General features: G+C 40.8%; 3 protein-coding genes and 2 long non-coding RNA genes across 21 annotated transcripts; 4 read left to right on the forward strand and 1 right to left on the reverse strand.

Moving 5' to 3' along the window:
• Nucleotides 1-4,589: 4,589 nt before the first annotated feature.
• LOC113275017 lies at nt 4,590-8,526 on the reverse strand. 17 transcript variants are annotated; one of them, XR_003323395.1, is made up of 11 exons: nt 8,373-8,523; nt 7,811-7,856; nt 7,417-7,567; nt 7,157-7,233; nt 6,498-6,659; nt 6,366-6,412; nt 6,209-6,278; nt 5,819-5,881; nt 5,482-5,624; nt 5,219-5,327; nt 4,590-5,087 (listed from the first exon to the last, which is right to left on the reverse strand). It is a non-coding gene; the product is annotated as an uncharacterized LOC113275017 (long non-coding RNA). The 17 variants fall into 17 exon arrangements; XR_003323398.1 differs by lacking the exon at nt 6,498-6,659 and having other exon boundaries at nt 5,967-6,278; nt 8,373-8,525; XR_003323396.1 differs by having other exon boundaries at nt 5,819-5,919; nt 6,361-6,659; nt 8,373-8,525.
• Nucleotides 8,527-9,203: 677 nt separating this feature from the next.
• Nucleotides 9,204-10,469, forward strand: LOC113273658 (putative expansin-A30). The gene is made up of 3 exons (XM_026523304.1): nt 9,204-9,430; nt 9,522-9,837; nt 9,952-10,469. The coding sequence occupies exons 1-3, from the start codon at nt 9,235-9,237 to the stop codon at nt 10,265-10,267; spliced, it is 828 nt and encodes a 275-aa protein (XP_026379089.1). The 5' UTR covers nt 9,204-9,234; the 3' UTR covers nt 10,268-10,469.
• A 5,088-nt stretch (nt 10,470-15,557) lies between these two features.
• On the forward strand, nt 15,558-29,683 carry LOC113273659. The gene is made up of 3 exons (XR_003322538.1): nt 15,558-15,608; nt 20,627-20,630; nt 29,606-29,683. It is a non-coding gene; the product is annotated as an uncharacterized LOC113273659 (long non-coding RNA).
• A 2,361-nt stretch (nt 29,684-32,044) lies between these two features.
• LOC113273660 (expansin-A7-like) lies at nt 32,045-33,078 on the forward strand. The gene is made up of 3 exons (XM_026523305.1): nt 32,045-32,149; nt 32,303-32,618; nt 32,763-33,078. The coding sequence occupies exons 1-3, from the start codon at nt 32,050-32,052 to the stop codon at nt 33,076-33,078; spliced, it is 732 nt and encodes a 243-aa protein (XP_026379090.1). The 5' UTR covers nt 32,045-32,049.
• A 3,056-nt stretch (nt 33,079-36,134) lies between these two features.
• Nucleotides 36,135-37,486, forward strand: LOC113273661. Its single transcript, XM_026523306.1, has one exon. It carries the CDS (start codon nt 36,337-36,339, stop codon nt 37,270-37,272), a length of 936 nt encoding a protein of 311 aa, XP_026379091.1. The 5' UTR covers nt 36,135-36,336; the 3' UTR covers nt 37,273-37,486.
• Nucleotides 37,487-72,089: the final 34,603 nt, after the last annotated feature.

Here is a 72,089-nt window from a genome sequence, read left to right on the forward strand (position 1 = left end):
TGTATCTCTTCATTATGTGCATGGAAGGTGTCTATGGTTATTAAAAAAGCAGAGGATGATGGAAAAATCCATGGGATTAAGGTGGCAACTGGAGCCCCACCCATCACTCATCTGTTGTTTGCAGATGATTGTCTCCTTTTTGCTAGGGCAACCAAAAAGGAATGCAAAAACCTGATCTCCATCCTAGATTCTTTCAGCAAAGGATCTGGAGTTCTGGATAACTGATAAATTACCATAAATCTGGCATAGTCTTCGGAAAAAAGTGTGGGTAATAAGGAAGCTGGGGAAATCATCGAAATCATGAAAGTAGGGAAAATTAAACTCGAAGATAAATATCTGGGGGTGCCACTCTTCACCCACAGATCCAAAAATGAGTGCTTTGAACCTATTCTTGAAAACTGAAAGGGAGGTTACCAGGCTGGAGGGGTAAGCACCTTACCCCAGCTGGTAAAGCAGTCATGATCAAGCATGTTTCTGATTCTTTTGCTACCTATCAAATGACATGTTTTGTCATACCGAAAAACATCACAAAAAAAATGGATGATCCTAATAGAGCTTTCTTTTTGGGTCATAAAGTTGGGAAGGCACGAGGTTGGTGCCCTAAAAAATGGTCAAAAACTTGTCTATCCAAAGAGTTGGGTGGTCTATGTTTTAAAAACTACTCTGAGTTTAATTTGGAAATGATTATTAAGGTGGTTTGGCGCCTTATCCACAACCAGGGTTGTCTGTGGGGAAAATAATGAAGTCGAAATATTTTAGATGGGGCTCTCATCTTCTCATCCTTAACAAAAAGCCTAGCAAAAACAGTTCTTGGCCGTGGAAGTGTCTTTGGAAGTCCTAAAGGTCATTCAGAAGAACGCTGTTTGGAGAGTGGGAAATGGTGAGACTATTCAGACATGGATTCATAACTGGGTTCCTCTAAGTCACCATAATTCCATAACAAAAGAAGATATAACACCAAAAATCCAAAATACTTTGACTACTATTAGTCAACTGATCCTCTAAAGAGTGGAATGCTGATTTCATCGATCAAATGTTCCAGCCTACTGTTGCTGAAAATGTAAGACACATACCCTTAGATTACCATCAGAATGATAAGGACCAGTTAGTTTGGATAACTAACTGTAAAGGTGGCATATCGATAAGAAAAGTGTACAATTTCTTGGTTAAGCCTAACTCCCAATTAGAGACTGAGGAGAGTAACCCTGGTACTTGGAAAAGAATCTGGGGTTTGAAAACTGCTCCCAGAATCCAAATTTTCATGTGGAAGGTCCTTCGTAACATTTTACCTGTCAATAAAAATGAATAACAAGATTAAGGATATAGCTCCTATCTGCATCATGTGTAGAAGAGGTGATGAACCCTTAAAGCACATCTTACTCGATTACAGTTTTAGTAGAGTTGTTTGGTTTGGAATGGGAATACAACAATGGTACAACCAAAGATTAGATTGGACTATAGAAAGTTGGTTTTTATCTTGGTTTGAACAAAACCTTCCGGGAAACCAAATAGGAGATGATTTCCCTGCCTGGTGTGCTACCATATGTTGGCGCATTTGGAAAGTAAGGTGTATGCATTGTTTTGAAGGGGTCCAGCCAAATCCCCAAACAACCATGAATCTGGTCAAACATTACCTAGTGACGCAACAAAAGTCCCTTCAACATTTTATACATGTTAGAAACCCCACAACAGAGAAATGAGTTAAAATTACATGTTCAAAAACAAAAATGCAAGATACATATCCACACTACCATCGCCACTGAAGATCGTCTGGCTGCAACAATCTTAACAATAACTAATGAAAATGATGATGTTTCAGCTATTGCAGGAGTTCTGTGCAACACAAGATGCTTCAAGGAATCCCAGTCAGTAGGAGTGCTAGCTGCTATGTTGATACCAAGGAGAAGGAAGATGAAGGAACTTACTGTGACACTTGAAGACACTAAAGTTAGAAGAAAGATTCTAAAACAGGTGCAGAAGAGAGAAGAAACTACCGAAAATGTGATTTTAAACTCAGTTAAAAACTTATTTAATTATTTCACTTTACAAAGATGTAATATTTCTAACAGGCCAGTAAGGCCATGCCTATCTGGAACGTCATGTTTCTCAACTCTCGGACTACTAGAGTCCTATGGGAACATATGATGCCGGAAAATACTTTGTACCTGGTTTGTAATGCTAGGTGAGAATTTTTCTATCCCACTTAGTCGGTTTTAATGCGTCGTTTGTTCAAAAGAAAATATATATGTTTTTCCCTCGATGAAATAAAAGTAAGTTTTTAGGCTTATGTGTATGAGTTCTCAATGACATTCATATGTGAGTTAATGTACGGTGCAAGTTTGTTGGCCAATGCGTATGGGTTCTTAATGACCTTCATCTGTGAGTTAATGTATGGCGCTAACCTCTTATACATTGTGGGGAACACGAAGAAATAGAGAAAAACGAAAAAATAAACAACCGGTGAACAACTTGAAGTGATTGTTGTTGTACAGGGCCAGATGCAATACTGAGACCGTGAGTTCTGTGGTGCAGACTAGCTAGAGGAACACAATGTGCCATTTTACATCCAAGAAAGTTGTGGTGTCGACTTGAGGGTGTGATACCTTCCATGATCCGTATTAACCCCATGTCTCATGACTTTTGTCTTACAAGGACTACAAATCCCAATATTTCTTCCATTCCGAACATTTAAAGCCCCGAGAGCAATTCTCACCAGAAAAGCCAACTCCAAAAATTGAGATTCTTAATTTTAAATGATTAGGATATCACCCGTGCCGTAACGGCTCGGGTTTGCTTGTTGTCGAATATGAAATATTTGGATTTTTGTTTTTTGTCTGAATAGAGACCTAAAACTCGCATCTCTAGTCATTCTAGGTACAAAACTCAAAACTGAACATATTATAGGTAAAATTTGATCTTGAGAAAACCTAAGGTTGTGTTTGATAACAGAGAAAGGAAACAGTTCTATGAAAAGTGTTTCCATGAAATCAGTTTCTTGGAGAGGCAAGGAAAGACTTTCTATTAAATTCCATGCAATTGAGTTTAAAACATACATTAGGCCATGTCTTTTTTTTTTTTTTTTTTACAATTCCATAGAAATAGGTTTTTGACCAAACGACGGAAAACATACTATTCTCATGGAAAGATGGCTAATTCCGTGGAATTAATTCCTATCAAACACAGCCTAAATACCAATAAATAAATCTCACTTTGAAAAAAAAAGTGATTGTTATAGATAGAGTAAGATCAATCTCATATCTAATAATTCTCCTATTTAGCCAATCAATTTCTGGTAATGTCCAGACCATAAGTTACTTTATAAGGGTTTGTTAATCAATAAGTTACTTTATAATGTCTTGTTTCCGTAGAATTTTTATGGTTCCAATAAGCTCAGATAAAACTCGTCTTTATTTAATTTCAAATAATTTTATGTATAGAGATCCCACTTCTTTCCGCAACTTAAAGGATGGATAAGTAGAAGAAAACTATTTTTTTTTTATCACTATCAATTTAGATGTATTATTATTAGCACACAACAAAATCCTCAATTTATTTTCATTAGCAAGTGGTATGTTCGGATGAACGAAATTGATGAAAAAAAATTATACTCCCTCTGTCCCAAGAAATGTATCACTTTTCTTAAGACGGAGGTAATATATTACAGCAGGACGAAAAAAAATCAAAAAATTAAAAATTCTTGTAGTATTTCATGTAATGGACGACCTGCCACATTCTTCCAGCAATGTTACATTATACAGTTGACGGGAAAAAGGAAAAATGAGAAAAAGGTGTCAAATAGTTTATCTAACAGCTCCACATAAACCTTATAAGTTAACAGGAGCGCTTTTAGCAGCTATAGCAGACATCACCAATATGATTTTAAATCCTCTCAACCAATTTCCATTAAGAAGTGTATTCCCAGCCATCTCATACACATTAGTCCAGATACCAAGGTTAAATATGCTCAATGATTGTATATCACTTGATGCATATATATTGACCACCACCCGCGTAATACACATCCTATGGGTTCTTTAAGAAGTAGGTGTTTACACCGTGCAACAGACTTGAGACTAACTTCTATGCCAAACTGGTTTAATCAATACCTAACAATAATCTTTTTGTAAGAAGGTTAAATATTGCTAGCATTGATTATCAACCGGAATTAATGCCATGAGGTTTTAGCTCATGGTATGGCTAGCCTACAATAAGCTACATGTTGATGAAATTTGAAATCACGATTTTATTTTATTTTCATTGGTTCTACATTTTTTAACATTTGGTTTTCAAATTTCATTGGTTCTCCATTTTATTACTCCCTCCTTCTGCGTGAAGACATCACTCCTTTTACGTCTAATCCCAACACTAACTATTGCTACAGTGACTTCTACCATTGACCACTAATATGAAATACCAACTCAGTTTCTTATGCTTCAAAAAAAAAACTCAGTTTCTTATAATTTTGAACTATAAAATTACACACGGTGATGTTTCAGAACGTTGACGGGCATAGACGAACATTTGTAGACTACAAATAGGACTTATAAGTGCATACACTTGTTTTCATTGTTATGGTTATCCACTGAAAGAACAAAAACAATAATTCTTAAATTCATATCCAGATACACGTATAACCCAATTTACAACATTGCGAGCCAAGTTATTATTGGAGAGGTGAGTTACCAACCTTGACTTGAGTAGACAGATTCTACCATTTTATTAATCTTTTGTTAAAGTCATCCCTCCTTAACTTTAATCACCTACCATAGGGCTCGTTATTGATTAAAATTGACCCTTAGTGTATGGCAGAGAAGTATGATTTTTTTGGAATGGAACTACAAAGCTAGTCTTCATCACTATAAAACCAAAGTGGAGGTGGCATTTAGGGGACAACTGGGTCTTCGCAGTTAGTGTTTCATCATCCGCATCTAGGTCAAGTTATACAAAGGTGCAGTGTAGATGGAGGGGAAGTTGGTCTTCATGGGGGTGGTTTGCTTCTTCACGTTGTACACGGCAAGCACAATCTGGTAGTTCAACATTCAGGAGGATCTTATCAAAAGCTGCAACCATCTTTCACTTTCCTCTTCCTGGTGCCAGAAAAACATGAAATTTGGATTACATGAGGCAAAAATATAGATACTTTGATACCTAAATGCGTACATAATTAGAATGATTGGAGGCTTCATAATTAAGTACAGATAAACAAATGGCTGGGTACCTCCTGACTATGTCCAAGGCAGTGGGGTGGATGATCCATCGGACTTCACTGTCCAGCGACGCAATATGGTACTGCCGATATAGTTTGTCACTTTAAAACGAAGAAGGACCTGCATTCAAGTTAATCTTTATATGGTTAATATTTGCGTATACCATGAAAAATGTGGGGAAAGGAAATTTTATACTGAAACTAATGGGAATTATATCCCACATATAGTGGGGAAAGGAAATTTTATACTGAAACCGCGTTACAGGTTCCTCGACCTTGTTTTCACATTTGGTGCATTCATGGCTCCCGACTTCACCTACCACTGTAGTGGTGCGCACTTGTTGCAGCCAAAATATTACCACTTGGTGGTAGCCAACATTCGAATTGCACTGGCTTTGACAATAATTCGGTAATGTACCTGTATGCAAGAGTTGGTAAGCCATCTGTGCTGTGAGGAGTTAATTTATAAGTGACAACATAGAGATAGGCAACAACTCAGGATAGTTACAGATGTACTTGAGTGGGACTCCGTTGGGCCATCAGTTCCGAAATGGACTTTACATTATTCGGGATAGAAACAATGAAATCATATAAAGTTTTATACATGTATACCTAAGGTTCTGAAGAGTAAGGTCGCGCATCATGCTAGGTTAACCATTGGCTCTCTTTCATTTCCTGTAAATTTATCCAACTGATTAGCACACCCACCACATCTGTTGTAGTAACAAAATCAGAAGGAAAAAATGAAATCAGCCAAAACCTGGAAATATGCTGTCGACAGTTCAATCAATGATTGAACGGCTCGACCAAAAGAGTACATATAGTTGCCAAATGTGAACACAGGTTCAAATTATAAGCTCAACTGAACCTCCAATATTAGATCAAAGCCTCTATCTCATTGAAGACATGAAAATATTCTTAAATGGTTGGGTGTTACTTAAATGGAAGGCTTCCATTCCTCTAGAAGTGGGAAAGATAAATCGTGGTTGTGAATGAACCCACCTTTTGTGCCCTGATCCAACGTCCTAGATTCGATATAGTCAGATTTAGGTTTCACCTCGATTGCTTCTCCCTTCAATTTTCATACGTTACACAATCAATTCTCCCATTACCGGCACCATAATTTATGCTAATCAATTTTTATTTGATTATACGTTACCGAAAAGGATCTCCATTAACAGCTCCATTACGTCTGCTAATCAATCCCTGGAGATCAAAATTAGATCAAAAAAGTACTTCTGACTGATAAATAACAGTAAAACGTACAACTGCATTAGGCGTGGCAACTCACTAACTACTAATCAATCCCTGGAGGTCATGGTTTGACATGCACATCACCATTGGGAAGCTTGTGATGATATAGATTCGCAAGTAAGCCTCGGAACATGTCGCGTAAAACATGCATCCAAGACTAAATTGTGCCTGGTCTCAAATCTTCAGTACTCTTTCTGTCCTATAAAAATCATTATGATTTCCTTAAGTTTTACTTTTTTGTCATCCATTCATGACGAACATCATTAGCAAAATTTTCATAGGATTATGAATAGAAATGGTTCACATATGCACAAAAACTATCATTTTAATTTATTATGCGGGCAAAATGAGATAGAGTTGTAACGAAATATTGTATAGATATACTCATTTTTAGGGTATCTATAATACTAACAAATTAGAAGAAAAAAACGCGATAAAAATCTTGAACTCGTTTAATTGGGTTTTGTTGTCTTAATAGAGTAGCTTGTGGGAAGCTTGACGATAATAAGAAAAGAAAACACATCAAAATTACAAAAATTGGCAGTTTCTCAGCGTCAAAACTTTCCCTATCAGCAGTGAGTTACTTCAAATCAATGTCAAAAGAGAGTGCCAGGGAAAAACAAATACTCCTAAATGGAAGCAAAACTCAAACTAATAAAAGCAACGACGGGAGAAAAACTTGACGAAATTACAGACCTGGGATTTGTGAGCCTCAATTTGAGGCGCTCTGTACTTTTTGTCTGTTTCTCCCTAATCCAACCCAGAATGTTATACTGGCAAATAAATCGTTAATGGAAATGTTATAAATAATAAATGAAGAACACTGAACTTCGTTAATGGCAAAGGCGTTTGCTTCCTCTTGTTTTTCTTAAAATCCTTAAGTTGAATTCAATCAATAATTGATATTGGATTTGTGAAACTCAGGCATTGCGAAGAAAAAAATGATTTCAACTTACAAATTAACATAGCTTGAGCTTCCCGTGCTAGACCAAAAAACAAACATTTGTGATTGCACATAAAGTTGTTCTTCGTTTTATAGAGTTGAAGGGTCTTCTCCAACGACAGCAGTAATGTCAACGATTAAACGAAGTTGAATTGCAATGAACCCTGCACAACCACTCACAACCATCTGAATCACACATACACAACATCTTACATCAACAATTAGGGGATTTTTATGACTACTTTTTTCTGCAAATGGTTTTCATTTTTGGGTATTAAATATTTTGGTGAAACAAAAGTTCATGTATGTTTTAATTGTTACATCTTACACCAAACCGAATACATCATAACACAATTAAAATAAAGGGGAATTCAATTGACATTTACCATATAGATACAGATACATACCTGAGATTGATACTGGTTCGTCTCCAAATATATCGTGCAACAAAATCTGCAAAATCAGAATCAGAGAAAATTTAAACCAACAAAAACTTACAACAGTATCAAACAAAATATGCATGCACTGAGAACTATTGCAAGGTAACTTTTCTGAGGTTAGGGAAGCAGAAATAATAGTGTTGTTAATGGGTATCTTTTATTTTTGTAACGTCTTGACATAAAGACAAAATCAAATTACCCACTTAATGATCTTGTATTCTATCAAAAGAAAAAAGAAAAAAAAAACTTAATGATCTAGTAGTGGAAGAAAAGTCTTAATTTTAGGCAATAAAAGCAAAGACAAAAATAAAGATATGAATCCAAATGTAGGCAGGTTGAAGAATATGCAAAGAAAAATTAAGAGATAGTACTAATTTAATTTGGTCATGAAGATAGGGAAGAAACAGAAATCCAACTGAAGAAACTAATCAAATCTAAAGAAACATTATAAGATAGTACTCCCCAAGTAGTCTCGAGACTCGAGAGAATATGCTGAAGAAAGAAATGGAGAACTTGGGAAGATGATAACCTTTATTGAGGATTATGTATTGTTCTAACGTAACGCATCCGGGTATGAATCAAAGGGATTGAATGGCTTCTGCAACGCTTGCTAACAATCGGGAGAACAATGGGGGGAAAATACCCTAATTTATGTCTGGTGATAATGGGTACCGTAACGGAAGAGGAGATTAAATGCAAGAAAAGATATGGGACGTTGGATTAGGGCTTAAAAGGAGGATTAATTCTGAGGCACGATTTATGTTTTGAATTTCCAGTGGAACGGGAGCCTTTGATCGGTGTAAAAGGCGCATCCAGAACCGTCAGATTAAGAAAAAACCATTTATTTTTGTAAGATAGATAGAGGAATAGTGCGTTCACAGCTTCATACTGCTCCCAGCCTAGGAGTATATCAAACCAATATTTTGACAATCATATGTAAACCACAGCTTAGTTGTGGTCACGTCTTAATATAAAAGAAAACAAAAAATAATTGTCAACTACCATTGCCTTATCAAAACAAGTAAACTAATGCTATAAAAAGAATTGAAATACTAACAAATTCTATCTGATTGATATTCGTTATCCTCGAAGGGTTATTTGCATTAAAAAAATTGATTGGTTCCTTTCATATACTTCTTAAATCAAATGTACCTATGTCGTCTCGGACTCGGCACTCCCACCAAAAATTGCTGCCAAATTATTGGCCTAGAAGGACCGGCCTACGTGGGTATCACTAAGGCATAATGACTTACCATCACGTTTGTTTGTAACTCAAAATGTATGCATTGGAGCAGTATATAAAGACCATATTTGTAACTCAATTCACATCAAAACTACTTCTTCACTCTAGGATCCCAAAGATTTCAATCTCCCTTTCTGAATACTTCAGCATGGCTTTCTCATTCTCCTTCCACTCGTGGAACATCATCAGTTTCTTATTTATCATTATCAGCTTCAGTTTGATGACCATGGAATCAACAGTTACCCAAGCTGCATCTTATGGTTCCGTCATTCAGTTTCGTCCTTCCTCATGGAAACTTGCCCATGCTACATTTTACGGCGATGAAACTGCTCGTGAAACAATGGGTATGCAACTGAGTCATATTCTGCTAATTAGCCTTGTCTATGCAGTTTCATCTAAATCTTATTTGTACGTTTTTTATTGTCAATACTGCAGGCGGAGCATGTGGGTATGGGAACTTGTTCGACAGCGGATATGGGACTAACACTGCAGCACTGAGCACAACATTGTTTAACAATGGCTATGCATGTGGAAGTTGTTTTCAAATGAAGTGTGTTAATTCTAAATGGTGTTATAAATATTCTCCATCTATAACTGTTACCGCCACAAACCTTTGCCCGCCTAACTGGGCACAGGATAGTAACAACGGTGGATGGTGCAACCCGCCTAGGAGCCATTTCGACTTGGCCAAACCCGCTTTTATGAGATTCGCCCAGTGGAAAGCCGGGATTGTCCCCGTTATGTACCGCAGGTACTTATATCTCGAACTTGAGCACATTGGTAGTTCAAATTTAATTACTACTTTCCGCCAGCATTTTGGTTAAAATATCTGTTTACTGAACATGATTATGTTATTGTTTTGTAGAGTACCATGTGCGAAGCCTGGAGGACTCCGATTCAAGTTCCAAGGAAATGGGTATTGGTTATTAGTCTACGTTATGAATGTAGCTGGAGGGGGAGATATTTCAAAAATGTGGGTGCGTGGAAGTAAAACAGGGCAATGGATCAGTATGAGCCATAACTGGGGTGCATCTTACCAAGCATTTGCAGTATTAGGAGGACAATCTCTTTCATTCAGGGTTCAATCTTATTCCACCAAGGAAATCATTACAGCTTCATATGTCGCACCTTCCAACTGGAACACCGGCATGACATATAAGTCTAACGTCAATTTCCATTAACGCACGAGTAAGTAAGAAAACAAGAAATCTCCCTTTAAGAAGAGGAGTTAGTTTCATGTAAGAAAACAAAAAGTCTCCCTTTAAGAAGAGGAGTTAGTCTCTATTGTTGTTAGGATTTTAAATTGTGAAGAACGCCCCACAGACCGTCGATCTTATTTTTACGACTGTGTTCTGTTGCGAGCTTAGAACATTGCAGTGCGAACAAGCAAATGTATGTTGTTTGTATTCGGTATTATTCTGCCTGTACGGTGTAAGGGAAATACTGTATAACTGAATCGGAATTATCTTTTGTTATTACGGTTAGGTTTGCTTTCTTTGAGTACGTCTGTTCCAGTTCCTATTATCGTGCACTCTCGCTGACTGTGTTTATTTTCTGGACTCAATCTCCGATATGATAACCATTAGGTTCCAAATGAACAACTTGATTTCTCAAGGAAAATCGACGACCAAAATGACAAAAATTCTTTCCGGGCATCCCTATATGGTTTCCTTTGGAAGAAAGTTAAGGTCAACACATGATTGCGGTCGATTTTTGTTTGCCCTGGCCAACTCATTAGATAAAAAGAAAAATGGGACAAATTTGAAATTTCTGAAGAGAGCAGCATGTCCAATTGATAAATAACTTATTTAGATACCACAAGTATAAGTGTTTCTATTTTTTCAGAAATAAAAATCAGTTTAAAAATCCAGACATTTTTCGGGGCGGTCCAAAAGGAATTAGGAGCAACACTAAAAGACAAAAAAGGTCATCCAAACGTAACTCTAAGCTACCCCTTATCTCTAATTTTTCGAAATGGCCAATATGTCCTCATATAATCGGGAGCCTACACCATAATCGGTAGGTTAGAGGTGAATCGATAGCTTGAATTGAAACTATACCTATCGATTATAGTGTAGATACTTCGGCTAATAATCCCTTGTATAATTGGTAGGTTATCAAACTTGTAAGACTACCGATTATAAGGAGCCCCATATTCAACCTTGGCCAAATTCCATAGGTTCTGAGGGGTGCAGAGCCAACCATAACCACTTGGCTTAAGTTGTGGATGTAGCCATAATCGGAAACTAAATAGGTTACAAAACCTACCGATTATAAGTTGCCCCAAAATGATTTTTTTCTAAAATCCTTCACGTAATGAATTTTGAAACCTGTTATAATCGGAAGTTTGTACAGCTTAGCAACCTACCGATTATAAGGAGTCCCAGATCGAACCCTTGCCATATTTCATAGATTTTGAGTGTACACAGCCAGCCACAACCACTTGGTTCGTGTTTTGGATGTAGCGGTAATCGGAATTTTAATATGTTCCACAACCTTCCGATTATAAGTTGCTCCAAAATGAGTTTTTTCAAAATCCTTCATGTAATGAATTTTGAAATCTAGCCTAATCGGTAGGATATATTACTTCTTACCGTCCGATTATACGAAGCCCCAAATCCAACCTTTGCCAAAATCCACAGGTTTAGAGGGTACAGAGCCAGGCATAACCATGTGGCTCGTGAATTTTGAAATCCGCTATAATCGGTAGGATATACAACTTATAAAGTTCCCGATTATACAAATAATCGGAAGTGTAATCTTGTAATCGGTAGTCTGGGGTCTATATATTAGTATTTGGAAATTGTTTTTGGGTCATTGTGAGATATCTTCCGATTGAGTGAGAGAAGAAGAAGAAAAAAAGAAGAAGGGGTATATGTCGCCAACTTCCAATTGTTTCCAACTTCCATAAACATGGATGGGTACGAAGAAGAACGTGAAGTTGTTGAAGTTCAAGGTTCACTACCGTTTAGAGATGACGATTTGGGGTATATGTTGAATGATCAAAACTTTAATGGAGATGAAACCCTAGACGACGCTTTCATGGAAGAATATGGAGAATCACCCGAGATTGAAGGTAATGATGCATCAAACGTACATGTATGTTGTTATCAAACTCTAATACCCAAGTTATCCATGTTATGTGCGTTTGTGTGTGTTTTTGAAAGTGAAAATTCGATTTTTGCGTGCATTGAATGCCATGAACGACATATATTCAGTAGTTAATTTAGTACCATATCTACCGATTATTGGAAATCGGATATCTGTTGATGTAATAGTCTGCCGAATATGGAAAAAATCCCCAAATTGAAAGCTTCAATTTCTCACAATCAGAAGTTTTATACATCCACAAACGTCCGATTGTAAAACTTCGCCCCAAATACGAAATTCTCCAAAAATGAAATATTTGTGATTCTTGATATTTCATAATATGTTGTTTATGAATTACTTTTACCTCCGATTATTGAAGTTTTCCTTACAGGAAAATTGTCTATTTCGTTAATCGGTATCTTATGGTCGTAATAGGCTACCGATTAATCTATAATCGGTCTCTCTATGTCCTAATGGTACCTGATTAATCTATAATCGGGTGTGTTGTCTCTAAACTATCTTCCGATTATTAATCAACAACTTGTTCTTATGGTGCATAGGCGATTGTAGCGGTTAATGACGATTATTATTTGAGGCCGGATACTTCCCTACGCTATGCAAACGATTTGGTATGGTCATGAATCATCTTCTATTTTTCCAATAATGTATGTTACATGGTTATGCTTATTATTTTTGTTTTGTTATATGCGCATTTAGATATTTGGAAGTAAGAAGGAGGCAAAGGTATGGCTTGTGAACAAGGCAAAAGAGAATATTGCGTGGTTGTTCAGAACCCTTGTGTGAAGGACGTTAGGTTTGAAATGGTGTGTGGGCGAAGTGGGAAGAAAAAGAGTCACAAGGGAAAGAATAATAAGTATGTAAGAAAGACGCATAGGAAGAAGTACCGAACTCATACACAGAAGATTGGATGCCCATTTAAGATTGTCTTCTATAAGCCCTATGGTAAGGAAAGTAAAGAGTGGAAAATGTCTAAAGTTGCTAATGGTTGTCACAACCACGATGATCCGGATACTCTTATTGGACATGTAATGGTTGCGAAGTTAAAACCACATGAAATGGAGACGATGAGGTCTATGTGTATCACTCCTCAATCGATATTGATTCACAAGATAAGTTAAATGGACGAATTCTTCGACGTGTCCGTTTATTGAACCAATTCGGCAGAAAAGATCAGCGGAGTGGCGGTTGTTTGGGTTACCGGTGTCGGCGCATAATTTTTCGTGAATTCTCCCCAAATAACTCATTATGCCGCCTTGCCTACGTTCTTCTCATCGTCTCAGATTGAACATAGCGCCTACATAAAGATAAATCTTCTTCAATCGTGAACTCCGTTGGATTGATGAATGGTTGGGGCATTATGTTGAAGATGATGTTGGAGAGAGTTTAAAGGTTCCATAGAGGGTAAAAGGATACAATCCTTATATAGAGTTTAGAGTTCCAACGGCTCTATTTTTTGGGGAAACTGTATAATCGGTAGTCAAATAAGGTGATGTAACTTCCGATTATACAGTTGCCCCAACATTGGTTTTTGCAGAAATCTCAAATTTTTCGAATTTGAGAACTAAAATAATCGGTAGATAATAGGACTTCCGATTATACAGTTGCCCCAAATTTTGCTTTTGCAGAAATCTCATTTTTTTCGAATTTGGGAACTAGAATAATCGGTAGTTAACCTGCCTACCGATTCTAAGTTGCCCCAAATTTCTTATTTGACGAAGTCACCAATTTTGGGAATTTAGGAGGTACTATAGTCGGTAGCTTAGTGAGGTTCTCAGTCCTACCGATAGTTATAGAAGCCAGATACGAGTTAGGCACAAAAACACACTTAATCGGTAGTATAATCACGTTAATAAGCTTCCGATTGCGGTACATTAGTCGGACACAAAAAAGCTTCTGATTGTGTAAGGGCATTAACGTATTTTTCGCGTATTTGGACATCCCTTAACGTTGTATATGAGTTAGGAATAAAAAAATTGCCCCTAATTTTTTTGGGATCGCTCCTAAAAATGTCAGGTTAAAAATCTTTTGCATCACAAAAACCTAGCCTTTTGGTTTCTGTAAGTCATTTTGAGATAATATTACCAAACACATATTTTGTTTTTTGATTTTTAGAAGTGGAAAACTAGTCAGTATAGTCACTACTATAGTATGTATCCAAACATTTTGCAAGGGTTAGCTCCCGTATTTGAAGTCACCCATAATTTCCACTTATTAAAAAATGTATATAATTATTTTACTTGCTTTCCCGGTGTCATGAGAGCAGCGTAGGAATCAAATTTAGCAGATCTTGATGCAAGTGAGCCGTGCCGACTGCCTAACTAAAATGAAAATCGAAAACATAATCGTAGTACTTTAGCTGGTAACCCTTCCTGTCACAATTCTAGAAGCCTGAAACCAAAAATTAGAAAATTCAATTAGTTAATTACATTTACTTGTGCATTTTAAGTCGGAAAACTCTAAACTGATCGCGGGTTAAATCTTGGGGTCTCTTCCGACCTACACTGTTTGCGGAAATGATTTAGATACCGAAAAAAAATCCTATGAGAATTACCGAGTGAGAGAGAGGGAATGGGACCCACTTTACCCATCCCCTAACCAAATGCATGAGTCATTCCATCTGACCGTTCATTCCTTACGGGATTTTTCACGGTGTAAATGGCAATGTAGCATTGTTCCACTGTTTGTGGGGCCCTTCCCTTAAAACCAACCCTACTAGACCACAGTTCAAGGGGTGTACCACCCATAAGCAAAACTAAAAAGGGTTTTTCAACAATATGCCCCTCTTTATAATTGTAATTACAAATATGTCACTCTTTCAAACAGAATTAGAAGTATATCCCTCTGTTAAGTTTTCCCATCCGAATTTTTGAAAACAAAAATACGTTGCCACGTCACACGTATTTACACCCAAATGTGGACAAACCTGCCCTCAACATTTAATATAGGTAGTTAACTGTACAAGCTGACGTGGCTATTTGTACACATCATCCAGGATGACATGGCAAATATGACACGTCAGCTCTATGACCCAAATATGACCGTTGAACGGTCATAATATGCTCCATGTACTATAAAACCACCATCTCTTCCATTTTTTTTAATCTGCAGAACATAAAAATCCATAAAAAATCTGCAAAATCATCTAAGTTTTTTCCTACAATGAATGGAGTTATGCACAAATTTAATGTCAGTAGTAGTATGGGTGAGGTATCTAGCAGCAGCAGCAATTGTAACAGTTGATGTTTAATGTGTGAAATAGATAATCATCCACCAATTCAGTGTCCATGGATCTACTCTAGGTGCAAGAATGTACCTTGCAATGGTGTTAGGAGAATGTTGTTGTCTCAAACTGCTGATCTTCCTGGTGAGAAGTTCTTTAACTGCTCCATCTGCAACTATTTTGAATGGTTTGTAAATGCAATAGATGCTGTGAAATCTTTGGATGTTCATCTCCCTTCAAAAAAGTGTTGCTTTGCTTGTGGTGACATAAACCATGTGTTCAATGTCTGTCCATTCCAAAATCAACCTTGTAAGAAGAACTGCAGTGAAAAATACATGCTAAAATTTTGCAGAAATAAACACAACTACCAATTATGTTACCTGCAGTGCAACAATATTAAATGTCAAGACTTCCAGTGGGTCTCTGATGCTGTTTTCCTTGCTGCAAAGTTCAAGGAGAGATCTGCTAAGTTGAAGATGGCTGACCTGTGTAAGCAATTACAAAGCAATCTACAAATGTAATGAAAATAACAAGAAGTAAAAGTAAGTTAATATAAACTACTACTTATATATATACGTATAACTGATCCAAAAGTAGTTGTTTAAACATCATTATCCTTACAATAAACTTATCCAAAGATCATAACCCAACAAACATAAGTAAATTTTCTTGCAAATAACCCAACATTCTAAAATAAAAAAACAAGCAAACTCTACTGAGTTGCAGAGAAAGTGGCAGTCCCTTTGTTATGTGGCTTTGGTACTTGAAAAGTTTGGCTCATAGTCTGGCTGAACCAACCAGCACCATTGACAGACTGGCTAAAAGTCTATCACACAACTCCTCTTCCACCTCTAGCTCCTCTACCACCCCTTCCACCTCTTCCTCTAGATGCAGGTGCAGGTGCAGAAGATGTTGATGGTGCAGTTTGAGATGTTGAAGCTGAGGTGGATGCAGCAACACAAGTTGATGAAGATACTCTACCTCTGCCTCCCCTAGAACCTCTTCCTCTCCTATTCCTGCTCCTGCTCATGCTGGAACTACATTCAGCTGGATCTGGGTAAGTAGTTTCTTGGGTTGCTCCATCTACCATGGCTCTTGGCCTCCTTCCTTTAGGATTAGAACCAACCTCACCACCAGCACAAGTTCTTCTGTTGTGGCCTACTTGGTTGCATCTCCTACATGTCCTCTGTCTCTTCTCACTCACATGCTCATCATGCCCCAACTTTCTCTTCTTAGCAGGTCTTCCTGGTTTCCTCATATCTATAGGTGGTTTGAAAAAAGGCTCTTGAGGCTACAAACAGAAGAAGGAACATAGAAGAAAGAATAAAAGAAGAAGTTATATCTAGTTATTAATGGAGAAACTCAAGACATAAAAGTAACCCTAAAGGAACATGTAAAGAAGTAATAAAGAAGGGAGGGAACAAGATAAGATTCCCAACAACTAAGAAAAAGACAAAGAAAAAAGAAAATAAATAAACAAAGTGAAGTGAAGTATGATGTCCCCTCTACCAAGTCTTCTCTCCCTATTAGTAACTGCATCTAAGTGGCATAAGTGGTCTTGTATGCATCAACAGTATAGTATGGACTACAGTAACTACAAAACAGACAAACAACCACTACATGAGTAACTGTAATTAGTTCAATACATTCAATAAACATACATAAATGCATGGAAAACAAACTTATTCTGCCCAATTAGGTCTTAAAGTCTTCAAAACACATACAACATGTTGACAGGGAAAGCCCCTTCATTGCCATTGATGATAACTACAAGTCTTGTTAATCAGATCAATTTGGAATACAGATTGTGAATTGATGTTACTTGATAACTGTTAGGCTTATATAGATGTGTAAATAAGCTGAATAAATGGATGCCTACAGTGATACCGCAAGTGCACGGTGTTGATGCAGTGAGTGCAAAAGTACGGGTCGAATCCACAGGGACTTGGGGTGTTATGAAGTTTTCCTAGCTAAGCTAGATCTCTAAGTGTAGCAGTGGAAGTGAGCTAATGAAACAAAGGCAATAAGCCTAAGGCAGTGAAGTGACAGCAAAGAAGTAAAGGGAATCAAATAAAAACAAGAAACAATAAAGGAAAGAGGGATTTTGGGTGAAGACTAGGGATTAGATTCCACCATTTCACCTAGACTAAGTTATCCTAGTTCCACATAAATCTTGTCCCTTGTATAGTTATCAGTGAGATTCTTGGCTCAACTGACTAACTAGATGGCAGTGGAGGTTCTATGCCTGCTGCTCATCAAAGGGTTGGGTTAGAAAGGAAGCTAAAGGCACTAAGATAATTCTAACTAGTAGTAGTTGGGGCTCTCACACTGCAACTACCCATAGAGAAGCCACTTAGGTGTTTTAACAACCTAAAGGATGTTCTAATCACAACTAAAGTATTCATCCTAAGTACTAATTGTCTGATTTAGAGTACAACTAGTCAGAGGATTCATAACAGACAATTAAGCATGAGCTGTAGCACAATCACATAGTGGTGTTCTAACTACAATGCATACATGATATGCACTGTGAGAGCAAAATGTAAAGTGCTTTGATTAAGACTATCCTAAACATTTCAAGCACAACAAGAATTATGTTTATAACTGAATGAAACTTAGCAATGGCTCAAAGGGTTTCCTCATCACCCTAGCTATGAGCTTAGAACATGGAAATTACACTTGAAACAACATTGCATTCAAACAAAACATGAACTGAAGATAACACAGTTGAGGAACTGGCTAGTCCAGTCCTCTTGAGTGAAGCTCTGGCTAGCCCAGGCATACCCTAAACATACTACATCGTTTCCCTTTTATAGCTTACAACAAAATCCCTAATTTCACAAAACCCTAAAATTTGCAAACCCTAACTTTTGGGGAAAATCAAATTCGACATACCCATGTGTAAATTGGCTTCGACCCATGCTTCTTGATATCCCTCTGATGCTCTTCCTGCTCCAATTGATGTAATGCAACCCTAGCTCGAGTTGTTTCATCAACTCCACAGTTAAGCTCAAATACAAACCCAAAAGTTAACTTATATTACAAGCCCAACAAAAAAATGGAAAAAATTATTACAAGCCCACAAATTAAAAATGGAAGCCCACAGGTTGGGTTCTCTTAATGGGTTTAGGCTTACTTGCTTAAGCACAGCCCAGCTGCTCAGTTTGGTTGCAAAAGCCCAGTTGGGCTTTGGATCACAGCAACAGCAGCTCCAGCAGGAGGTAGCAGCAGGAGAAGCAGCTCAGCAGCACCACAAGTTCAGCAGCACCACAAGCAGTAGCTGAACAGGGGCAATGTTGCAGGCTTGGCAGCAGCAGCTCTACAGGTTCAGCACAGAAGCAAGCTGCACAGGCCAGCAGCACAGGGAAGAGGAAGAAAGTAGCAGCAAGTGGCAGGCCCAGCTGCAACTCAATCAGCAGCAACAACAAGGGCTTAGCCAAGCAAAACAGAGTCACAACAGCACAACAACAGGAGCACCTGGAAAGCTCAACAGAAGCTGTCAAGAACAACAAGGGAAAATGATGCAAAGATGAAAAATTATGCAAAGATGAAAATGCAAGTTATGATGCACTAAATGCTTATACTAAGATGCAAAGACTTCACTACACGACACCAAGTCCTCGGCAGCGGCGCCAAAAACTTGGTAGGCTTATATAGATGTGTAAATAAGATGAATAAATGGATGCCTACAGTGATACCGCAAGTGCACGGTGTTGATGCAGTGAGTGCACAAGTACGGGTCGAATCCACAGGGACTTGGGGTGTTATGAAGTTTTCCTAGCTAAGCTAGATCTCTAAGTGTAGCAGTGGCAGTGAGCTAATGAAACAAAGGCAATAAGCCTAAGGCAGTGAAGTGACAGCAAAGAAGTAAAGGGAATCAAATAAAAACAAGAAACAGTAAAGGAAAGAGGGATTTTGGGTGAAGACTAGGGATTAGATTCCACCATTTCACCTAGACTAAGTTATCCTAGTTCCACATAAATCTTGTCCCTTGTATAGTTATCAGTGAGCTTCTTGGTTCAACTGACTAACTAGATGGCAGTGGAGGTTCTATGCTTGCTGCTCATCAAAGGGTTGGGTTAGAAAGGAAGCTAAAGGCACTAAGATAATTCTAACTAGTAGTAGTTGGGGATCTCACACTGCAACTACCCATAGAGAAGCCACTTAGGTGTTTTAACAACCTAAAGGATGTTCTAATCACAACTAAAGTATTCATCCTAAGTACTAATTGTCTGATTTAGAGTACAACTAGTCAGAGGATTCATAACAGACAATTAAGCATGAGCTGTAGCACATCACATAGTGGTGTTCTAACTACAATGCATACATGATATGTACTGTGAGAGCAAAATGTAAAGTGCTTTGATTAAGACTATCCTAAACATTTCAAGCACAAAAAGAATTATGTTTATAACTGAATGAAACTTAGCAATGGCTCAAAGGGTTTCCTCATCACCCTATCTATGAGCTTAGAACATGGAAATTACACTTGAAACAATATTGCATTCAAATAAAACATGAACTGAAGATAACACAGTTGAGTAACTGGCTAGTCCAGTCCTCTTGAGTGAAGCTCTGGCTAGCCCAGGCATACCCTAAACATACTACATCGTTTCCCTTTTATAGCTTACAACAAAATACCTAATTTCACAAAACCCTAAAATTTGCAAACCCTAACTTTTGGGGAAAATCAAATTCGACATAAACATGTGTAAATTGGCTTCGACCCATGCTTCTTGATGTCCCTCTGATGCTCTTCCTGCTCCAATTGATGTACTGCAACCCTAGCTCGAGTTGTTTCATCAACTCCACACCTAGGTCAGAGAGATGTGGGTTTGGGGAAACGACTAGGATAGGAAGAGAAAACTGTGGTGCGTACGGGTTTTGGTAGAGGCGGAGAGGGGTGTAGTGAAGCTCGAGGAGCAGCAGTTGCAGGCTGCCATGGTCGGGTGGAAGGAGGAGCTGGTTTGCAGAGGAAAAGAGAATTTGGGGAAAGAAGAAAGAACCTATGGGGAAGAGGAAAGGGTCTGTTTGTTTTGGGAATAGGGTATTCGATACTAGGGTGTTAGCGGACGCATCAGTATTTGATGTTTTGTGAGGGAAAGGCGTTGGATGGAAAGATGAGGGAATAATCCAAAGGCGCAATGGGGATGGATGTGGAGCGACCGTTGGATGATGGATACATCAAAACTGACGGTCCAAGATGGAGTTAGGTGCTGTGGTGTGAAGCGGTTGTAGCAAATTTGATGTATTGGCGATGAAGCGACCGTTGGATTCAGCTGAGGATCCAATCTGACGACTACAGGAGAAGTGGGTATGGATAATGGAAATGGATTTGGGTAAGGGTTTTGGGCCTTGGGTATGCCAAGCCCATATCTTCTTTAAGAACAATTTCTTCCTTGTTAAGCCCATTTCTAGCCTCTTGGTCTTGCGCACAACATTCTTCTCAGCTTCCTTGCTTGATTCCTCTCGGCTTCGACCACTTTTCTGCTCTTTTCGCTCCGTAATTCCATCCAAACTTTATTTATAACCTAAAAATGCAAAATTAATTAATAAAAATATTTATTCTTGAAAACAACGAAAACACAAAATATGGGATAAAATGTAGAATTAATGCATAAAAGATGAGTTAAATGCCAAGAAAAATATATAGAAATATGCACTTTTTAGCACTCATCAAATACCCCCAAACCTGAATTTTACTTGTCCTCAAGTAAAACAAAACTAAGGAAATCCTACCTATACCACTGTCGCTGGTCTCTCGATTGCATTTAGCGAATGCAATAAGCCTTTTAAACCACTAAGTGTCCCTAGTGGACGAGTGAAGTCTCGTGAAGGTTTGCTTAGAACGTACGTACAAAGTTCTAGGACAAAATATAAGCTAAGATTCCATGAAATGTGACATGTGCAAGATAGTAGAAGCCTACAGCAAAATGGAGATGTCAATCTAGCTATCAAAGGCACAATCCTAGCACTGATAACAAATAAAGACATGTGATAAGAGTGTAAAGTGTATCTACACATGTGTAAAGAAAGATCGGATGTTATGACTACTAATCACCAAGAGATAGTTTCTCAGGCTAAGAATCGAGGTCGAAATCTAGCTAGCTGTCCGGACTTTACGAGAATTGTGAATGAGTTGGAGGTATTTCACAATTACTCGCGTTGTACATCAATGGCATACACCCTTCCTTGCTTATTATAATACAACAAAAGATGACTCTTTACATGACTCTTATTTAGATAGACTACTCTCTTTTATTTTTGGAACAAGAGAGGATGGAATTGATAAATACTTGATTTTTTTTTTTCTGAATTTTTCTGATTTTTTTTATATACATCGTTTTTTTTTTTTTTTTTTTTTTTTTTTTGATAAGGAAACACTTTTGATACATAACAAAAGAAACAAAAAATTACATGACATTTGCAAGAGGTAGCCCTTTTTGATGCACCCAGTTAAATTCGATGGTTGTCTTTCTTAATGTAACCTCCACCTTCTATCCCAACCAACCAAAGAACAAGCTAGTCAAGTTTCGTTCAGTATTCTAAAGTGATTGGCAACTAAAACTTCCGATAGAACACCTCAAGGATGAGGCTATACATGTATTGGTAGATCGTGCGCGTGCAAGTTTCTTATCACTATGTGAATTGTGCTAGAATCAGGGTGCCTAAATATCTAGACTAAGAATCCTATTTACATTTGCACAAGAGTCAACATTTCAAGGTAAATGAGCTCCATTTTTATTTTTTTTCAATTTTTAATTTTTATTTTGATTTTTTTTTCATTTTTTTCAAAAAGAAGGAGTTCTTGTTTTCAATTATGGCATATTATCAAAGTATCTACTTTTCACCCCCAAACCTAAACTAAACATTGTCCTCAATGTTTCAAAATATGAACAAAATTATAATACAACATATGAAGAGGATCATGTTGAGTAGAGAAAAAGGAAAGAGAATACCCGATTTCGGCGAAAGCAATATTAGAACTCCGTTATTCAAGGCAAGAATCCAACATATGTCAGCCGAGATCATATTGGATTAGCAAAATATATACAAAAGGAACAAAAGGGTTTTAAGAAATTTTATCTACTGGATTATATACAAAAATTCACCATACACTAACAATCTAAAGAGTTGAGGATCAACCCAAAAGACAAAGTGTAGAGGTTTCAACAGCTTCACACAAATATAACAGGAAATAAACGCAAGTGAAACTGTGAAACAAAATGAGCTACCCCCAAACCTGGATTTTTCAACGGACAAAATTTTGGAAACAAAATCTCGCAGTTTTGGGGGTTCATCATGCACAAGGTCTAGCTCGAAATGAACTGTGCTAGGGACGGGCAAACATGCTAATTCCAACTGTGGCTCCTCAAAGATATTATACTTAGATGCAAAATAGTCCAAAAGGACTTGGGAAGCACACAGTTCCAAACCTAGATTAGGGACTCTCAGAAAAGTCGGTTTGACAATATGGGTACAAACCAAATCTAGGTTGGGTGGAAGGCCATCAGATTGTGACTTATGTAGGACGATAGGCACTCATTACTAATCACATCAACATCTCCTAAGTCTTCTACACGTGTCACAACATGCTCACAATCATCAAACAAATTGGCCAGATCACAATCAGAGTCATCAAATCATCAACATCATCAATTTATTCTCATGCATCGACAAATCAGGAGAAATATCACAATGTGACCTAGGTAGAGAATCAGACACATCAAATATATTTTCATGCATATTAGCATTAGTGTCTACAGAAGATTCAACTATTCCTATGTCATGCTCATCTTCGCAGAATAATTGTACGAGTCCCATGTCAATATCAAAATCATATGAATTACAATGAGTATTAGAAAAAACAACATTCATGAAGGTCGAGGGCGAGAAGCCATATGTTATTGAACCAACAGGTTCCACAATATTTTCATGTTCTTCTAACATATCATCATAATCATCATCATGGTAGCATGCATATTGGTCCTCATTAACAGTGGTGGTGTCATTAGTCGATTCATGTTCCTCTAAATTAGGTTCATATTCAACATCATTTACATGAATGGGACTATACACTTCATTAGGGACAACATACATTTCCTCATGAATTTCCTCCTTTTGTAGGTGAAGCAAAATATGATCTAAATATGCCTGAATTCGTGATGTAGATCTATCAAAGTTTTGCTTACTGAGTCTGAAAGCTTCTGTGGTGGAGTCTAAATTCATGGGAGTACAAAATTCTTCATGTTCAAATTGTGGTGAATGGTACATGTGTGCATGGTCATTAGGGTTTACAAAATATTGATCGCAACCCTCAAAGGATTGATTATGGTCCCAATGACTACCATTCTTACAATTTATGGGCATTTCATACCTTGGATTTTCTCTAGATTGCCTAAAATTATGTAAAATATGACAATTCTCAACAGGGTGGTCTAAACTACCACATGCGGGACATGCATAGATTTCAGGTTGCCTAAGAAAATTAGATGTGACAGATTCCTCATGTGATTGCATTTCTAAAGCTGCGATTCGAGCTTCTAATTGATCGATCAGTGATGATTGTGTGAGTGAGGCACTAGCAAAATGTTCATTTTCACGTTGTGGTGAATGATACATCTGTGAATAGTTATTAGGGTTCATGTATTGAGGCTCGGGACTTTGAAAATGTCCATAATAATTCCTATAACGATTGACATCATGGTCTATGGGAGGTTCATAACGTGGAGTATGTCCATACGCAAGTTCTCTAAGGGATTTGTTGTATTCCCCAACTGTAGACCAAGATCTAGACATGATTTGGCTCAAAAGCTAAGTAACTATGTTACAAAGCCCAAAATTTGGTTTTTAATGGGTTGGATTTTGGGTGTTTTGGGTAACATTTGGTTTTGTCGGGTTTGAAAAAGAAATTTGGTTTTTGGGTTTTAGAAAATTTGGACTTAATGGGAAAAGAAAACACTTTGGTTTATTGGGTTTTGAAAACTTTGGTTTTATGGGATAAAAGGCCAAGCCCACTGTTGGATTTTGGAAAAATTGTTGTGAAACAGAGCCCAACTTTCGGCCTAGAGTTTGGGTACACGGCCCACTAACGACTTCACAGCAAGCCCAGAAACTAACGAAGCCCAGCTGAGTTGGTAGGTTCAGTTAAACTTGTTTAGGTTGTTTGTTGGGTTTTTGAAACCCAAAATTTTGATAGGGACAATCCCACAGTTAAGCTCAAATACAAACCCAAAAGTTAACTTAAATTACAAGCCCAACAAAAAAATGGAAAAAATTATTACAAGCCCACAAATTAAAAATGGAAGCCCACAGGTTGGGTTCTCTTAATGGGTTTAGGCTTACTTGCTTAAGCACAGCCCAGCTGCTCAGTTTGGTTGCAAAAGCCCAGTTGGGCTTTGGATCACAGCAACAGCAGCTCCAGCAGGAGGTAGCAGCAGGAGAAGCAGCTCAGCAGCACCACAAGTTCAGCAGCACCACAAGCAGTAGCTGAACAGGGGCAATGTTGCAGGCTTGGCAGCAGCAGCTCTACAGGTTCAGCACAGAAGCAAGCTGCACAGGCCAGCAACACAGGGAAGAGGAAGAAAGTAGCAGCAAGTGGCAGGCCCAGCTGCAACTCAATCAGCAGCAACAACAAGGGCTTAGCCAAGCAAAACAGAGTCACAACAGCACAGCAACAGGAGCACCTGGAAAGCTCAACAGAAGCTGTCAAGAACAGCAAGGGAAAATGATGCAAAGATGAAAAATTATGCAAAGATGAAAATGCAAGTTATGATGCACTAAATGCTTATACTAAGATGCAAAGACTTCACTACACGACACCAAGTCCTCGGCAGCGGCGCCAAAAACTTGGTAGGCTTATATAGATGTGTAAATAAGATGAATAAATGGATGCCTACAGTGATACCGCAAGTGCACGGTGTTGATGCAGTGAGTGCACAAGTACGGGTCGAATCCACAGGGACTTGGGGTGTTATGAAGTTTTCCTAGCTAAGCTAGATCTCTAAGTGTAGCAGTGGCAGTGAGCTAATGAAACAAAGGCAATAAGCCTAAGGCAGTGAAGTGACAGCAAAGAAGTAAAGGGAATCAAATAAAAACAAGAAACAGTAAAGGAAAGAGGGATTTTGGGTGAAGACTAGGGATTAGATTCCACCATTTCACCTAGACTAAGTTATCCTAGTTCCACATAAATCTTGTCCCTTGTATAGTTATCAGTGAGCTTCTTGGTTCAACTGACTAACTAGATGGCAGTGGAGGTTCTATGCCTGCTGCTCATCAAAGGGTTGGGTTAGAAAGGAAGCTAAAGGCACTAAGATAATTCTAACTAGTAGTAGTTGGGGATCTCACACTGCAACTACCCATAGAGAAGCCACTTAGGTGTTTTAACAACCTAAAGGATGTTCTAATCACAACTAAAGTATTCATCCTAAGTACTAATTGTCTGATTTAGAGTACAACTAGTCAGAGGATTCATAACAGACAATTAAGCATGAGCTGTAGCACATCACATAGTGGTGTTCTAACTACAATGCATACATGATATGTACTGTGAGAGAAAAATGTAAAGTGCTTTGATTAAGACTATCCTAAACATTTCAAGCACAAAAAGAATTATGTTTATAACTGAATGAAACTTAGCAATGGCTCAAAGGGTTTCCTCATCACCCTAGCTATGAGCTTAGAACATGGAAATTACACTTGAAACAATATTGCATTCAAACAAAACATGAACTGAAGATAACACAGTTGAGGAACTGGCTAGTCCAGTCCTCTTGAGTGAAGCTCTGGCTAGCCCAGGCATACCCTAAACATACTACATCGTTTCCCTTTTATAGCTTACAACAAAATACCTAATTTCACAAAACCCTAAAATTTGCAAACCCTAACTTTTGGGGAAAATCAAATTCGACATAAACATGTGTAAATTGGCTTCGACCCATGCTTCTTGATGTCCCTCTGATGCTCTTCCTGCTCCAATTGATGTACTGCAACCCTAGCTCGAGTTGTTTCATCAACTCCACACCTAGGTCAGAGAGATGTGGGTTTGGGGAAACGACTAGGATAGGAAGAGAAAACTGTGGTGCGTACGGGTTTTGGTAGAGGCGGAGAGGGGTGTAGTGAAGCTCGAGGAGCAGCAGTTGCAGGCTGCCATGGTCGGGTGGAAGGAGGAGCTGGTTTGCAGAGGAAAAGAGAATTTGGGGAAAGAAGAAAGAACCGATGGGGAAGAGGAAAGGGTCTGTTTGTTTTGGGAATAGGGTATTCGATACTAGGGTGTTAGCGGACGCATCAGTATTTGATGTTTTGTGAGGGAAAGGCGTTGGATGGAAAGATGAGGGAATAATCCAAAGGCGCAATGGGGATGGATGTGGAGCGACCGTTGGATGATGGATACATCAAAACTGACGGTCCAAGATGGAGTTAGGTGCTGTGGTGTGAAGCGGTTGTAGCAAATTTGATGTATTGGCGATGAAGCGACCGTTGGATTCAGCTGAGGATCCAATCTGACGGCTACAAGAGAAGTGGGTATGGATAATGGAAATGGATTTGGGTAAGGGTTTTGGGCCTTGGGTATGCCAAGCCCATATCTTCTTTAAGAACAATTTCTTCCTTGTTAAGCCCATTTCTAGCCTCTTGGTCTTGCGCACAACATTCTTCTCAGCTTCCTTGCGTGATTCCTCTCGGCTTCCACCACTTTTCTGCTCTTTTCGCTCCGTAATTCCATCCAAACTTTATTTATAACCTAAAAATGCAAAATTAATTAATAAAAATATTTATTCTTGAAAACAACGAAAACACAGAATATGGGATAAAATGTAGAATTAATGCACAAAAGATGAGTTAAATGCCAAGAAAAATATATAGAAATATGCACTTTTTAGCACTCATCAATAACTCTGACCATATACATCACCACTAATCCTAAACTGACCAGTACAATCTTTCATCTTCTCAATCAACTTCATAGCTTCAGGTACTAATTGTCCATTTTGCCAATTCAAAGAAAACTGCTTTCTCATATACCACATGCCCATTATTAATTGTCCATACATTAGGCCCAAGGTACAAATGGGTTTGTCTCTAAGTTTCCTAATCATATTGTTGAATGACTCTGAGAAGTTATTGTTCATATGTTCACAACAACAAGAGGGGTCAAAGAAAGCTCTAGACCACTGGGTTGGATCCTCATTCATCATATATTGAGCAGCAACAGCATTTTCCAGCACCAAGGCATCCATATGGAACTGATCAAACAACAACATGACTGTTACTAATAATGCATCACATACAAACACAACAATTCATGACATACTTAGTCGGAGTAGTACACAATCAAAAAAACAACAATTATATTACCTTCCAGTGACTGAACTTATAAGCCTTGGAAGCATTCCAAATCATATTATGTATCTTTGACCCCCTTATAGTGAGTCTTCAAATTCTTGAACATGTGTCTGCAAAACAAACAAAACAAGTATTAGTTGGTAACCCAACATAAATATAACATAATGGTTAAAAAAAAGAAAATATGGTAAAAATAATGAAGAGTCCTAAAACAGTATCTGTGTGGTCTATTTGGGAATAAAGCAGCAACAACCTCTATCAAACCTTTTTTCCTATCAGAAATGAAAGTAATTCTTTCATCTGATTCAATCAGGGGCTTTAACTGCTTCAAAAACAAATACCAATTCTCAAAACATTCATTTCTGACCACTTGTATTGCTAATGGTTCCACCTGGTTCTGTGCATCCAAACCAGTAGCATCCATAAGAACACCTCTCATCTTTCCAGTTAGGTGACATGCATCAACAACAATCACTTTTCTGCAACCATTTTTCCACCCATGAATTGGAGCATGAAATGCAATCATCATTGACTCAAAGCAATTATCATCCCTGAAACATTACATAAACATTATACAAACATTGTACATACAAACACATCATAATAACCATTATACAAACATTACATAAAAAAAAACAAAGGTTATAACAATTTACCTTCCAACACTGTAATTTGCTGCAGAACCAGGATTTGTCCTTGCCACCATGTCTACAAATGATGGAACCATTTTATAAGAGTCTTCATAACTTCCATGCATTTTCTCCAAGAACATAGTCCTTGCTTTCCAAGCAACATGATATGGCAGACTAGTGTTGTGAGAAGTGTAAAGTTCATCAACAATGTCCCATGGTTGCTGAAGGAATCCACCAGTCCTCAGCTTCTCATACAGATATTAAGCAACAAACTCATTGGCTGACGTGTTTCTGCTTTATAGATCTCCAACACATGTATGCTCCAGATTCATACTTCTAACAGTGAAAGTCTTCTCCCCCTTTGTATTTGAAGTAAAAATATGAAACTTACAACCTTCAGACTTATGATACCTGTATTTCACTCTTATCCTGATATTGTCACAATGCTTCAAAATATACTGAAACTTCTTTATCACTGCATAACTCCTGAGATGCTTCTTAAACTGAAACTTTTCTTCAAACTGCATACCCACCTCCATTAAATCAAGTTGATACATTACAGGACCATCATCAATAGGAAAGAACTCTTCATCTCTATATGCAATATGTGGACCCCATTGTTGATCCCATTGTTGGTAAAATGATTGAAGGTCCTCTGTTTTATCCTTCCCATCTTCAGAGTCAGAGTTATAAGTTGAGTTACCAAGGTTGTTGTCTTCATCCATAGGTACTGGAGCAACTACAACACTTTTTCCTTTCTCCCCTTCATGTACATCATTTTCTACATATTCTGCAAAAAGAGTATTGTTAGTCATCATAACACATTACATATAAAGAACAAAATCATACATTACTAAAAACTTCAACATTACCTTCCTTTCTAAAGTTCTTCCAGAACTCATCATCAAAGTAACTGTCAATAAAATCTCTGACATCAGCTATGTCAATATCATTTTCCTCATCATCAGAGCATGGTGGACTTCTATCATCATCAACTGGATGGCACAGATCCTCTTCCACATTATCTAGTTGAATGTTCTCATACTCTACATCCACATTATCATCTGGATGACACATATCCTCATCATTCAAAAGTAACCTCTCAAATGAAGCATTTATTTTAGCATCAATTGACTTAGAAACCAACCTTGGAATTTTCCTAGTAGCAAGAGAAACTAATTTTGAATTGCTAACATCCTTGTTCTTAGGTGTAGAAAACACAAAGTCATCTTCATGTGTCACATTCTTCTTAGGTGTAGAAAACACCATCTCAGAGTCACTTGTCACCTTCTTAGTAGGTCTTAAATACATAACTTCATTAGTAACCCATGAAGATGATGGGCATTCATCACCAGACCTCAAGACCTTGTCACTAATAAAAAGTAAAGATGCACATAACCATCATCTTGATATTCAGCCTTCTTCCACATTGAAAAGAACTCTTCATCATTGGTAATCAGCTCTGGTATGTTATCAGGAGTAAACCAAAAAAAATTCAGCATCTTAGTTTCACTTATCTTAATCTCCCACATAATCATATCAGTCAACATGTCCAGACCAAACATACTTCAAATCCAAATCATGATAAAAAAGTGTATTTGTTACTAGTGAAAAGTTCAACCCTAAAATTCCTTTTTGGGTACCTAACAAATCTTCTTCTGCACATACAACAAGCAGAAAACCATACAAACAATTCAGCAACCATATACACATACAGAAATATAAATAATACAAACAATTCATATTGTAACATACATATGAAGCATTTTCACCAGTCAAAATCATCCATGAATCGACAAATTATAAAATCCCCAAATTTTAAAATTAGGGTTTCGAAAAAAATCCCAAATTTATAAATTAAACTAGGAATTCGAAAAAATCAGTGACAAAGAAAAGGGTAAATGGATCGAATCAAGTTCATTTCATCTAACAAATCGAAAAAACCCTAAACCCTAAATCTACAGAATCATATCGAGAACAAAAGCATAATAAAGAAACACTTTTAATACTGATTCGAGCAATCCATAAACCCTAAAACTACAGGAATAGATCTACACATAAACCTAATAACTGAAAATACATGAACTGAAACCCTAAAACTACAACATATTTTCGAGAATCAAAAAAAAACAAAAAAAACAACAAGTTTTACCTTACATTGGTCGAATCCCTTTCATCTTTACTCATCTTCACTATCTTCGATTACCCAGTAATAGTTCAGTTCTTCATCTACAGAAACGCAGAAGAGACGGAGAAAGGGAAGAACATAAGATAGAGGCGGTAGCGAGGGAAAGTGATTAGGTTTAGAGTTTAGGGTTTTCTCGCCTTCAATTTATATCAACATCTTTATCCGTACGATCATACGTGTCTTATTTATTAGCCGTCCAGATCGTTTCAGTGAATTTGTTACACGTGTCCTTTTATCCGACGTGAGATTCATCCTCGAGATGGATCCGATTATCGACTTCAGATTAACTCGAGTTTATATGTTGGCAGGGATAAATCAGAAATTCATTCTGATTATTTAATGTTTAGTGCTGGGACCAATTCGAGTTAACTCCGATCTGGACGGGAAACACTAACTGAAGGACACTTCTCTAATTCTATTCGAAACAAGGACACTTCTCTAATTTATATATTAGCAGAGGGACATATTCGTTTAATTCCCAACTAGAAAAGCAAAAGATTTGAGTACTTTTTTGTCGGGGGAAGATAGCATATATTTGCACCATGCTCGCCTTTTGCAAACCTCCGCTCACTTAAACTATTTATTTGCTTGTTCAGAATCGGCTTCCTCAGCTCGTTGATGACACATAAATGTGTAATGAACCTGAATTATTTTGTGTCGAGTTTCTAATTTAGTTAGTAGTTAATTACTGTATTCATAATTTCGGCTGCAGTTCTTCTATATTATTCGTTTATTTTCTTATGGGAGGAGGGGGTGCATTTAGACACTTAGAGCATTACTCTCACGTCTTCAACCAAAAAACTGAGAGCATTAGTGCTGAGGAGACGATTCAGATTTTCTTTCAGTCCCACAATATGAAGTTGTTATTCTCACGTCTTAGACCTATAGTGTATTTTCTTCTTTCCTCTGGTACATGTCTTTGATCATACTTAATCATTTCTTTCTAAAATTTCCAAGTTTCATTTGTCTAATTCGCCTATAGCCCATCATAAATGTCAACTCATGCGGGAATGGGAACTAGGAAACAAAATTTTCAAACATACTGAGCCGCCAACACTACCGTTGCAGTTTTATTTGTAATCCTCGTAAAATTTGTTAATTCCTACTAGTTTACAAGTTTTGAAAAATGCTCGTGAGTGGTTTTGGACAACACTGGAAAATGTCGACAGTTAGTTTTACAAATTTCTCTTCAGGGAAAGCACGTTATAGAAAATGACAGGTGACAATGGGGGGACGTACGTACCGTTCGTGAGGGTCACTAAGGCCTTGCGTATTTTATAAGTCAAAGCATGACTAAAAATGGGTTCGTTAATTATATAATAGAACCAACATTTTGTAAAATCCGTTGCATCGAAATCAAGTTCCGTGAGCTTATTTTGGTACCTTCTGACTTTTGTTTCTGAAACCATGGCTGCTTCCATTCAGCCATGGAATCGCACTTTCCTTTTCATCACAATAAGCTTCTCTGTGATGATGATCATGGAATCAACGGATGCCATGTTCCAAACAAAACCATGGTCGTATTCTCATGCAACATTTTATGGCGATGAGACTGGACGGGAAACTATGGGTACGTGTACCTCATCGATTTTTCTCATGTGCACAAATTTTACTTTCTTCTGTTTATATTTTCAAAAAAATTACTGCTAGCTAGAATGAAATTATTTGCAACAATTCTAAAACGGCTAACCGATAACATTCATGATTTTTGGAACTATGTCAGGAGGGGCTTGCGGATATGGAAATTTGTTTGCCAGTGGATATGGACTTGCTACTGCAGCATTGAGCTCAACACTATACAAGAATGGCTTTGCTTGTGGTTCTTGTTTTCAGATAAAATGTACTAACTCTAAGTGGTGTAATCCGGGAACACCATACACAACTGTTACTGCTACAAACCTTTGCCCTCCTAACTGGTACCAAGATAGTAACAATGGTGGATGGTGCAATCCGCCCCGAGCCCATTTTGACATGGCTAAGCCTGCTTTCATGAAAATTGCTCAATGGAAAGCTGGTATCGTTCCTGTCATGTATCGCAGGTACTTACAAAGTTCTTTTCCTTCTAAAAAGTTATAAGCATTGTTCTTAAATTTAAGAAAATTTAATCTCCACCTGTGCCCCTAGCGTTCAAGCAGCTAGATTTAAACCCTCGACTTAATTTCATCGGATTTGAACGCTTGCAGAGTTCCATGTGCGAGGAAAGGTGGTATGAATTTCTCATTTCAAGGAAATGGATATTGGTTATTAGTATATGTAATGAATGTAGGAGGAGGAGGAGATATATCACAAATGTGGGTGAAAGGAAGTAAAACAGGCAAATGGATCAGTATGAGTCATAATTGGGGTGCATCATACCAAGCATTTGCAGTATTGGGTGGACAAGCACTTTCGTTCAAAATCACTTCTTATTCTACTAAGGAAACTATTATAGCTTACAATGTTGCACCTCCTAATTGGAGCACCGGTATGACTTATAAATGTTCTGTCAACTTCCGTTAGTAATCTAATCGGAGAAAAGATATAGAGAAACTTCATTTACTTATAGAATTTTCATGTAGAAAATTTCCAACATTTTCTTGAAACGAATGTTTCTAATGGATACCCAAGATAAACTTACATCTTGTGTTGTTTTTTGTTGTTTCGATCTTCTTTCTTTGCGTTGTGTTGTTTATAAGTTTCTGTTTGTAATTTTCATTGTACGATATAACTTGGACAAAAATGTGAAGTCTAAACCCAAATTTTATGTTTCATACATCTCCATTAGTCCATTGATACAAAGAAATGCTCGACTTGTTATTTTCGGGAGTAGGAACTCGCTTCTCCGGTAACAGCAACAAGAGTCACTTAAGGAACTCTTAACAAAAGGTTTCGACTCTTGAAGATATTCGCCTGGGATAAACCTTTAAATGGACTTAATCAGAGCAGAGTAAACCGTTGTGGGCTAGAAACTGGCTATAAGTATAAGGGCTTACGACTCAAACTTGATCTCCCATTGCCTGCAAGAGAACTTCCTCGCCTAAGAGCGTTCACAATGGACGACTAAACCCAAATATTTGGTCCAGTGGATAGGCGTAGTGGGACGGACCATCGATCAAAATTTGATCAAAGACTAAAATCCAGACCAAATTTGGTCGGCGACCAAGACCAAACCCAAATATAGTCGGGCGTTTATATAGTCCACGCCCCATCACCAGGCGGACGTATAGTCCACGTCCCACCCCAGGCGGACATATAGTCCACGCCCCACACCAGGCGAACGTATAATGCACGCCTGTTTTTTTTTTCTTTTGTGTGGGGGTGGTTTATACCTCCGCCCCACTCTTTACAAATTTCAAATGCATGGGGAGGGCTTAATACCTCCGCCCCACTCTTTACAATTTTTTTTTTCTCTTTTTTGAATTTTTATGCACCGGGCGAACGTATAGTTCCCGTCCTACACCAGGCGTTGGTATAGTCCACGCCCCACACCAGGCGAACGTATAATGTATGTCTGACCAAATCTAGTTTTTTCACCGTAGTGTCACACACCAGACTAAACCCAAAAATTGATCCTTTTTTCCCTCTTTGGTCTTTGGTTATACTCGCACCACTGCAGTTGCTCTAAGAGACTTAAGGGTTTGAGAGACTTTGCCCTATCCACTACTCCTTATCCAATAGATGGAAGGTTTTATCTTTGTCCTGGTACTGGCTCTGTAAGGAAAATATAAGCATACCGTATTCGATCTATGCCTCCTGTTTTAACTGGACTCGAAAAGAAGACAACCTGAAAACGAGAGCAAGAAAAACGCCGATTGAAGTATCTGATTCAAGAATGTTAATCGATCGCGATGAGTAGTGCCCCATGACAAGGATTGTATTTTATGTATTATCTCCGCACCTGGATACACCAAAAGCGAAAATTCTGAGTGGACCTGAGGTGGGGGTGGGGTTTTTTAATAGCAAAAATTCTGGACGGACCGCCTTTTTAAACTACCTAAAAGTCGTATAGACTCAGGACACCAAAAGCGGCCCCCTGTTTTTGCCAGAAGGGTGGGATCAGGGGATGGAGCTACATAGAGCTCAAGGGTGGCTCCCGCCCCCTATTTTTTATTAATTCGTTAAAAAAAATTTAAGTTCTTATAAAAAAAATTAATTAACAGGTGCTATTCACATCTCTATTTTCCACCTCCCTACTTTGCTCCCTATTTCCCTCCAATCAAAACGCCATATCTGAGAAATGGTGAACCCCACCTGTACCTGAATGTGATTCAAATCCTAAATGTGTGGTGTAGATTGGAGGGAGCAGAATAGAGAGGTGGAGAATAGGGAGGTGAATAGCATTTTCCCCCTAAATATGTTTATTGTGGATTAACGCCTGGTAACAGAATTCTGGCTCCGTTCCTGGGTGGGACCCACACAATTCCTCTGTCTATACAGTTTTTCAGTGGTTCAAATGGACGGTCCATCCAGAACCACTATTTTAATAGTCCGGGTGAAATCTACTGTTATTGTTAATATAGATTTAGCTTTCCTGCCTTGTGATTTGACTCCTAAAGAATTAACTACTGGACATTTGATTGAAAGATGCGATTTAGAGAATGAACTACTGGACATTTGCTTCTCATCCAATCTTTTATTTCTCTTTAAATGGTGGTAGGGAACTGGCAATCTTGGTTCACTGATTATATATCCATATAATTATGGGGTTTTGAAGCCTTGTAGTGAACCTCAAGTTAATTATAACTTAAAATGTTAGAGTGGAAATGAAGAGTTTGATCATGACTAAACCAACATTTTTGATCTTCCTTCGACATTATACGCTCTTAAGTGCAGCTTGAAATCTAAATCAACTTCTGTAATCATCCCTTGAATTAGCCATACGCAACATCAACAAATTTTAGCAACCCTATCCCCCATAATGAGAAAAAAGGAAAAATTATGGCAGGCCGCAGGCATTCCAATATGTGAATGCTTTGAAATGATTTTGAGTTTTGCATGAAAAAAGTCTCTTGACTAGATGATGCTAAGTCAAGGCACCGGTAGACCGGAGCTCTGCACAACTTTTGCCTTGTTGAAGCAGCATCAACCCCTCCTTATCTAAAGAAAAGACCATTCAAATACATCAATCAAATATGCAACCCATAAATGGGACCAAAAGTGGGAAACAGTTATGAACACACCCAATGTTTTGCACACCAAACAGGGAAAGAAAGAGGGGTTGAAATCTAATTTGTTTCTTAGAATCTTAGGCACGCTTATAAATTGTCATCATATGACCCAAATCATAACCCCTACCAACTGTTAAACTTTTTTCCTTCCTTTAGTTGAAAATCAAATATTAAGAAACAAAATATTCTACAAAATGCATAAAATAATCATCCAATATGGCTCTTGTGGGACAACAATGATCATTGGATAAGAGTCAAATTCTTCAATTTAAGCCGTTCATTTAATGTTTCAACGGTCTCGATTCATCGAACCGCTGCCGGTTGAAGTCCTGTAAGGATAACAAAATCATGATCCACTCTTAAAAGATGGAAGCGTGCTAATCCCAAGCACTCAAAAACCAACTAAATTTATGTTCACTCCCAAGTCTCCCAACTTCATACAAAATTTAGAAACAATATCAATTGTTTCCTTTCTTGCTTTGCTTTCCTATTTTCCTCATTGTTTCAAAGATTTCCAGATTTCAATCCTTTATCTCTTCTCCCCTTGCAAAAGATTCTGGATTCTACGAAACTCAAATCTGAAACAATCGCAAACCATTATTAGAGTCGCATGATAAAATTCTCATCATCTCAAATGGGCACTTTTTTTGCCATCAATATAGCTATTCTCTTCATGATTTCTTGCATGAATTGTGTCGATTCTACGGATATTAGACCCGCTCTTGATCGAGTTCTCGGAGATTATGCTTTAAATTATTATAACAAAGTACTTCGCAAGACGGGTTCTTTATACACAATTAGTTTACCGAAGGATCTCTCGAGTGTGAAAGCCGATATGGTAAGGTTCAGGTGCGGCAGTTTGAGAAGGTATGGTGCAAGAGTTAAAGAATTTCATATTGGAATGGGAATTGCAATTGAACCATGCATGGAAAGAGTAGTATTAGTTAGGCAAAATTTGGGTTCGAATTGGTCTGATATCTACTATAGAAATTACAATATTTCGGGTTATAATCTGGTGTCACCAATCCTAGGCCTTCTTGCGTTTGATGTGAAGTATGATTCAAATTCTACGGCAAACTTACTAGAAGTTGGAATCTTCGCGGAACAAGAACCTATTTCCATTGATTTTTCAAATGTTACAAAAACTGTCAAGAACTCTATAAACAAGCCATTATGTGCTAGTTTTGGTAGGGATGGCAGGGTTAGTATATCCGATCAGATTTCTTCCAATATTTGCTTAACGGGGAAAAATGGGCATTTTGGTTTGGTCATTGAAACGGCGACGCTACCGAAGACGGGTAAGTTAAGTGAATGGAAGATCATAATTGGAAGCACAGTTGGTGGTGCAATTGGTGTGTTGCTATTAGGATTGCTGTTTGTTGCTATGATTGTTAAGGTGAAAAAAAGATCTCAAATGGTTGAAATGGAACGAAAAGCTTATGAAGAAGAAGCGTTGCAAATCTCAATGGTTGGACATGTTAGAGTTCCAATTGCAGGGCCAACAAGAACCCAGCCAAATCTGGAACATGCGTATTCTCCTCCTTGATAACTCAAGAACTTGATTTTAGAGAATTGTAAAAAGTCATTCAGCTTTATTTATTTATTTATTTTTTTTTTTGTATAATCTTTTTAGAATTCAGTCCAGAAAACTTCATGTGCTATATAATTTTCCAATTTCGATGGAATTCATTGGATTATATGAATTGGTATCCCTCCACACTTTTGGCATTAACCTTTCCAAGGGGGGAATTCCATGTGAATTTCTGGACCGCTTTAATTTTTGCTATATATGTACCTCTTCTACCTGCATCCGCGAGTTCAGTTAAAAGACAACCTTTCGGCTTTCGCAGGGGGTGCCTTTGCTAACCTTTTCCTCTTTTGTTATTAGTGGTCTCCTAATAACAAATGACAATGTTCTAGGTAGGATTAATCCAAATAACAAGCTTCTACGAAGTTGCTCTTCACAGGTGTTTATTTTATTTTTTATATAGGCATGGAGTCTATTACACATATGTAAGTGCCACGGGTTCAAACTATCCAAATCCAACAGCCAATCCTGACAATGACACTATGCTTCACAACACAGTTCAGCCAACTCGTCCTTAGCCAATTTCTTCACTTCTTGGCCAAAACTCTATTCAACCTATACTAAACAAAGGTTCTATTTACAATCTTTTCATGTCAATAAACTAGCACACACACTCCGCTTGATGCATAAAACAGTAAGCCAAAACAAACGGACAAATACACCATCAGAACTTAGTTTTAATATTGGTCGAAGCCTTATTATTACTGCACACTTAGGGTTACACAAACTCTTCTTGTTCTGGACACCCAACCCATCACAAGATCAGGCTTATATAGCCTTACAAAAGCTATATACAAGTAACTGACTAGCGGTTCCATATTTACTTTACAAGGCAGTTGGCTAACCGTGCCGACTTGACCAACTACTCTCCTAAAGCCAAACAAACAGTTCCTAGCCTTAGAAACACATAAAGCAAACATTCCTTCTGTGTAACCAACTTATAACCGTCAAGGCCATGTGCGCGACACATGTCATCTAGCCTTGCTGCGCCATGATATCTTTTGACAGCCAAAGTACGACCATCATAGCTGAAGACCATTCCCCCAAAAATGCAAGTATGATAATGCAAGTCTTTCTTGCATGCCTACACGCCACATGCATACGGGTTACCTAATCTCGCATCTTTAACCATGCCCAGTCCCTGTTTGGCTGATGCCTTGGCCTATCTTGCAACTCTGGATGCACCATGCATATTTGGCCTATGTCATGTTGCAAGTATCGCACCACCTTGGCGCTTTATTACTAGGTCACTTGACCGACCGGTCATAGACCTCCCCCACCAGCTGAACTCGACGCCCTCATCGATTCTTTTTTCTTTAGGTAGGCATGAATTTGTTCTTCAAATTTCCACAAGGTAGTATCGTTCTCCCAAGAAGCTTCAGAGTCTGGTAAACCATGCCACTTTACTAAATAATAATCTATTCTTCTTGCTTTGCCCCTCAACTCGATCATCAAGTATACACTTGTTTGAGGGTGAAAACGATTTCTGCTGATTTCGGTAATTTCGGGTGTGTGGGTGAGAAACGAGTTTAAACCCTAAACAATGCATTGCAATGGAGTACTTTAGATTCGAGAGATCAATCTGTACAAATCCGGCTTAAACCAAGAAATGGCCGTTCCATACTTGTTTCGGTCAAAAAGTGAAGAAGAATGGGTTGGTTTTGGGGAGGGAAGCGAAGAAAGTGTTGAGACCAGGTTGCTTCTGGAAGAGTAGTTGTTTCACGACTTGTATCAGAAAATGGGAAGCTCACAGATGGAAAGCTAGCGAATGTTTCTGAGTGTTGTATTGCTCCTGACTGAACTTGTTGTTCGGTGGAAATAGGTAAGACCTATTTATACCATTCGAAGTGAAACGTACTCTGGTCTCATTAAGGAATGGAAAAAATGGGTGAGTAAATGCGAGGAGGTGGTAACCGTTAACGCATGGCATTGATGTTCCATAAAAGAGAACGTTTCACCATTACTCCCTATATTTACTAACCGCCTCATCCTTATGACACTTCTTTATGACGGGCGTAGTGTACGCCGCATGTTGTAAACCGCTAAACCAATACCCAAAGAGGATCCCCCAGTTTGTGATATGTGTTGATGTCTCGAATGTTTTCGTGGGAAACATGTAGCATATTGTTGTCGCCTGGCAAGTCAGTCTTGGGAGACTTACTGGCTTGGTGACCTTCGACGGTCGAGATTTTGCATCTTAAGAGGAAAGGTAGTCGTTGATTGTCGCAGGCTTTCGTTTTTCGTAGCCGCATAGGGAAGGCCAGCATGGTGGCACGGCAAGGTTGGCATGCCATTGGCATGACATACCTTGGCGCGGTTTGGCGTGGCCAAATTAGGATTTTGGGTCAAAGGTTACCATGCGTTGTCTGGTAACCTTGGACGGCTAGGATTTGCTCTTGGAATTGAAGGGCGACCGTTGATTGTCGCACGCCTTCGTTTTGGTAGCCGCATAGGGAAGGCCAGCATGGTGGCGCATCAAGGTTGGTATGTCATTGGCGTGGCATGCCTTGGCGGGGTTTGGCGTGGCCAAACTAGGGTTTTGGGTTACCATGCCTTGTCTGGTAGCCTTGGACGTCTAGGATTTTCTTCTGGGATTGAAGGGCGGCCGTTGATTGTCGCACGCCTTTGTTTTGGTAGTCGCATGGGGAAGGCCAGTATGGTGGCACGGCAAGGTTGGCATGCCATTATCATAGCATGCCTTGGCGCGGTTTGGCGTGGCCAAACTAGGATTTTGGGTTACCATGCGTTGTCTGGTAACCTTGGACGGCTAGGATTTTCTCCTGGGATTGAAGGGTGACCATTGATTGTCGCACGCCTTCGTTTTGGTAGCCGCATAGGGAAGGCCAACATGGTGGCGCGGCAAGGTTGACATGCCATTGGCATGGCATGCCTTGGCGCGGTTTGGCGTGGCCAAACTAGGGTTTTGGGTTACCATGCGTTGTCTGGTAACCTTGGACGGCTAGGATTTTCTCCTGGGATTGAAGGGTGACCGTTGATTGTCGCACGCCTTCGTTTTGGTAGACGCATAAGGAAGGCCGACATGGTATAGTGAAGCCGCGGATTTGGAATGCCATGAGCGCATGGTGTGGCTCGCATGGCTAGGGCCAAGGCAAGGTGCGTTTGTCTTGGCATAGTGGGGCCAAGGGCTTGGCATGCCGTTGGCACATGGTGCGGCTAGCATGGCTAGGGCCACGGCAAGGTGCGGTTGGCTTGGCATGGTTGGGACAAGGGCTTGGCATGCCGTTGGCACATGGTGCGACTAGCATGGCTAGGGCCATGGCAAGGTGCGGTTGGCTTTGCACGATGGGGCCAATGGTTTTGCATGCCGTTGGCACATGGTGCGGCTAGCATGGATAGGGCCACGACAAGGTGTGGTTGGCTTGGCATGGTGGGGCCAAGAGCTTGGCATGCCGCTGGCACATAGTGCGGCTGCCATGCTTGGCATGCCTTGGCCCAGAGATGTGGCTGGCATGGTTTGCCATTGGCACAGTGGTGCGACTGGCATGGTTGGCATGCCTTGGCACGGTAGATGTGGCTGGCACGGTTTTCCATTGGCACAGTGGTGCGGCTGGCATGGTTGGCATGCCTTGGTGCGGTAGATGTGGCTGGCACAGTTTACCATTGGCACAGTGGTGCGGCTTGCATGGTCGGCATGCCTTGGCACGGTAGATGTGGCTGGCACGATTTTCCATTGGCACAATGGTGCGGATGGCATGGTTGGCATGCCTTGGCGCGGTATATGTGGCTGGCACGGTTTTCCATTGGCACAGTGGTGCGGCTGGCATGGTTGGTATGCCTTGGCGCGGTAGATGTGGCTGGCACGGTTTTCCATTGGCACAGTGGTGCGGCGGCATGGTCGGCATGCCTTGGCGCGGTAGATTTGGTTGGCACGGTTTTCCATTGGAACAGTGGTGCGGCTGGCATGGTCGGCATGCCTTGGCGCGGTAGCATGAGAATTAGGGTTTCGGCATAGGAGAAGTCAATGCAAAGGGTTCTGACGTGGAACGACCCGTGTAGAAAAAGGTACCCCAGTAATCTTACTTAAGCATGCTGATTTATTCAATAAATGTGCTAATGGTAAATAAATGCGCTAGAGGTCATGGTGACGTCATGCCAGATGCATAGTTTACGATTTTAACCCTAAGTTAAAAACCACCATCAACATTAAGTCCCCTGCTTAGCTCGGAACATGAGCGTTGTTGCAAGGTAAGCATAAGATGATGACAGGATAAGACGAAGATTGAAACAATAAAGTCACGATAAGATGGTCATGAAAGTCCGACTAACCTTTTTCGAGAGATAAGGAGAGTTTGTGCTTCCCGTATTAGCGGCCTTATATAAATCGTAATGGTGGTGCAGACCGTGAAGTGGTGAGATGAAAATCGTCAGCTTAGTCTCGTTGTGTAGAACTTTGGATGGGTTTGGGAACATCATGACGCTGGCTCGGCGAGTTGTTGGTGTTGGTGTGGCTTGGAAGGGGGCCGCATGCATTGTGCTGGCCTGGACTCGGTACGGCGTGAGTGCGGGAATGGGCTTGGTCGATGACTAGGTGTGACAAGGCGTGACGCGGACGACCTAGCGTGGTATAGAATGGCGCGGACTTGGAGAGGCAAGCATGGCGGACGGATTTGGCGAGGCAATCATGGCGGACGACCTTGGCGTGGTGATTTGTCTTCGCGGTCCCGATTGCCTCTTTTCCTTACTTGACTCGAATAGGAAGTCATTTCCTTATTCAAACTCCCAAATATCACGCTTATAAAAGGGGGACGGCCTCTCCTTTTTTCACACCTCTATTTTTTTTACTTTATTCTGGCCGTGTGGTGATAGAAAAGCGGACGAGCGAATCCCAGGTATGTCTTTCAACACTTCCTCTTTAACTTATTTTTCTTGTTTTTTTGTGTTAGTGCAAACCCTAGTTGTAGTCACACCTTTTCATGAACTCGTAGAAAATTTGTCTTCCTGTGTTGGTATGAATCCTAGCCGTAGGTATGCTTTGCACGAAGTTGTAGTAACATTTAGGTGTAGATACCGTTGTTGATGGTGGATTTTAGTTCAGGGATAAAATTGTAAAGGCCGAAATTATGCGCTAACATCCTGCAAAGGATAAAGCCACTGATAAAATGGTGAATACTTCCTCAATATAAACTTCTAGCATTATCAATTAATGCATGACCAGCCTTGTATTTTCTGTACTGCTCCACTCTCATTATTGGTACGGCATGACGGCTGAGTGTTTCTCTCAGCGGAGAAACACGAATCTCCAAGCGTTAATAATGAAGCATATACGAAATACCCGTACAGGCTGCAATTCTCGGAGTGTTATACTAACCCGATCGAGCATCTGGACTGTCTACGTCAGTCTTGGAAATAATCACGACCACACAAGTCAGCCACATAGGTTCAAAGTCACGCCTGACAAAATAATCACCAAACGCCAGCCCAGAATGGGATATCCAGATTGGTGTGGAGCATCTTGGAAAAGCTCGTGCGCACAAGACCGCCTACGGCAGTCTCAAATTCATCATGACCGTCCAACTTCACCAGCATGGTTGGACGACGTAGATTATCCCATGACCGGTTAGGCAAAGCTTGTCCTGTACACCGGCGGACCTTCTTCCTACCCGTATGACCGACTCTTCCCTAACCTGACCAGATTGCAATATACGATTGTCCTAAGTTGGGTCAGCGTGGAGAATTGAGGGTCCTAGAAAAGTCCACTAAAAACCTAAAATTGATCACGACCATCCAACTTCACCAGCATGGTTGGATGGCTTAGATTTACCCTGATATGGTCGGACACACACCACCGCACTCAGCACCGGCCTAATAAATGCCCCACACAATCGGCCTCTCTAGATGAGGTATATAACACGTATTTTCGGTTAGCTAAACTAGCTAACACGCGCCCGGCCAAAAACCCTAATTAGGGTTTTGTGTCGCAAATTGATCACGAGCGTCCATTTTCTCCTGCTCGAATGGAGGGTCCAGGAATAAACTCAGCAGGTCCAGTGAGTATCAACAAGATCACTGTGGGCCCACCTATCTCCACACCCAATCGGCCTTTGCGGCATGAGATTTCTGTCGCAAATCAATCTCAGCTATTACTCTTTGCCTGAAAAATTCAGTGGTCTAGATTTCACCTTCATGAGACAGTGAGGTATAGGTGCCTACACCAGCATGCCGTCTACACGCATGCCCGATCGGCCCTGCCAAATATGTCTCTCATGCTTGGATTCGACCAAGCTAAAGGTTGGTGCTTGAGCACCTCCTAAACCCTAATCCAACGGTTGCAGATGTGGGTCGCAATCCATCTCGTCCATCCAACTTCACCAGCTTGGACGGACAACCTAAGACAATAGTTAGGCGACCAGTGAGGCATCACCACGATCACCGTCCACCACTCTTCCACACAAAGTGATCGGCCAAGTCAGGACTTACCCTTACAGCCTCCAAACGATCACTCGAATATGGCTAGACATGCATCTATTTTAAGACGCTTAATCGTGACTTACTCCGTTAAGCCTTAAAACAGCGATGCTTCACACATGCTGATTATATTCGATGCATTACCTGCATAGAATACACACGATATTTCACAAATATCGACTTCTTAAATAACTTAGTTATTTAATCTAGCATCACATGCTACCTTTTGTGGGTCCCACGATCCACACACTCGCGACATTAATCATGTCACAAACTAGGGGATACATACTGGGGTATTGGTATGGCGGTTTTCAGCGTGCAGCGCACAACGCGCCATCACAAGAACGTGTCAGGAAGACATGGACGGTTAGTGATGTTGGGAGAAGTGGGCAAGACTAATCGTATGACACTAACACGCGCAACTCCACTACTCCATCACTCCACTTTCTCCACTTCCCATGAGAGACGTGGGTAAGGCTCAATGACTTGTATAAATAGGTTCTCCTCCGTATTTCAAAAACAACACAAGACAGCAGAAACCAAGTGTAGATACAATCGTATTCAAACACCAGAACTGATAGCTTACATTCTGTAAGCCAGTTCATCTTTCTGATAAAAGTCATACACAGCCAATACCTTCACAATCTCAACATATTCTTCGCTTCCCTCCCTAAGATCAACCCCATCTCCTTCACTTTGTGACCGAAGAAAGTCTAGAACGACCATTTCTTGGGTTAGGCCAGAGTTGTACAGATTGATTTCTCGAATCACAAGCATTCCCGTGCAGTGCATTTGTTTAGGGTTTAGATTCATTTCTCATCCACACACCCCAAATTACCAAAACCGGCAGAAATAGTTTTCACCCATAAACAATTGGCGACCATAGTGGGAGATTAATCTCTCGGTTGCAAAATCAATTTTCAAATCCAATTCAATCTTATCAATTTCGAAATGGTGGATCTTAGGTCTGGATCAGCAACCAATCCTGACGGGACTAGCGCTGACAACACTCTCGGTGTTGATATCCCAATCAGTGGTGTCACCGTGCAGCCAGTCAATACCATCAATGTATCTCGTGGAATTACTTCTTCTACTACCAGCACCAGCGGAGCAGGAGGAGATATTCCATTGGGCGTGAAACCTCCTATCACCAGAGCCAGAGCATCCACAAACCCTGGCATCTCTTCAAGTGTAACGCCTCCATCCGTCACCAGAGAAACTGCCACCCCTTCATCAGGACGAGGAACTAGAGGAGCAAGAGGAGGATCATCTCCCATTACCATCGCATATTTGACGGAGAGGCAGGAGGTCCTTGCTAAGACTCAAACGGATATGGATGCAACTCAGAAAGAGGTACTCACTTTTCTTAAAGCATTAACTGATCGATTTCCACAAGATCCACGACAGCCCCTAGAGCCAATAAGGAACGCATTCAACGCACCCAGAGAAGGTACTTCAGCGGCGCGGGCCTACATGGACCTGATCAAATAAGCGATAAACGACATACTCGATCTCCTCATCAAGATGACATCAGATATCAGCGGTCCTGTCATGGAGACTCCTATACTAGGGACTGATACTTACAACGATACTCCTCAAGTCAATAGTTTCACTATAAACCAGAGACCGGTGGATCAGGAAGCGGCTTCAGTGGAAGGTTTATGCGAACTCTTACACCTCTCGAAGAACCAGCGGGCGGAGACGTTTGCTGCAATCAACCAGAGGGAGGTCACAACCGGGCCCTACATATTACTGCACGCATCAAGGATTCAGAGTTCAAGAGAGCCCCCATCGACACAGGAGCGTCTTCGAATGTGATTACCCTCAAGACTCTCAGGACAGCCAAGGTCCTCCCATGCAATATTGTACGACAGGCTACCACAATGACAGACTTTGAAGGAAACCAGACTAGCACATACGGGATCGTCCCTTCAACATAACACCAGTGCCTGAAGACTATGCTGAATGAAGAAGTCGTCCGTATTCCTGCATCATCGTCTCCATACGCACCAATATGCAAGGTGAAACTGTTTGAACCGAGGGAAGCTCCACAGGAAGAATCAGACAAGGACCATTGCATCCCACTCCCCACATGGGAGTCAATCCAGGAGGGGGACCGACTCGCATTATTGAGGGCTAAGCCCCACGACGCATCTTTGTTGAAGAAACATTCTTTTTCATCCGATGAAGCCGAAACCCATGTTCACACCAAGAGGGAACGAACTTTTATGGCGAGTCGTGACCAGAAAAGGAAAATGGTATACCGACACTGCCATTATCAATTAGCAGGAGAGACTGTTACTCAGTCTCTCCGCCCAATGGAATGCTACAACAGCAACGAACCACAAGAACAAGTGCTAGATGCTCCACAACAGCTGCAAGATGGCGCCAACTCCACAACTGATGAGATTGAAATCATTGAGGAATCTCCTAGGCCTATCTCCATCAGCTCAACCTTGTATACGGATGAACGCACGAAGCTCTTGGAACTTCTCAAAGAGTACCAGGACATATTCGCTTGGAGGTATGAAGAAATGCCGGATTTAGATGAAAATTGGTCACCCATCATCTACATGTCATACCTGGATCCAAGCCGGTTAAACAGTTGCACTTTAGACACGAGGAAAATGGACAGATCAGGTGCTGCATGGATTTCAGAGACTTGAACAGATGCTTCCCCAAAAACGATCCTCCTCTACCTAACATCGACATGTTAGTAGATGCAACCAGCGGACACGGCATGTTCTCCTCCATGGGTGGATGTAGCGGCTACAACCAGATAAGGATGTACGAGCATAACGCAAGTAAGATAGATTTTCGAACTCCTCTCAGGAATTTTTATTATACTGTACTGCCATTTGGTTTAAAGAATGCCGGTGCAACGTATCAACGTTCTATGGCGGTAATTGATGAGTGCCAAATATTGTATATATTTATCCCTTTTTGTTGGCATTTTAACTCATCTTTTATGCATTAATTCTACATTTTATCCCATATTCTGTATTTTCATTGTTTTCAAGAATAAATATTTTTCTTACTTAATTTTGCATTTTTAGGTAATAAATAAAGTTCGGATGAGTCGCGGAGCGAAAAGAGCAGAAAAGTAGTGAAAAGCCGGGAGAAATCACGCAAGGAAGCCGCGAAGAATGGTGCGCACAACCTCATTTTCTACACACAAAAGCGCCTCCGTTCTCAGCCGTCAGATCAGTTCCCAGAAGCATCCGATGGTCGCTCCTTCATAGATCATCAAAATCTGAAGTCTCTGCCAAGCACCACAGCGCTGAAATTCCAAGCCTTCAGATTAGATGGTAGTTGAATCCAACGGTCGCTCCCTTGCTGTTCATCAACGTTGGATATCTCCGCCTTACACTACAACACCTAACCCCATCTAGAGCCGTTAACTTCGTTGTATCAAAAAATCTGACGGTCGCTACAAGCTTCACTTCACATCACCATCCGATCCACCTACCAGCTTCGCATCTCGCGGCCCATCTCACGAAACATCATCTCTTGATGAACCCGCCTCACACCCTAGCGACCGAACCCATCCACCTAACCAAACACGCCCCCTACCCCAAACTCAGTCGAGCCACTCTCCCCCATTCCTCTCTGCAACTTCACCACCGTCTTCAACAGAACCATGTCCACCACCTTCTCCACCTCTGTCACCACCTGCTCCGCCACCCACTCTCTGTCACCACGTCAAACAATGATAACCCATCATTGTTCTCATCTCCCTAGTCCATCTAATTCACTTATTCCACACATTCTCTGCCCGAAACCATAAAGTGTGAAATAGGTAAATTAGGTTGAGCTAGAGTGAAATTGAAGGCATGGAGAGGTAGAGAAGGACAAATAGAGTAATGGGTCGAGTTCAATTTGATGTTGCTACATCAAATTAGGTGAGTAATTACCAACCCTAGCTCTGTCAGTTTGGGGATTTTTATTGTAGAACCCTAATTGTGTTGTGGGTATAAATATGTAGTGTGGGAGTGTTGTAGAAACTTTATGCTTGGAGTAGCCAACATCCAGGACTTTCATGTCCTGTTAACTGTTAATTTCTGTTAAATGTTAATTTCAGTTCACAGTTCAGTTTCATGTTCATGTTAGATTTTCATATCTTGTTAAATGTATCCTGTTAATGTTTGTTATTACTGTTAGATGTTTGTGTTCATTGTTGATGTTTATGTTCACTGTTATGTTAAACTTGCTAAACTTGCTGTTAAACTTGCTGTTAGTTAAATGTTCATTGTTAATACTTGTGTCTTGTTAATGCTATTCTTTCCTGTTGATGTTTGTTACATGTTCACTATTGTGTTTAATTTACTGTCACATTTCCTGTTAATGCTAGGCTAGATATCTGTGAAGCATTGATGTAATTGTGCAATGGAAGAAATCAGTGCTCATAGCAAGCTGATTATCTTACCATTCTTGTTGTATGCTTAGGTTGCACTGTTGATTGAGCATTGGGAGAAACTAGTGCTCTTAGCAAGCTAGTTTTCTTCCCATTCTTTTAGTATACCTCCTGTAATCTTGCCTTAGCTTAGCCTTGCTCATTTTAGTTTCATTATCATCCCTGCCCTTGGCCTCATGCCTTGGTTCATCTTGTTTTGTTTTGTTTTGTTTTTGTTCACTGCTTTATTGCTGTTTAGTTTTTAATCTGTTTAGTTTTTGCCTCACTGCCTTGTCTGTTGCTTCTCTGTTTCCTTCTTCTTTGCCACTGTGTTGCTTTCCTTTCCATTGCTGCAACTCTGTTGCTTCTCTTATTCCACTGCCTTGTGCTGTTGTGCACTTGCCTCTGCCCTGCAGTACTGCTGCTGCTGGTGCCTGCTGCTGTGTTGCCTCTGCCAAGCTGTTGCTACTGCTTGCATCTGCTCTGCTGTGCACTCAAGCCCATAGCTCAATCCCATTGAGCCCAAAATCCCAAAACAAAGTTTAAGACCTAAAGCCCATAGTCCACATTTCTGAGCCCAAGCTCAGTTCAGCCCAACAGTTCCAAAGGGTATTCAAAGCCCATTGATATTCAAGACCCCTTTGGTATTCAAAGCCCATTAGCAAATTTAGAACCCAAAATAGCTAGAAACTCCAAAACACACCCAGTCTCTGTGGATCGACCCGTACTTGCACATTTGCCACTTTCGACACCGTGCACTTGCGGTTATAATTTGTAGGACCTTTTAGAAGCCTACCAAGTACTTGGCGCCGCTGCCGGGGACTGCCAAGTTTTTGGCGCCGTTGCCGGGGATTGGTGCTGTGTTTTTCTTGTTGTTTTATTAGCTATTTTTGCATTTCACTGCATAGCATTTGCATCTGCATCTGCTTCACTTCATTTGCTGTTGGACCTGCTGTTCTGAACCTGTTTTCCTCTGCTGGGACGCCACCAAGGAAAAGAACCAAAGCCCAACTGGGTTTTTGCAACAATATCAGAGCAGCTGGGTTGTGCTTAAAAGGTAACCCATTTAAGAGAACCCGAATTGTGGGCTTCCAATTTTTTAATTGTGGGCATGTAATATTAAAGCCAATTTTTGGGCTTCTCTTATTTTCTGTTGGGTTTGTAATAATTTATTTGTGGGCTTGTTTGTTTAATTTGTGGGCTTGTGTATTTAATTTTTGTGAGCTTGTTTAATTTGGACTGGTAATTTGTATTCTGGGTTTTTAAACCCAGCTGAGCTTGTAACCGATTGTGGGCCGCAGCCTTCCTTCATTTCATTAGAGGACCAACAGTGGGCTTGCTCCCAATTTTAAAAAACCAAATCTTATTTTCTTAATTTTATTTTCTTTTAAAAAAAAAAAAAAAAAAAAAAAATCCAAAATTTTTTTGCTCCCATTTTAAACCAAATTTTCTTTTTCTTTTATCCCATCAAAAACCAAATTTTTTTTTTTTAAAATTTTCCCATTTAAAACCAAATAGTGGGCTTTTTGTCATTTCAAAATGGACCAACCTCGTGCTCTCCATGAATACATGTATCCATCAGTAAAAATTCCATTATCATGTATTGTATTACCTCAAACCAATAACCCTTTTAAAATAAATGCAAGCATGATACAAATACTTCCTATATTTCGAGGGTTCGATTCTGAGAACCCCTATACTCATGTAAGAGAGTTTGAACAAATTTGTCGGACTATGCAACCTGATCATATGTCCGAAGACTCTCTGAAATTGCGTTTGTTTACATTTTCTTTAAAGGAAAGGGCCAAAACATGGTTTTACGGTTTGAGACCACAATCAATCACCACTTGGGAACAACTCACTAATCAATTTTTCCAAAAAAATTTTCCACATCATAGGACCATCGCTATTCGTCAAAATATCAATTGTTTTGTCCAATTGGATGAGGAAACTGTTTTTCACTATTTTGAACGTTTTAATGATTTGTTGAGTGAATGTCCGCACCATGGAATTGAGAAGTGGAGACTTGTCGTCATCCTCTATGAGGGACTAGACTTTAAATCTCGAACCATGGTTGAGTCTATGTGTAATGGTGAATTTATTGATAAATCTGTGGATGATGCATGGAATTTTTTAGCCGAGATTGCAAAGAAAACCCATCAATGGGAATCCGTTAGGGAAACAGGAACAACACCACATGATATGAATCATCCCCATGAATTAGAGTTTTATTCTTGTAATAGCTCCGACCTTAGGATTGAAAATTATCCTAGATTGCAAAATCCCTATCATGATGATGATGATGATTATGATGAAGAACATGTCTATACTGAAAATGTTATGGAACCTTTGGGTTCAAATACATTAGGCTTCTCTGCCCCGACCTTAATGCATGATATTTCTTCTAGTATTCCATGTGATGTTTCCCCTGATGTGCCGATACACGAGAATAAATCTGTTGATGATGTTGATAATTCTGATTGTAATCTTGCTAAACTGATTGATGATTGTGAGCATGATGTGACATGTGTAGATGAGTTAGAAGATTTTGATTTGGATAATGATATGCCTATTCTTCTACCTAAGTCACAATCTGATGGCCTTCCACCCAACCTAGATTGGTTTGTACAAAAATTTAAACCAACTTTTCTGAAAATTCCTAATCTAGGATTGGAACTGTGTGCTTCCCAAGTCCTCTTGGACTATTTTCTTCAAAATATAACACTTTTAAAGAGCCACAGTTGGAAATTGCATGTTTGCCCATCCCGAAAACAGTCCATTATGAGTTAGACCTTTTGAATCCTGAACCCTTAAAATTGTTAGATTTTGTGCTTAAAAGTAAACCTGTTGAACAATTTAGGTTCAGGGGTGATTCATTCGGTTTTTCACTCTCATTCCCATTTAAGTCCAATTTTAGTGTTTTGAAACTTCCTTTGTCTCTACACTTGTTTTGGGTTGATCCTCAACTCTTTAGACTTTGGTGTATGGTGATTTTTTTGTATATAATCCAGTAGATAAAATTTCTTAAAAACCCTTTTGTTCCTTTTGTATATATTTTCTAATCCAATATGATCTCGGCTGAAATATGTTGGATTTTTGCCTGAATAACGAGAGTTTTAATTGCTTTCGCCGAAATCGGGTATTCTCTCTCCTTTTACTCTACTCAGCATGTCCCTTTCCATATGTTGCATTTAATTCTTTCCATATCTTGAAACATTGAGGACAATGTTTAGTTTAGGTTTGGGGGTATAGAGTAGATACCATGATAATTTGCTATAATTGAAAACGAACTCCTTCTTCTTTTTGAAAAAATTGAAAAATTCCAAAAAAATTAAAAAAATCAAAAAAAAAAAAAAAAATTAAAAAATGAAAAATCATAAAAAATGGAGCTCATTTACCTTGAAATGCTGACTCTTGTGCAAATATGTTTTTATTAGGAGTCTTAGTCTAGATATTTAGGCACCCTGATTCTAGCACAATTCACATAGTGATAAGAAATTTGCACACGCACGATCTACCAATACATGTATGGCCTCGATCTTCAAGGTGTTTGATAGGAAGTTACGATTGCCAATCACTTTAGAATACTGAACGAAACTTGACTAGCTTGTTCTTTGGTTGGTTGGGATAGAAGGTGGAGGTTACATTAAGAAAGACAACCATCGAATTTAACTGGGTGCATCAAAAAGGGCTACCTCTTGCAAAGTGTCATGTAATTTTTGTTTCCTTTTGTATAGTATCAAATGTGTATCAGTTCAAAAAAAAAAAAAAAAAAAAAAAAAAAAAAAAAAAATCGATGTATATATTCAGAAAAAAAAAATATATCAGAAAAATACCAAAAAAATCAAGTATTGTTCAATTCCATCTCTCTTGTTCCAAAAATGAAAAGAGAATAGTCAATGTAAATAAGAGTCATGTAAATAGTCATCTTTTGTTGTTTTGTTTGTAAGCAAGGAGGGTGTATGCCATTGATGTACAACGCGAGCAATTGTGAAATACCTCCAACTCATTCACAATTCTCGTAAAGTCCGGACAGCTAGCTAGATTTCGACCTCAGTTCTTAGCCTGAGAAACTATCTCTTGGTGATTAGTAGTCATGACTTCAAATCTTTCTTTACACATGTGTAGATACACTTTACACTCTTATCACATGTCCTTATTTGTTATCAGTGCTAGGATTGTGCCTTCGATAGCTAGATTGACATCTCCATTTTGCTGTGAGCTTAACTGTTTTGCACATGTCACGTTTGATGGAATCTGAGCTTATATTTTGTCCTTAGGTTTTGTAGGCACACCTCTGGTAAACCTTCACGAGACTTCAACTCGTCCACTAGGGACACTTAGTGGTTTAAAAGGCTTAGTGCATACGCTAAATGCATTCGAGAGACCAGCGACAGTGGTATAGTTAGGATTTCCTTAGTTTTGTTTTACTTGAGGACAAGTAAAATTCAGGTTTGGGGGTATTTGATGAGTGCCAAATATTGTATATATTATCCCTTTTTGTTGGCATTTTAACTCATCTTTTATGCATTAATTCTACATTTTATCCCATATTCTGTATTTTCATTGTTTTCAAGAATAAATATTTTCTTACTTAATTTTGCATTTTTAGGTAATAAATAAAGTTCGGATGAGTCGCGGAGCGAAAAGAGCAGAAAAGTAGTGAAAAGCCGGGAGAAATCACGCAAGGAAGCCGCGAAGAATGGTGCGCACAACCTCATTTTCTACACACAAAAGCGCCTCCGTTCTCAGCCGTCAGATCAGTTCCCAGAAGCATCCGATGGTCGCTCCTTCATAGATCATCAAAATCTGAAGTCTCTGCCAAGCACCACAGCGCTGAAATTCCAAGCCTTCAGATTAGATGGTAGTTGAATCCAACGGTCGCTCCCTTGCTGTTCATCAACGTTGGATATCTCCGCCTTACACTACAACACCTAACCCCATCTAGAGCCGTTAACTTCGTTGTATCAAAAAATCTGACGGTCGCTACAATCTTCACTTCACATCACCATCCGATCCACCTACCAGCTTCGCATCTCGCGGCCCATCTCACGAAACATCATCTCTTGATGAACCCGCCTCACACCCTAGCGACCGAACCCATCCACCTAACCAAAACGCCCCCTACCCCAAACTCAGTCGAGCCACTCTCCCCCATTCCTCTCTGCAACTTCACCACCGTCTTCAACAGAACCATGTCCACCACCTTCTCCACCTCTGTCACCACCTGCTCCGCCACCCACTCTCTGTCACCACGTCAAACAATGATAACCCATCATTGTTCCCATCTCCCTAGTCCATCTAATTCACTTATTCCACACATTCTCTGCCCGAAACCCTAAAGTGTGTGAAATAGGTAAATTAGGTTGAGCTAGAGTGAAATTGAAGGCATGGAGAGGTAGAGAAGGACAAATAGAGTAATGGGTCGAGTTCAATTTGATGTTGCTACATCAAATTAGGTGAGTAATTACCAACCCTAGCTCTGTCAGTTTGGGGATTTTTATTGTAGAACCCTAATTGTGTTGTGGGTATAAATATGTAGTGTGGGAGTGTTGTAGAAACTTTATGCTTGGAGTAGCCAACATCCAGGACTTTCATGTCCTGTTAATTTTCAGTTTCAGCTCAGTTCATGTTTCAGTTCAATTTCAGTTAAATGTGTATGTTTTAATTTCTTGCTTTGTCACTGTTAAATGTGCTTATGTTATGTTCTGTTAATGTTATGTGCTTGTTTAATTTCATGTTTGATTTCCAATTCATTCCTGTTACATTAGTCCTGTTAACATGTGTTGTTGTTCACTGCCATGTAATGTTTGTGTAATGTCATGTTTAATTCACTGTCATTTGAAGGAATGCTAGGCTAGATACTTTTGAAGCATTGAACTAATTGTGCAATGGAAGAAATCAGTGCTTATAGCAAGCTGATTTTCTTGCCATTCCTTGTGTATGCTTAGATTGCAATGTGCTGATTGTGCAATGGAAGAAATCAGTGCTTATAGCAAGCTGATTATCTTACCATTCTATTTGTGATTGCCTGTATTATTGCCTTAGCCTTGTTCATTTCAGCTTCACCACAACCCTGCCCTTGGCCTTAGGCCTTGGTTCATCTTGTTTTGTTCTTTGCTTTTGCTGTTGCCCTGTTGTATCTTCCCTTTTGTTGTTGTTTAGTTACCCATTGCATCTGCCTTGTTATTCCTGCTGCCTTTTATTGCTTGTACATTCTGCTGCATTGCTGCCTTTCTCTGCCAAGCTGCTGCTGCTGCTGTGCAGCACTTGTATTGCTGCTGCTTCCTGCAGCCAAGCTCAGATCCCATCCAACTGAGCCCAAGTTCAAATCAGTGAAGCTCAAAGGCCCAGAAATAGGTTTGAGCCAAAAACCAAAGCCCAGTTCATTAAGGCCCCAAGCCAAATTCATTGTTAAGGCCTAGCCCAATTCACAAGTGAAACCAAAGCCCAAATTCATTAAGGCCCAATCCAATTCAGGCTTAATCAAAAGCCTAAGTTTAAGGCCAAAGCCCATTTGCATTTCAAAGACCAACTGAGCCCAAGCTCAGTTCCTTTCATTGTTAAAAACAAACCCATTAAGCCCAACAGTTCCAAAGGGTATTCAAAACCCATTAGCAAATTTACGAACCCAAAATAGTTAGAACACTCCCAAAACACACCCGATCTCTGTGGATCGACCCGTACTTGCACGAGCTACAACTGACGACCGTGCACTTGCGGTATTACTGTAGGCCCGCGTTTCATTGCGCTTAAATTTTATACATATCTCCGGGTCCACCAAGTTTTTGGCCGGGGATAATTTTTACACCTTTTCGAGGCCTACCAGTAATCTTCCACTGGAGATGATACCTCAAGGAAGCAGCCTCAAGGAGATAACGATATCCATGCGTCATGTCGAGCAAGATCCGGGCGAGTCACTCTATCAGACAGTGGTGCATGTCTATCGTGCTATGTTGGATAATCTGCGCTTTTGGTCATCCTCTGGAGCTGTTGAACGCTCATCTACAACAGCATCTGCCTTGCTAGAAAGAACCAGTTTCGCTGAAGCAGTAAGAGGAAAACCACAGAGATACAACATCCTGCAAGCCAACTCCAACTCCAGTACCGCATACACGACTGCCACAATGATGAAACAACGTCCAAGATATTACATATCTGTATCGACGGCATAAACATTAAGAGACGCTTTAAGTCTCTCATAGAAGAAGTAGTTGCGTTACCAAAGGAGTGTGACTGGGGACTTCTTAGCGCGTTGTCCATCTCAAACATGGATGCAAGCACGCTATCATTATGATTCCAAGATGTTCAAATACGAGTATACACTCAAGAGAACAGGCGTATTGTCAAAGATCGGTGATATTCCTGGATGTCTATGAAACACAACGTAGTAAAGACGGCCTCATAAAACCAGTGTGACAACATCTATCAAGTCGAAGGATCAGTGGATACTCGTGGGCAGGGGACTGTCTCCCTCTTTTTCATTCCAGAGGAAACATCAAGAAGTTATCGGTTTCATCATGCTTCTCCCTCTAATAACGATAGACCTCCAAGTTCGTGCTGGTAGCTGTCACGCCCCTTCCTGCCAGTCTCTTTTGATCACAGCTGCAGCTAAGAACTGTTGGTCGTTTGTTGATACCAGTGCCCGAGCTTCACCACAGCAACAACAACTACGAACATAGGTAATCTGAAATTCTGCATATTTTATTTTCCCATGGAGAAGTAATAGAGCTATGGAGGCAAGATGGCGATATCTTTATGATAAACCCACCGACCATAAAGACCATGTAAACCACGCTTGGGGACTGAGGCTTAGCATGAAGTTCCTTCACTGTCAGTCAAGGACTTCTTCAACACGAGAGAGATGGTCAATCAAGAAACATGGAATTCGCAAGGGTAAATCAAACTGAAGAGGAAGCCACTTCAACGCTCCCTCCAAAAGGAGCTGCTTCAATGGTCTATTCATGAGCCGCCTCAACGCTCTCTTCGGGACCCACGTTCGCTTCAGAATCCTACTTCAATGTTATCTCCAGGAGCCGCCTCCACGTTCACTCCAGAATATGCTTTAACGCTCTCTGCAGGACCCACATTCACATTTGAGCACACAAAGTTCATTTTTGAGCAAAGCAAGCACGCGGTGGGTCCCACGTTCGAGCAGACAGCAAGGCCGGTGTTTGGTCAAGCTAGCTGGGTCGGTGTTTGGTCGAAGTAGCAAGGATGACACTCGAGCAAGCACATAAACTGTACGGGCAAAGCAAGCAAGGCTGGTATTGGGCCACGTCAGCAAACAAGGCCGGTGTTGCTCAAGTCCGCGAAGCTGGTATTGGTCGAGATCGCAAAGCTAATATCTCGTCAAGCAAGCAAGACTGATATCACGTCAAGAAAGTAGGCTTGTATTGGGTCACGTCAAGCCGGTATTGGTCAAGGCCGATCAAGGTCAAAAGGATGGTATTGGTCCACGTCAGCAAACAAGGTCGGTGTTGGTCGAGTCCACGAAGCCGGTGTTGATCAAGGTCATAAGGCTGGTATTCGAATGAAATAGGCGCACACAGCATGGCCGGTTTTCAGTCGAAGTACAGGGCCGACGTTTGAAGCATGTACACGATGGACCCGTGTTTGATCGAAGCATGCACATCTTCCCATGTTCGAAGAAAGCATGCTTACATCGGGTCCCACATTCGACCAAAGAAGGCACAGAGTGGACCCACGTTTAACCGAAGCAAGAACAACAAGCCCACGTTCGATCAAGCAGGCGCATGATGAGTCCCACGGTCGAGCGAAGCAGGCCGACCCACATGCCTATCAAACAGGTGCAACATGGTGACGTTTGGTCGAAGCATATATATGGTGGGGTCCACATCCGTCCAGGGTTACACGCACGGTTTTCTATGGGAAGAGGAGCATACAATTTTTATTCCCTTCTTGGATCGAATACCCGAATGAGGAAACCGGTCCCACCAAGGTCGTCGTCACACCTGGCGTACTCCCACGAACGAAGCAGCCACAGCAGCCCCACATTCGAGCGGAGCAAGCACGAAGCAGGCTCTCGACAGAAGCAGGCATAACAAGGTCGATCGAAGCAGGCAAGACTGACATCATGCTAGGGGAACGCTCGCCTAGACGCCTCTTGAACGTGACATGCTCCAAGGACAGGATGACCCGTCTCTCTTGGTAACATCTAACTTTGTCTCATAAGTTTTATCTGTATATGTCACCATCTAATGCCTACCCCACAATAGTGTAACCATTATGTGTTAGGCAGGGGACTTAATGTTGATGGTGGATTTTAGTTCAGGGTTAAAATTGTAAAGGCCGAAATTATGCGCTAACATCCTGCAAAGGATAAAGCCACTGATAAAATGGTGAATACTTCCTCACTATAAACTTATAGCATTATCAATTAATGCATGACCAGCCTTGTATTTTCTGTACTGCTCCACTCTCATTATTGGTGCGGCATGACGACTGAGTGTTGCTCTCAGCAGAGCAACACGAATCTCCAAGCGTTAATAATGAAGCAGATACCAAATACCCGTACAGGATGCAATTCTCGGAGTGTTATACTAACCCGATCGAGCATCTGGACTGTCTACGTCAGTCTTGGAAATAATCACGACCACGCAAGTCGGCCACATAGGTGCAAAGTCACGCTGACAAAATAATCACCAAACGCCAGCCCAGAATGGGATATCCAGACTGGTGTGGAGCAGCTTGGAAAAGCTCGTGCGCACAAGACCGCCTACGGCAGTCTCAAATTCATCATGATCGTCCAACTTCACCAGCATGGTTGGACGATGTAGATTATCCCATGACCAGTTAGGCAAAGCTTGTCCTGTACACCGGCGGACCTTCTTCCTACCCACATGACCGACTCTTCCCTAACCTGACCAGATTGCAATATACGATTATCCGAAGTTGGGTCAGCGTGGAGAATTGAGGGTCGCAGAAAAGTCCACTAAAAACCTAAAATTGATCACGACCATCAAACTTCACCAGCATGGTTGGATGGCTTAGATTTACCCTGAGATGGTCGGACACATACCACCGCACTCAGCACCGTCCTAATAAGTGCCCCACACAGTCGGCCTCTCCAGATGAGGTATATAACACGTAATTTCGGTTAGCCAAACTAGCTAACACGCGGCCGGCCAAAACCCTAATTAGGGTTTTGTGTCGCAAATCGATCACGAACGTCCATTTTATCCTGCTCGAATGGAGGGTCCAGGAATAGACTAAGCAGGTCCGGTGAGTATCAACACGTTCACTGTCGGCCCACCTATCTCCACACCTGATCGGCCAAGGCATACCATGGCTGGTTGCCTCGATTCGCATGCCCAAACTACGCGTGGTCACACTTCCCAATTGCGAACCAATCTCGACCACTCAACTTCGCTGGACAAATTGAGTGGCTTAGATCACGTTTCTATGGGACAATAAGGTACAGATTTGTACAACAGCCCACCGTCTGCACGCCTGACTGATTGGCCAAGACCGACCAGCTTGGTCGTCTCGAAACGCGCGCCCGAAGTAAGCATGACGTGCGGCCTTTGCGGCATAAGATTTCTGTCGCAAATAAATCTTAGACATTCCTCTTTTCCTGACAAATTCAGTGGCCTAGATTGCACCATCATGAGACAGTGAGGTATAGGCGCCTACACCAGCATGCCGTCTACACGCATGCCCGATCGGCCCTGCCAAATATGTCTCTCATGCTTGGATTCGACCAATCTAAAGGTTGGTGTTTGAGCACCTCCTAAACCCTAATCCAATGGTCGCAGATGTGGGTCGCAATCCATCTCGTCCGTCCAACTTCACCAGCTTGGACGTACAACCTAAGACAGGAGTTAGGCGACCAGTGAGGCATCACCACGATCACTGTCCACCACTCTTCCACACAAAGTGATCGGCCAAGTCAGGACTTACCTGTACAGCCTCCAAACGATCACTCGAAGATGGCTAGACATGCATCTATTTTAAGACGCTTAATCGTGACTTACTCCGTTAAGCCTTAAAACAGCGATGCTTCACACATGCTGATTATATTCGATGTTACCTGCATAGAATACACACGATATTTCACAAATATCGACTTCCTAAATAACTTAGTTATTTAATCTAGAATCACATGCTACCTTTTGTGGGTCCCACGATCCACACACTCGAGACATTAATCATGTCACAAACTGGGGGATACATACTGGGGTATTGGTCTGGCGGTTTACAGCGTGCAGCGTACAATGCGCCATCACAAGAACGTGTCAGGAAGACATGGACGGTTAGTGATGGTGGTAGAAGTGGGCAAGATTAATCGTGTGACACTAACACGCAACTCCACTACTCCATCACTCCACTTTCTCCACTTCCCATGAGAGACGTGGGTAAGGATCAATGTATTTTATAAATAGGTTCTCCTCCCTATTTCAAAAACAACACAAGACAACATAAACCAAGTGTTGATACAATCGTATTCAAACACCAGAACTGATAGCTTACATTCTGTAAGCCATTTCAGCTTTCTGATAAAAGTCATACACAGCCAACACCTTCACAATCTCAACACCTTCTTCGCTTCCCTCCCTAAGATCAACCCCATCTCCTTCACTTTGTGACCGAAGCAAGTCTGGAACGACCATTTCTTGGTTTAGGCCAGAGTTGTACAGATTGATTTCTCGAATCACAAGCATTCCCGTGCAGTGCATTTATTTAGGGTTTAGATTCATTTCTCATCCACACACCCCAAATTACCAAAACCGGCAGAAATAGTTTTCACCCATAAACAACCGTAGTGATGTTGGCCGCCTCAATTACCGCGCAGAGTAGGCATGCATGGGCTGGTAATTGCCATTCTTTTCCGTGAAAACTTAGCTTCTAGGGTTTTCTCCCTTTTATTGGTGTTGCCGTGTGTATGGCACCCATGGTGGGGCGCGCTCCTCGGCTGGGCGCAAACTTCCCGTTGCAGGGTAAGACCTTGGCATGAGGTGGTGATGCAGGGTCTGTCAGTCCACATTTCTTTGCCTACGCGTATTATAACTTTTGAAACAAATCGGCTTGTGTCCAGGATGGATCTTCTATGTGATAAAACTATTTCCATGTACATTCTGTAATAACAATTTTTTCTTCGTATTGTTCCATTGTAGTTATCTTGAGGGTGGAAGTAGCGTGAGAAAATCTTCGTTAGGATGTCACTTGAGAAGAGTTCTGCCGTACCGAAAGATGTTGGAAACTCCAAGCCAAATATGGATGATGAGTTCTTCACAATGTCCTCCAATATTAGGAAAAATCATCCCAAGTATGTGTCGGTTCTTCTGACTGGTCCGGAAAGTGAACGAGAGGCCTGGTCGGTTAGGCCAGGAGGTGTAATAAGGTTTTTTCTTCAGAGGAAAGAGTATCATGCTTCTCCTATTGACTTTAAAATCTCTATGAGTCCTTTGCGTCCCTTTGAGAAATGGATATGATTCATGATGAGCCAAGAGTGTGTAAAAGCTAGTTTGACGAAGGCGCATATTATTGATGTTGTCGCGGCTTCCGCAGTGCTTCAGATTAGGAAAGACATTCCGGGCTTGGTTGCTTTTATTTCCAGATGGTGTCCAGACACTCACACGGCTATATGCAGATGGGGTGAAATGACCTTCTCCTTAGAGAGCGTAGCCGTTTTGCTGAACCTTCCCGTAATATGAAACCTCGATGTTAAATTGTCTGCAGATGAAGAAGAAATGCACGTCATCCTGGTTGCGAAATCAAAAGGGTTCGTTCGGAAGGAAAACAAGACGAGGTGCTTTTATGGCTGGTAGGTGTCTCAGTGGTTTCCCGACGAGTTGGAGCCGAATCAGAAGAACGACACGCTTCATGTCGCGGCATTCTTGTCCCTTTGGTTATCCAGAGATGTTTTCGATGACGGCTCGGGTAAGAAGGAGATAAGACTAGAACTTATCAAGTTTGGCATAAAATTGGGAAAAGGCGTCGTTCTCCCCATCGGCAGCCTGTTTCTTGGTTCTCTGTACACACACTTGGATCAGCTGGTCACGGATATGTGCGCTTCCAATGGCTATATGAAAGTGGATCCGTATATTCACGTTGCCTTCCTTCAAGCGTGGTTGTCACTTCGAAAGGTATGCTCCAAAACCGTTGGTTGTACTTCCCGAGTCTTGGGGTGGTTCTAGGATACTGCGCTGGTCGAATAGGCGCCCAAGGGTTGGCTCGAACCTGGTCAGATTCCTTGACAACTCGCGCATGATCAATTTTCGTACATGGGTTCCGGTGCATGCGCCCATAACTCAGATCAGTTCTTTTGCTCCTGCTCCGAGCATGTATTTGTCTTCTGATAAAGAGGATATGAGTGTTGGGGAGATGGTGTTCATGCGAAGCTTCACGCCCGGTCATGTGTCGTCTTTCTTTCGAGGATCTTGCAAAGCAGTCTCTTACAATATCGATAGGGCGACCCGACATATGGGTTTTGACCAAGGGGTCCCACTTGTTCGTCAGCCGGTTGTTCCAGAAGTCTCGCTGCCAACCGTTATCGATGCTACTGTTCTTGTGTCGGGTAAAAGTCTCCCTTTCCTGCTTGCGGAACGGAATCCATCAACAACCTCCCAGTATAACATATTTTGGCAGGATGAGTTTCTCCTTATCCATGGATTTGTGAATGATGTGGTAGAAAACCGTCGCGGTAAACCTTCTCCTGCGATTTTAGTGGAGCACCCACTGCTGAGGGATCCTCCTTCGCCCAAGAGAAAATCCGTTAGCCCGAATGCAGATAGTCCCCAAGTGAAGGAGCGAAGATCTAAAAGCCGTGCAGATGGTTCCCACCCAGATTCGACAGCCCTACCGACTTTCAGTTTGTCCAATATGCGGGTATGTATGATTTTCCTTTTGACTTTAGTTGGGCCATGTATATCCTTGTTTCTTTTTCTGAGCATCTGTCTTTGTATCTTGCTCAGGGTTTCAGCAGCGTGAACGCCTTTGCCAAGCTTGCAAGTGGTCAGAAAACGTCATTTCTCGAGACAGAGGGTGGTGATGTGAGCCTATCCATGGTGATGGGGAACCCAAGAAGGACGATAGTTCAGAATCCAGTGATGGCGAGAGTAGTCCTTCCGACAATGCTGAATCTTCCTCTAGTCGGTCTGAAAGCGAATCAGTAAGTCTCTCGCATGTTGTTTCTTCTTCCTTCTCTTCCCTTTTTCTTTGGAAAATATCTAACCCGTGGTATCATAGGGGGAAAACGTTTCTGAAGATGACCCTGAGACGGAGACTAGTGAAAATACAGCTTTGTCTCCAACTGTGGCAGCCGCAACGGGCGATCTTGAAATGAATGTTGATGAAAGCGTCGTTGCGATTCAGATAGGGGAAGGTACTCCAGTAGACGCAAGTGCAATTTTCATTAGGAATCCCTTGCCGATCGCTGATGCAGTCGCGGGCGCCATTTTCGATCCTCCATACCTGGTTCCTCATCGGGATCATGTGCTGATTGGAGGATTTAGAGTGCCGGCCAAACATGCGGCGTTATACACTAAGATATGGGAAAACTATGGTCATATCGCCACGACCAAGCAAATTACTAGTTGGTATGCGTTGGTTAAACGTGTGGAAGAAATTATGTCTTCGATTGACGACATGTGCAACATAACTGGTCATACTGTTTCTGGGGATATAATCACAAGCTAGAGGTTCCATCGTGACATGTGCATGAAGTTCGAGTTCAATGCTCCTTGGTTCGTTGAAGGTTTCTCTGAGGTTGAAAAGTTGTCGTCCGAGACAGTCGAAGGTCCTTCTGCGGATATCGTGAAGAAGCATGAAGTGGAAGTCGAGAAGTTATCCAGGAAACTAAAGTTGAAGAGGACGGCTCTTCAAAGCGCAAAGGAGGCTCTCTCCAAGAAGAGCAAGCCATTGTTGGAAAACTTTCCTTGAACACATTTCTGTCTTTTGAACTCCTTATTTTAGGGTTTTTTTTTTTTGAAAGGCGAATGAAACGCCTAATTTATGGTTTTGATTTTTCAGGATTTTGGGTTGATATACAAATGTTACCTTGATGGTTTTTGGATTATTCTTTTGAAATGAATTGTTTTGGTTACGATTGCAAGCGACGCAAACATCCCAGGAAAACCATGGAACCGTGTGTTGGTAGATGACAGGGATGAAACATAACATGACTATCGGTTTTATTACTCCCGTGAAAACTTGAAATAGCAAACCATGTATTTTGTCTAGGTAATACTTACTCGGTTTTTCAGATCTTCCCGATGAAAAGGGATCTTTGGGGTGTAAGACCGAGTTTTCGTGGGAAACGTCGCCATGACTGTGGAAAGTCCCCAGTCATTCCTTGCCGTGCCGCCGATCCGCCCCTCGAAGTCCCCAGTCGTTCTTTGTCGTGTAACGACTGGTAGTCGAGCCACCTGGTAGCTGAGTAATCGTTTCCTGAGCGGATAATTCGATTCTACTGTCTTGGCTTCTGAGTCGAGGTATGAGATCGAGGATCGAGAATTGACATCGTGACCGAAAGATCAATCTCCCACTGTGGTCGCTAATTGTTTGAGGGTGAAAACGATTTCTGCTGATTTCGGTAATTTCGGGTGTGTGTGTGAGAAACGAGTTTAAACCCTAAACAATGTACTGCAAGGGAGTACTTTAGATTCGAGAGATAAATCAGTAGAAATCCAGCCTAAACCAAGAAATGGCCGTTCCAGACTTGCTTCGGTCACAAAATGAAGAAGAATGGGTTGGTTTTGGGGAGGGAAGCGAAGAAAGTGTTGAGACCAGGTTGATTCTGGAAGAGAAGTTGTTTCACGACTTGTATCAGAAAATGGGAAGCTCACAAATGGAAAGCTAGCGAATGTTTCTGAGTGTTGTATTGCTCCTGACTGAATTTGTTGTTCGGTAGAAATAGGTAAGACCTATTTATACCAGTCGAAGTGGAACGTCCTCTGGTCTCATTAAGGAATGGAAAAAATGGATGAGTAAATGGGAGGAGGTGGTAACCGTTAATACATGGCATTGATGTTCCATAAAAGAGAATGTTTCACCATTACTCCCTCTATTTACTAACCGCCTCATCCTTATGACACTTCTTTATGAAGGACATAGTGTACGCCGCACGGTGTAAACCGTTAAACCAATACCCAAAGAGGATCCCCCAGTTTGTGATATGTGTTGATGTCTCGAATATTTTCGTGGAAAACATATAGCATATTGTTGTCTCCTGGCAAGTCGGTCTTGGGAGACTTGCTGGCTTGGTGACCTTCGACGGTCGAGATTTTGCATCTTAAGAGGAAAGGTAGTCGTTGATTGTCGCACGCTTTCGTTTTTGGTAGCCGCATAGGAAAGGCCAGCATGGTGGCACGGCAAGGTTGGCATGGAATGCCTTGGCGCGGTTTGGTGTGGTCAAACTAGGGTTTTGGGTCAAAGGTTACCATGCGTTGTCTGGAAACCTTGGACGGCTAGGATTTGCTCCAGGAATTGAAGGGCGACCGTTGATTGTCGCACGCTTTCGTTTTGGTAGCCGCATAGGGAAGGCCAGCATGGTGGCGCGGCAAGATTGGTATGCCATTGGTGTGGCGCGGTTTGGCGTGGCCAAACTAGGGTTTTGGGTTACCATGCGTTGTCTGGTAACCTTGGACTGCTAGGATTTGCTCCTGCGATTGAAGGGCGACCGTTGATTGTCGCAGTCCTTCGTTTTGGTAGACGCATAGGGAAGGCCAGCATGGTGGCGCAGCAAGGTTGGCATTCCATTGGAATGGCATGCCTTGGCGCGTTTTGGCGTGGCCAAACTAGGGTTTTGGGTTACCATGCGTTGTTTGGTAACCTTGGACGACTAGGATTTGCTCCTGGGATTGAAGGGCGACCATTGATTGTCGCACGCCTTCGTTTTGGTAGCCGCATAGAGAAGGCCAGCATGGTGGCGCGGCAAGGTTGGCATGCCATTGGCATGGCATGCCTTGGTGCGGTTTGGCGTGGACAAACTAGGGTTTTGGGTTACCATGCGTTGTATGGTAACCTTGGACGGCTAGGATTTTCTCCGTGGATTGAAGGGCGACCGTTTATTGTCGCACGCCTTCGTTTTAGTAGCCGCATAGGGAAGGCCGGCACGGTATAGTGGGGCCGCGGATTTGGAATGACATGAGCGCATGGTGTGGCTAGCATGGCTAGGGCCAAGGCAGGGTGCGTTTGGCTTGGCATGGTGGGGACAAGGTCTTGGCATGCGTTGGCACGTAGTGCGGATAACATGGCTAGGTCCACGACAAGGTGCGGTTGGCTTGGCATGGTGGGGACAAGGGCTTGCCATGCCGCTGGCACATGGTTCGGCTAGCATGGCTAGGGCCACGACATGGTGTGGTTGTCTTGGCATGGTGGGGACAAGGGCTTGGCATGCCATTGGCACATGGTACGGCTAGCATGGCTAGGGCCACGGAAAGGTGCGGTTGGCTTGGCATGGTGGGGACAAGGGCTTGGCATGCCGCTGGCACATGGTGCGGATGGCATGGCTGGCATGCCTTGGCGCGGAGATGTGGCTGGCATGGCTCGCCATTGGCACAGTGGTGCACCTGGCATGGTTGGCATGTCTTGGCGCGGAGATGTGGCAGGCATGGTTTGCCATTGACACAGTTGTGCGGCTGGCATGGTTGGCATACCTTGGCGCGGAGATGTGGCTGGCATGGTTTGCCATTGGCACAGTGGTGCGGCTGGCATGGTTGGCATTCCTTGGCGTGGTAGATGTGGCTGGAACGGTTAGCTATTGGCACAGTGGTGCGGCTGGCATGGTTGGCATGCCTTGGCGGGGTAGATGTGGCTGGCACGGTTTTCCATTGGGACAGTGGTGCGGCTGGCATGGTTGGCATGCCTTGGCGCGACAGATGTGGCTGGCACGGTTTGCCATTGGTACAGTTGTGCGGCTTTCATGGTTGGAATGCATTGGCGCGGTAGATGTAGCTGGCACGGTTTGTCATTGGCACAGTGGTGCGACTGGCATGGTTGGCATCCCTTGGCGCGGTAGATGTGGCGGGCACGGTTTTCCATTGGCACAGTGGTGCGGCTGGCATGGTCGGCGTGCCTTGGCGCGGTAGATGTGGCTGGCACGGTTTGCCATTGGCATAGTAGTGCGGCTGGCTTGGTCGGCATACCTTGGCGCGGTAGATTTGGCTGTCACGGTTTGCCATTGGCACAGTGGTGCGGCTGGCATGGTTGGCATGCCTTGGCACGGTAGATGTGGCTGGCACGGTTTGCCATTGGCACAGTGGTGCGGCTGGCATGGTCGGCATTCCTTGGCGCGGTAGATGTGGCTGGCACGGTTTGCCTTTGGCACAGTGGTGCTGCTGGCATGGTTGGCATGCCTTGGCGCTGTAGATGTGGCTGGCACGGTTTTCCATTGGGACAATGGTGCGGCTGGCATGGTTTGCATGCCTTGGCGCGGTATATGTGGATGCCACGGTTTGCCATTGGCACAATGGTGCGGCTGGCATGGTCGGCATGCCTTAGTGCGGTAGATGTGGCTGGCACGGTTTGTCATTGGCACAGTGGTGCGGCTGGCATGGTTGGCATGCCTTGGCGCGGTAGATGTGGCTGGCACGGTTTGCCATTGGCACAGTGGTGCGGCTGGCATGGTCGGCATGCCTTGGCGCGGTAGCATGAGAATTAGGGTTTCGGCATAGGCGAAGACAATGCAAAGGGTTCTGTCGTGGAATATGACCCGTGTAGAAAAAAGGTACCCGAGTAATTCTTACGTAAGCATGCTGATTGATTCAATAAATGTGATAATGGTCAATAAATGCGCTAGAGGTCATGGTGACGTCATGCCAGATGCATAGTTTTACGATTTTAACCCTAAGCTAAAAACCACCATCAACAACACTCTACTCTCTTGTGAAATTGCGATCTGATTACTGGTGGTGCACGTTTCGCTTGTTGTCTCGAAGTGTCCGATAAATTAGGATGGTACTTTTTTAAGAAGTTGAACCTTACCAACTCTTTTCATCAGTCAAAATGACCATTATATCTTGGAAGTAGGCCTCTATGCACTGTCTTGCTATAAATATTCTTCTAAATTTGGGGCGTTAGCTTCAACAACACCATATCTCCCACCTCAAATTCCACATCTCTGCGAGTAAATCAGCATATTTCTTCATCCTTCTCACTGCCTTGGATAAACTGTCACGCGCTTTCTCAGTCATCTTTGTTTTAGACATTGCATAACGGTATGCTGCTGGACAGGAGCGTTGCTTCTTAGACTTTTGCACCTCATGAGGGATTAATGGTTAATGTCATGTTTCTAACTCAAAAGCACTCGATTATGTTAATGAACTCTGTTAGAGCACTGCTCGGTCGAACTCGCAAGCGTTGCTATCTCAAGCTTGTTTGTCAATGTTAGTGATCAAAAATATAAGTCTTGATTTCTAGTCTACTTATAGTAATGTCTCGGACTATGATAGATTGTGTAGTTGAGCATTAGGCTTCACGACGTTCATCAATTGAAGACGAAGACCTACTAAGGAGAGCTTGTGGAACTTCATCAGCAAAAGGTATGTGGAGACTAAAACTCATCTATCACTTGGAAAGTTTATTTCTACTCTATCTCCTATATTGAGACAAAAGTCATATTACTATATAGTTGTCGATTACGCATTTTGGCTTAGTAATTAAAACGGCGACGTTACCGAAGACGGGTAAGTTAAGTGAATGGAAAATCATAATTGGAAGTACAGTTGGTGGTGCAATTGGTGTATTGCTATTAGGATTTTTGGTTGTTTCTATGATTGTTAAGGTGAAAAAAGATCTCAAATGGTTAAAATGGAACGAAAAGCTTATGAAGAAGAAGCGTTGCAAATCTCAATGGTTGGACATGTTAGAGTTCCAGTTGTAGGACCAACAAGAACTCAGCCAAATCTGGAACATCTGTATTCTTCTCCTTGATAACACAAGAACTTGATTTTAGAGAATTGTAAAAAGTCATTCAACTGTTTTTTTTTTTGTATAATATTTTTAGAATTCAGTCCAGAAAACTTCATGTGCTATATAATTTTCCAATTTTGGTGGAATTGGTATCCCTCCAAACTTTTGGTATTACCTTTACAAGGTGGGAATTCCCTGTGAATTTCTGGACCGCTTTACTTTTTGCTATACATATACTTATTCTACCTGCATCCGCAAATTTTAGCGAAGGCTGCCCCTACCTTTCGCCAGGGGTTTCCTTTGCTAACCTTTTTCCCCAAAAGTCCCGAAAACAATTATAGTAGGTAGGATTAATCCAAATAACAAGCTTCTGCGAAGTTGCTCTTTGGAGTTTTTTTTTTGTTTTGTTTTGTTTTGTTGTTTTTTTAAGCATGGAGTTTATTAAAAAACTAAATTGCGGTTACAGGACAGTATGTTGTGCCCATGGAGTCATTCATTACAAATTGGTTGATACATGTGGGAGTTATACGGTCCCAGATCATAGTTGATATAGGTTTCCTACCTAGCTGGCGTCCACCGCGTGATTTTCCAATCCGTCCGCCATTTGGCTTCCTTCCCTGTAGTTGTGCCGGATGAAGTATTGTGGTATTCCGTTGAGTCTCCTCTTGATATCGTAGATAATCCCTTCCAGGTATCATGGTGATTTGGACTCGAAAGTTAAGAATGTAAGCAGCATTTTCGAGTCTGTTTCAATTACATCTTTGACCAACTTCGATCTGTTGTCATTTTTATGCTATGAACATCGCCCAGGATCCAACTGAAAGTGTTGTGGTGATACTTAAAGGTTACGGTACCGCTAAAACGGTTCTAGTATTTGTGTCTTTGTATATGAACCCGACCCCCTGTAATTCCTAGGAAGCATCAAGTCGTTCCATCTGTGTTGATCTTGATCTAAACTGGGTAGGTCTGGTCCAGTCCACCTGTATGATTATTGTCGTTCTTGAAAAAGCGGGGGTATAAGCAATCTGTATGGACTAAATCCAATATAATTCCGAGGGAACCAGCTTATAAAGCGGGCTCAACCAAGAAAGATATCAAAGAGTTATATCTCTTGTTCTCAAATCAATCAGCAAATCAAACAGATAGAAATTTATGAGCCTGATTGATGTGAGAAATACTTGGATGGTATCAAAGACTAATGCCCAAGTGTCAATCAACTTATATCTAACAAACAAGGTCGAATTTACCAATTGATTGAACTACGCACAACCTGTGATATTTCAATTATATAAACAAATATAATGCGGAAAAGAAATAACACAGACACCAAAAATTTTGTTAACGAGGAAACCGCAAATGCAGAAAAACCCCGGGACCTAGTCCAGTTTTGAACACCACACTGTATTAAGCCGCTATAGACACTAGCCTACTACAAGTTAACTTCGCACTGGAATGTAGTTGAGCCATAACCAAGTCTCATACCGATTAAGGTACAGTCGCATTCCTTATGCCTCTAGAACCACGCTGGATTCTGCGAACTTGATTCCCTTAGCTGATCTCACCCACAGCTAAGAGTTGCTACGACCCAAAGTCGAAGACTTATAAACAAATTTGTCTCCCACAGATAAGTCTAATTCTATCTCCCACAGAAGTACCTATGAAGTTTTTGTTCCGTCTTTTGATAAATCAAGGTGAACGGGAACCAATTGATAATCCGGTCTTATACTCTCGAAGGGCAGCCTAGAAATATCAATCACCTCACAATAACTTAACTATATGGTAGTAGAAAAAGTTATTGTGGAATCACAAAGAATGATACTAAGAGCTTTATGATTACTTTTTATATCTTACCTATCGGAAATAAATCTCGAGCAAATCTTAGAGAAGATAGTACTAAATACGATAGAACAAGTAAGATCAGAATACGCAACTACAAAGAAAATAGTTGGATCTGGCTTAACGAATCCCAAATGAAGTCTTCAAGTCGTTAGCCTAATATGGTTTTGGAAAAACCTAGGTTAAAGGAGAATCGACTCTAGTCGCAACTAGGACACAGGAAAGTGTCGGGATTAGGTTTTCCAGTTGCTACAGTTCTCCCTTATATAGTCTTTCAAATCAGGGTTTGCTTTCAATCAAAGCTAATATAGCTTAATAATTAACAAATCATTCAATATTCACTGTTAGATGAAATCCTGATTTAAGATTCAAGCTAAGTTTTCTTAAAACCAAAGTAATATCTCTCCACCGTTATATGGTCTTAGCTTGTTACACAAAAATAAAATATACCTTCATTTAGATATGGGTAACCGTACCTAAATGTGTATATTGAGTTGTCTCAATAACAGTTAACCGAACTTAGCCATATGGATACTTTTTTCTTAACCACATTCATCTAACACCTCTAGATCAACTACGATGATCAATCAATCATGAAAGATAATCAAATGAATCTAATTGTGTTTCACATAGAGTTATTCAATTGTTCACTATCTCATAGAAATATATATGAACCAATTGAAACAAAATCGGATTGATTCGCAATTGTACAAAGTACTTACATGAGAATCAATTCATGAACTTTATGCCACAGTTTGCAAAGATTGTATTCCTTAATTTATATATGTATTTGTTCATGAGTATGAAAAACATACATAATCGATTTTAGAACTTTAACCACTAAGTTTGCAAACTGGTACGCAAACTATAGCTTCTGGACTTTGGTCCTGTCCAGGCATTTGCAAACGAGGTATGCAAACATCAGGCCCAGACCTAACTCAGGTAGAACCGTTTGCATACTAGTATGCAAACAAGGTTCCAGACTTTAACAATTAAAACCGTTCGCACACTAGGTATGCAAACAAGGTTCTCATACCTGAATCATACCAAAACAATTTGCATACTAGGTACGCATACTGTGTTGTATCCAGACAAAGGTTTTTGTTCTAAACTCCCATTTCAATCATTGAAACATCGTTAGAAGATGAAAATAGCTGTCTCACACAAACTATTAGCTTATAAGTAATTTTCAAGTGATCGAATGATCAATACGAAACTTTCCAAGACGACATCAAATAAATTATCTCACACAAATCATGTAAGATGTTTCAAGGAAATTTCCACATGATCATCTTTTGACTTATTATTTAGTTTCCAACAAATAAATTGTTTCCAACTAAACTCATCAAGAATAATGATGAATATATCTAAAACAAAAAGCTTCCAACACATATTTCGAGAAATAGATAAGCGAGATAAACTCGGCTCGAAATATCAAATATATATAATATAAAAGTCTATATAGCTATACGACTTAGTCTTATTAGGAGATATAATAGAATAGACTTCTGAGTGATAGATAAGTTTTAGTATCCACATACCTTTTGTTGATGAACTTCCTCCAAGCTCTCCTCAGTAGATCTTCGTCTTCAATCGATGAACGTCGTGAAGTCTAAAGCTCAACTACACATTCTATCCTAATCTGAGACATAGGTATAAGTAAACTAGAAATCAAGACTATAGTTTTGATCAACTAAACTTGACAAACAAGCTTGAGATAGCAATGCTTGCGAGTTCGATCGAGCAATGCCCTAACAATCTCCCCCTTCGTCAAGTTTAGTGACAAAACTATCAATACATATGGATTACAAAATAGTTAAACTTTGTAGCTTCTCCTCCAAATGCTTGATTTCCTTGGTTCTTCAACATTACTCGAAATCTTCGCTACTCCAAGTACTTCAGCGATACTGAACGTGTTCAACTCAGAATCATTGTTGTTGGAGATCCGTAGCCATATTGTTATACAATATCATAGTATTATTACACAGCATCAAAGTCCAATTGTATCACAACTTTGACAATAATACTACATTGAGATGGAGTTAGGCGAAACTCTTACTCTCCAACAACTTGTCAATGTTGTAGAGAGTTATCCTTTTTGTGATTTCCAAAGACTTTGATGGATTTCCAAAGTATTGAATTACTGGTTGTATACTTTAGAAAAATCATTATGAATATATGTTATTCGTTACATACTTGTAAAATCTCTTTCAAAGTTTGTGTTACTTGTTATAAACTAGAAATT

This window comes from Papaver somniferum, chromosome 4 (assembly GCF_003573695.1).
Source record: "Papaver somniferum cultivar HN1 chromosome 4, ASM357369v1, whole genome shotgun sequence".
Taxonomy (NCBI): domain Eukaryota; kingdom Viridiplantae; phylum Streptophyta; class Magnoliopsida; order Ranunculales; family Papaveraceae; genus Papaver; species Papaver somniferum.

Excerpts from the sequence above, each read along its gene's own strand:
- LOC113273660 (XM_026523305.1), top strand. The coding sequence starts at position 32,050 with ATGATGATCATGGAATCAACGGATGCCATGTTCCAAACAAAACCATGG. Across the intron at positions 32,150-32,302 it reads GACTGGACGGGAAACTATGG|GAGGGGCTTGCGGATATGGA; the intron begins GTACGTGTACCT and ends GAACTATGTCAG. Across the intron at positions 32,619-32,762 it reads GTTCCTGTCATGTATCGCAG|AGTTCCATGTGCGAGGAAAG; the intron begins GTACTTACAAAG and ends GAACGCTTGCAG.
- LOC113273658 (XM_026523304.1), top strand. The coding sequence starts at position 9,235 with ATGGCTTTCTCATTCTCCTTCCACTCGTGGAACATCATCAGTTTCTTA. Across the intron at positions 9,431-9,521 it reads AACTGCTCGTGAAACAATGG|GCGGAGCATGTGGGTATGGG; the intron begins GTATGCAACTGA and ends TCAATACTGCAG. Across the intron at positions 9,838-9,951 it reads GTCCCCGTTATGTACCGCAG|AGTACCATGTGCGAAGCCTG; the intron begins GTACTTATATCT and ends ATTGTTTTGTAG.
- LOC113273661 (XM_026523306.1), top strand. The coding sequence starts at position 36,337 with ATGATAAAATTCTCATCATCTCAAATGGGCACTTTTTTTGCCATCAAT.